Consider the following 72089-nt stretch of genomic DNA (forward strand, 5'->3'; position numbering starts at 1 on the left):
ACTAGTTTGACACAAGACAGTCAAAGAAAAATCAATTTCTCAACAAGTTCACAATACACAGGTAAAGTTTATGAAGACTAAGCCTGATAAGGAAACATTAGGTGATACTGTAACAATAGAAAGACTTCTTATGTACCTTATTCCATCCAAGACAATGGAAGCATTGCCAGCCTCCAAAACAACTATGGTATTAGCAGCTCCTGATTGATTCTGACAGAGCTGAAGAGTGGATATATGAACTATGTAAACCTCCAGAAGAATCCAAAAGCAAACACCGAGGGGCTTAAAAAACTCAGTGACTATCCCTGGAGCTGAACAGGGCTCCTTCAGACTAAATCAGCAAACAGAAGAAAAGGTGCTAAGAATGGATAACATAATTCAGAGTCAACTAACAGAATAAGATGCTTTATGTTTGGATAAAACAAAGAACAGCCAGGCTCATAGATGAGGCATTTTCATCAGCCAGCCCAGAGAAAGGAAATCATTGCCACACCAGAAAGCTAATACAAAAAGGAATTGTGAAAACTAGCAGGAGAAATAATCTTTGAGAAAGTACATGGGCCTAATATCATGAACATCTTCAATTATGGTGTTTCTTTTAAAACACCAGGTAAAGATATAATAGGTATTGATGTGGGCATATGTTATCCAGCACAAGAAACTAAATTAAAATGTTTCACTACACAAAAGCCAGAGAATATGAACCTATACTTGCATACTTCTTAAAACACAGGGATCTACATCTTATAATCAATTTTACTATAACTTTAATCTACACTAGTCAATCAATGCTTCCAGTCATCCCATACTACAGCACTAGTAAGTATGTTTTGGAGTATCCTCAGATTCAGCAGCGCTTAAAGGCATTCAACAGAAAAATCAGTTCTGTGAAATAATACTCAATTACAGTGATTCCTTTCAGTCCTTTTCAGCAAGGAATCAAGAATTAATTAAATATGGGATTTAATGCACCAAGAAGCCAAAAGCACCAATAAAAATTAACACACACACATTCTCAGTCATATCATTGAGCTATTCTGCTCTTAAAAAATTATGAAATATTTACTACATGTGCAGTCATTTTGAATGTAAAGCGTAACTTCCTAGATCTGTTGGAGGATTATGACTGAGTGCTTATAAAGGTAAAGAGACGGGTGGAAACAAGTTTTTGTGGGATTCAGTTTAGGTTTAGGCAACTTACTTTAAGCTGCCTAAATCTAAACCCAGAATAGTGTGAGCCAGCATTTGCCACAGCTGGAAGCAGTGGGGACAGTCCAAGACTTGGGGGCTGAGGGAGGGGTGTTGGTGTGATCAGGGAGCAGGGGCTGCCAGGTCCGTGGGGATAGCTGGGGGGCTAAAAATAGCCCAGTCAGGGTTGAGGGGTAAGAATATCAGCTCTGGGACACTACTGCAAATGCATGCAGGTGTTCATTAGATTAAATTAACCCACTTTAAATGGGTTAACCTAGGGTTAGCTCACTTCCTAAGATGAACTAACTTAGATCAGATGCACCATTTTTGGGGTGATTTAACCTCTGTGAATGCCTGCATGCTCAGGCATTTAGATTGAGCTAACCTTGGTTAGGTTGATTTAAATGTAATGCTTGTATGTACCCTCAACATGCTGCTTAGGTAGGGCAGCCAGGATTATCCCAATAAATGGACTTCTGAATCTCAATTATGACCTGCTATTCCCACACCTACAGAATTCTGGAGCAGCAACTGGGAGTCCTAACTGATAGGGTCCTCTTAATCTGGAGAAAAATCTTCTGAAGACGGGGGATTAATGGAAAGAATTTAAAAGCAGAACCCAATTTAAGTACTGGCAGCTCAATTTTTCATAGCAACTATTGTAAATGTCTGCTATTTCTTTTATTTCCATGCTGCAAGTTTCACAAAAAACCCTCAATATACTTTATACCTATGAGTAAATAATGTCACATGCTTCATATTTTCTATATATACATATAAATATATACACATAAAGCAATCAGACCGTGATCTATCACTGTCTATGCAGTGTACACTCTTAAAAATTAGTGATGAATTAGTGATATAATATTGATGCTTGTAATAGTGTTGGTATCTGAGATTTTTCTACTTGCCTTTGTGATTTGTTTTTTTTAAAATTAAATATACCAGGGTTCTATAATTTCAGGCATTTCATTTTATTACTCCAGTAAAACATTTTTATCCATATATATGACATACACACATTAATTAGAAATCAATATGAAACATAAGTTTTGGGGAAAAAACACTTTTCCAAACTTTGAGAAAGTTTGCATTCACTGGCTTTCATAGGTAATCTAATCTCTGGAATAGAAAATAATCTATTTTTTAAAATTAGATTTGGATAAGTAATCATCAGGAATCCAGGTTTTCCGTTTGCTATTGAAAAACGTGGATTTTCTCCTTTAAAGGAGAAAAATGTAGGGAAACCGTGGTTTTCCCCTTGCAGTTTAAAAGAGCTTCAAGGGGCTGCTTGGGATGTGGGAAGAGGGTAATCGGGGCGGGTGGCACATGCACGTGAGCATGCACACATGCATATGGCAGCCAGGCAACATGGTGGAGAGCAGCTCCCACAGCTTCCCGCAGGTAAGTTTATGGCAAGGCATACGTGAGGTGTGGAAGAGTGGGGGGGGGGAGCATGGACAATGAGGTTAGGGAGCTGGGGTACACATACCCCCCTAGATTTCTGTGCCCACATCAGACATATGGTTCAGTGGGTGGGACACAATATGGGAGGGTACAGTGGGGTGGCAAGACTCATTGCCACTGCTGCCGTCACCGGAACCCCCATACCAGGTATACTGCTGACAGCATGAGGAGTAAGGGACTGGGGTGGCCACACTGACCTCACCTCCTTCTTCTATCAGCCTGTTATGCGCTGGGCCCCACCACTATGGCCTAGCTGTAACTACCCTAGTTTTATAGTTTGTAGGGTCGGAAGGGACCTGAGCAGATCATCAAGTCCGACCCCCTGCCTTGGCAGGAAAGAGTACTGGGGTCAAACAACCCCAGCAAGGTGTTCATCTAGCCTCCTCTTAACGACCCCCAAGGGAGGAGCCAGCACCACTTCTCTTGGAAGTTGGTTCCAGATCCTAGCTGCCCTGACCGTGAAGTAGCACCCCTTGATAGCTAGCCTAAATCTACCCTCTGCCAGCTTGTGACCATTATTTCTTGTCACTTCTGAGAGTGCTCGGGGGAACAGGGACTCCCCCAATGCCTGCTGGTCCCCCCTGAATAGTTTGTAAATGGCCATTATGCTCCCCTTAGGCCATAGCTCTATCCTGGAAGGGAGGGGACATGGTGTTGGGGACAGCACAGGCAGCCTGCGGGGAGTGGCAGTGGTAGATGGACCAAGGCAGTGGGGTAAAGCTGCAGCCTGGAACACACGTAGCTGGTGGTGGGAGGAGGTGATGGCAATGTAGCTTCCCAACCCAGTCCATTACTCCTTGTGCTGCTGGTGGTTCTGCTGGTGGTGCGGCTGGCATGGGGGTCTCAATGGCAGTGGCAATGAGTCTTGCCACCCTGCTCCACCCTCCTCTTGCAGGTCCCACCTGCTAGACTGTGCAGGCCTCCAGGGGAAGAGCAGCAGGGTGGTGAGCCCCGAGTCCTGAAGCAGGCAGTCCGCAACCTCCCTCCACGCTCTCCCCCATGGGCCCCACTCAGCTCTGCTCCAACTGTGCTGCTTGCAGGAAGGGGGAGGCGGCCCAAGCTCTGCACTCTTCCATCCTCCTTCCATTCTGACCATAGCAGCTGTTGCCCCCTGTGTGCAATAGCTAGGGCTTGGGTGCTGCTGGCCAGCAGTGGCTGGTACCTGTGGGGCAGGCAGCAGGGAGTGGGCAGAATGCAGCCACCAGCAGCCTGGCAGCCTTGGCAGCTGAGAGCCCCTTCAGCAGGGCCTGGGGTGGCGGTCAGGGGGCAGTGGATTGGGAGTGAGGAGCACTGGCAGGGATGGGGGGTGTTAAAGATTAAGACTTGTATTAAACTTGTTTTGGAAATAATCAATTCCATTTTGTGTGTGTGTATACACACACACACACACACACACACACACACATATATACACATACCTACATACATACACGCACATATGTTATATATATCCACACACACACACACACACACACACACACACACACACACACACACACACACAGTTCCTTCAATTTTGGTACCTAGATTCAGATACTGAATGCAGGGAATAAGAGACTTGGTTTCAGTCAGTTTAACTGTATGCATTTTCATGTGACTGCTGCAGAGATTAAAAATAGATTTTTATCCCTGCTGTTCTCACATTCTGGTGGCAAATTTTAATTTAATTTAGTCCAAAGTGCATAACTAATTTTCATGTTTCTGGGAGGTCTAACTTTTTAAGGTGACTTTATAAAAGTGTCTTGTTTCTTTCAAGAGAATCAGATCTCTTGAATCTATATTTTCATTTTGTGAACACTTAGAAATAATAACTTACATTTAGTTTCTTTAACACTGAAGGATATGAAACTATTTTACAAAGAAAGCCAATGTCTATGCAAGATTTGTTTAATCTGTTTCTTGAAAATATCACGTCTGGGTTGGAATATGGCAGATGTTCAAAAGTACACGGTTAATATTAGTGTAGTAGAAATGTCTCTGAAGGCAAGTACTTATGCAATTAAAAATTTAGGGATATTTGAGGTAAAAACTGTAATTAGTCTAGGATACCTTGCAATGAGCAACTGGGGATTTATAATGATTCTGAGTGATCAGGACCTTAAGTTTACATCTCATTTGAAGTGTAACTTCCACAGCATATTTATATCTAATAGGACTTGAGTATTGATTCAGTATATTGACTTAGAGTTTATAAAAGGGGATCTGCTAAATCATGAATGGGAATTTCAGCAGGACCCAAGTTTTTTTTGCACAGGTAGCCAATCTAATTAATATTCAGACCCAGATCTTCTTGGCTTATGAAGTCTGAAAAGATCCCAACCTCAGATGGTGCGGTTTGCTGAGCAGATTTAAACATGCTTTCAAAGTCTTTTAGATGACTGAATATTATGTTTACTAAACTTCTAATATCTATTTGGACCCGCAACTTATGATTGAAAGGAGATCTGAATGTTGGAAACACTGAATGATATAAATAGCATCTAAAGTTAGAATCCACAGATGCTATAATTTCCTGACAGGAACTGTACCAGAACTGCTGTATATTGCTGTGTAACTGATCATTTAGTTATGGATTTCATTAAAAAAAAAAAATCACTCCCCTCTTTATTTGCACTAAATTATATTTGATTTGGGTCAACTTTTTTTTCCCCCATGAAAACAAAACAAAATAAAATATACCTAAAATAAATATATATACAATATGATATATGGTAGAGAAGATACTTTTTGTTACTTAGAATAACTAGTTTATGGCCCAGTTAATGAGATTTGATTGTTTATGCTAAAGCAAGAACAAATGATAAATATTATTTGTCATAAATTGATTTAGTTCTTTTTTAAAAAGCCAGATATACTATTCCTTAAAGACAAGGTAATGCTGCAAAGAGCTTTCTAAAACAATTTGCTCACATATATTAATTAATTTGCTTTAGCTTTGTTTCCTACCTGATACATTTGCTCACCATGGGTGATCAACATGATTTTAGGGACACTGAAGAATTTGGATTTTAGGTGCATGTTGAAGAATTTGCAGAAACTTCATGGTTTTGACATGTGACTGCTGTCAACAGGAGTGCCTAAGCACACAACCAATCTTGAAACCTGTATTTGTAATCTATTGTAAAAACAGAATTTTCAGCAAAAAATCTTATGAATCAAGGTAACTAAAATATGAAAGTCTTTCCACTGACTACATTACTGACACATTTAACATCTTTTAATGGTCATGGAAAGTTCTTGAGCAGATAAGCCTCAGGGCCCATGGCAACTATAATGAATAACTTAATGGACACTATCTGCTCAAGAACATTCCATGACCATTACATGATGTTACATTTGTCAGCCAACTTGTTTCATGTATAGAATTCATACAAGTCAAGCACATATACAACACAAAATCACAAAGTTCATTTCCCCAAGTAGAATGCAACTTTGTGCATTTTTTGTTATTTACTGTAATTCATTAAGGAAATGAAAACTTCTGTGTGTAAAGCAAAACTCAACTTTGTACTAGTTTTGAAATGGAGTAAAGGTAGAGAAAAAAATCAATCTTGAGATGTCTGCAATATATTGTTAAAATTGGGAGTATGCAACTTTGGCTAAGGAGGAGGTAACTCAGAAAATAATTTACTACTCTTACCTTGTACAAGCTACAGCTCCTCAAGTTCCATGAATCAGAAGCTGTATGGGAAATTTTGGCTTTGATAGATTAAAGAATCTTAAAAGACAATTTAAAAGGATTGTAATTTTTTTGAAAGCCATATTTATGTCTTATTAAATATGTACATTAAATTCTCCTTTAAAACATCAATAACAAACTAACATTTTGCTAGAAAATGTTATGTGGGTTAAAATATATATTTCTTTATATTAGAGAACTACATTACATTATATAATAAATATGCCGATTCATATTATTTGAAAGTTAGCTGAGTTGTTTATACACTTAAAGTTCAAGGTTTTAATAATGGTTTCTCTCATTATTCCCACATGTTCAGTTTTAAAATTCATTGTTTTGTTGCTGGGTAATAAAAATAAGAAATAAAACAAATCTTGGTTTTATTACTAACAAAAGAAATTCATAGAATATTTATATTATAGAAATATGCAGCCCTGAAACTCAAGGAGATCTTAGCTCTGGGTTATGAGGCTATTATCTCTCAAAGGTCTCCTTGTAGATTATTAGTTGTGACTCACCACACATTCTTGCAGTAGTAGTTAAATTGGAATGACTTTATAAATAGTTGAGTTATATCCCTGTGTAACAGGAAGCCAAGGACCCCCTGTAACTTTGTAGAAGGAGCTGGCATTGGAGAAGAATTCAGGTGGACTAGACTGCTTGCTGAAGAGTAGCAAGAAGGACAGATCATAGTTTCATAATTGGTAGGGTTGGAAGAGACCTGAGCAGGTCATCAAGTGACCCCCTGCCATCGGCAGGAAAGAATGCTGGGGTCAAACAACCCCAGCAAGGTGATTATCTAGCCTCCTTTTGAAGACCCCCGGGGTGGGAGCTAGCACCACTTCCCTTGGAAGTTGATTCCAGATCCTAGCTGCCCTGACTGTGAAGTAGTGCTTCCTAATGTCTAGCCTGAACCTACCCTCAGTCAACTTATGGGTGTTATTCCTATTTACTCCTGGTAGTGCTTGGGGGAACAGGATCTCTCCCATTCCCTGCTCGTCCCCCTTGGTATGTTTACAGATGGTCACCAGATCCCCTCTCAGCCTTCCCTCCTGGAGGCTGAACAGGTTCAGTCCTGTAGCCTCTCCTCGTAACGACTGTCCTGCTGCCCCCTGATCATGCAAGTGGCCCTCCTTTGGACCCTCTCCATGTTGTCCACATCGCTCCTGAAGTGCGGGGCCCAGAACTGGACGCAGTACTCCAACTGCAGCCTGACCAGTGTTGCATAGAAGGAGAGGATCACCTCCTTGGACCTGCTCGTGATGCATCTGTGGATGCATGACAAGGTGCAGGTAGCCTTACTGACTGCGTCCTTACATTGGTGGCCCATGTTCATCTTGGAATCAATAGTGACTCCAAGATCCTTTTCTACCTCTGTGCTGATGAGAAGGAAGTTTCCCCAGCCTGTAGGTATGCTGCTAGTTCTTCCTCCCTAGGTGCAGTACTTTGCAATTGTCAGTATTGAAACCCATCCTATTCTCATCTGCCCACCCCTGTAACCTATCCAGATCTAGTTGTAGCCTGTCCCTCCCTTCTAGCGTGCCCACATCCCCCCACATCTTAGTGTCATTCGCAAATTTGAACAAGGTGCTTTTCACTCCCTCGTCCAAGTTGCTGATGAAGATGTTGAACAGTGAGGGCCCGAGGACCGAGCCTGGGAGAACCCCATTGCCCACATCCCTCCAGGTCAAAAATGACCCATCCACCACCACTCTCTGGGTGTGGCCCTCCAGCCAATTTGTAACCCATCTGACTGTGTAGGCATCAACACCACAGTCACCTAATTTTTTAATGAATGGGGATAGAGACAGTGTTGAAGGTGCTCCTAAAGTCCAGAAAGACTGTGTCCACCATGACACCTGAGTCCAAGAATTTTGTGACCAGGTCGTAGAAGGCAACCAGTTTGGTCTGACAGGACCTGCCTCTAATGAACCCATGTTGGTTGCCTCTAAGCATAATCTACCCTGCTGGTCCCTCACAGATGTTCTCCTACATACTTTTCTCAAACAGCTTCTTCAGGTCACCTGGATCCTAATCTGGGGAAGTGCTTATTGCTGAGGTAGTAGCACTGCGATAATCCAATGGAGCAAAGAAGGGTGACAGCAGCAGCCTGTCTACTGCAAGGCTAGATGCAACACAGAAAGCAGGGCATTTAGCTTTTATCGCTCATAGATGGGAACATCTCTGAAAGCAAGCTAGCTAGCATAAAGAAAAACACCTGTGGTGGCAGAGAGATCTCAAGATCTGGAAGGGTGGGACCTAAACTCTATATAAGCCTAGGGCTTGAGACTCAGAGGCAGTATTTCTGCAGGCTGCTACGGAATTAGATCTGTGGCTGGGAGACTGCCTCAGGAATCCTAGCTGCTCCACTGCCAAGGAGGGAGCTTGGTGCTACATGTAGGCTGAGAAACTCCTGAAGGCATCTCAACAGGGAGAATACTAATAAGGAACTGTGAGTTGCTGCTGAGCTAAGCTTTTTTATCAAGCCATAGTGCTTGACTTTGATTATAGCTGGAAGGTTGAACTTTTCTGTTATGATTTGCAGTGGTGGAGTGGTTTGATCGGACGAAGAGGATATCCCAATAGTGCCCAGGGATGTAAGAAAGCTTGAGCCTGTCAGTATACCTACTCCAAGAGGAGGAGAGTCAGAGCCAGGTCCCCAGCATAAAAAGAGGTCAGGAAGAGCCGGAGACCAGGCCTAGCATCAGTGAACCAAACCCAGGTTCAGGAATCCATGGCTCCAAGAAGGATGGAGACTAAGGCCAGAGGCCCACAGCCTGAAAAGGGCAGAGGCAAGGATGAAGGATCCATAGCCTGGGAGGGACAGAGACCGATCAAATGCTTATCTGCCCAACAGGGTAGAGGAAGAGTCAAGGGCCAAAGAACCACTAAACTGATTGATTGTCAATGACTGCAAGGCATAGGTGTGGCTAGGGGCAGAGGTCAGAGACCAAGGATAACCAATAGGACACAATGTGAACAAGAAACATTGTGTGGATGAGTAGGCCAGACCAGCAAGACCCTGGGATGCAAGCAGCTTCCCTCAACTCCTTTTTCTCTTCAAATATCATCAAAGGTATGGCAGGAAAGTAAAAAGGAAGAGACCCCAGACCCAGAGGTGAAGATTGAAAGGTCACCAGGGGAAGATCCCACCACCTCTGCCACCAAGATCTACTACACCCTGCAAGAACCACAAAAAAAGTTTAGAAAGATTCATTTTCCTGAGCCACCTGTCACTGGGGTGGTGGTTCTTAGACTGGTAGGTCAGATGCATGGGAGGTTCCTGAGTAAGCCTGTATATGTCCCTTTCGACTCCTTCCTTCTCTAGCAGTATTAAAGGCAGACCTGTAAAACACTTTGCATCCCAAGTATTGTATCAATGGAAAATCAGTCTTTGACTACAGGAAAAACTTGCAAAACTGCTTGCTTTCAGGGAAAAGTTTCAAGTATTTGAGGGGATGGGGGGTGGGAAATCAAAAAAACTGAAAAGCAAAAGAGACTTCCTATTCCTAAATGTCACAGCAGAGGAAAACCTGCTCCTAGTCATCTTTTCCTTGTACCAGTGAACACTAGATCCTCTATCCACCCATCCTCCAGACAGAGAATGGCAACTGCAATTCTGACTTCTGCGATTATGGATATTCACTCCCATCTATAATCCGCTCCACATATGGCTTGTTTCACCATCCACCTACTTGTGACAAACCACTTGCCACAACTACAGCTGTAGGCTATCAGTCATTCCAAAAGGCTATCAGTCATTCCAGGGCAACATTCCAAAAAGCTGCTTTGAGCTATGAATTTGCTAATATTATATTATTGATAATCTCTCTGATGTTTGATTGATAAATTAAGGCCAGAAGAAACCAGTATGATGATCTAATCTAATCTCACCTCCTTCATAACAGAGACTGTAGTATTTTACAATTGTAATGAACCCAATAACTTGTACTTGAGTAACATAAAGTTCAAGAAATTAAAAGTTTACTTCATAGAATTATAGAAATGTAGGATTCAAAGGGACCTCATCTTCTCCTCCTTTTTCTATGGATGTCTCAAATATACCTATACCATCTCTGATAGATATGTTCTAAAATGCTTTTTAAAAGATCCAATGACAGTGATTCCATAACCTCTTGAGATAGCCTGCTCCCATGCTTCATTACTCTTATAGCTAGAAAGCTTTTCCTAACAGCGAACTTAAATTTCCCTTGATGCAAATTAAGCTGATTACTGCTTGTCCTTCCCTCAGTGGATATGGAGAAGAGTTAATCATCCTCCTCGTTTATAACAACCTTTCCTCTCCTCCTACTCAGCTTAGTATTCTTTTCTATAGAAATAAATAAACCCAATGACCGCATCCCCACACGTAGGTGGTACATGCTTGCAATGGCACAAAAAAATAGTAGCACAAATTTGTGTTGCTACTTTTTGCCACTGTGTACACCCCTGCATGTATGGCATGGTGCAGGGCACAATACCTTGCTTTGGGCAGACTGCCCATTCCCCTCTTCTCCTGGCTCCCAGCATGCTGGAGGAGCCTGGGCAGACCTAGAGGAGGGGAGATGCTCTGGCCAGCAGCAAAAGGGTTTCCCTGGAAGACTCAGTTCCAGTTGGTCCAGCACACACTCCTGGAGCATGTACCATACTGCCTTGCTTTGTTTTGTTTTTCTTTGTTTTGCTGTTATATGCTGGGAGTTCTTGGTATCAAATTTTGGCACTGTGCTGCAAATTTTCAGCGTGGTGCATGGTTGTATGTATGCCACATGCAGTTTGCGGTGCTGCAAATTGCTTGTGCATGCTCAACTGGACACACCCAATGTTTTCAATGTTTCCTCATGGGTCATTTTTTTCTAAGCCTCCTCTGGACTTTCTTTGATTGGTCCTCATGTAGTATGAATTTTTGCATATTAGTTATTATGCTGAAATGATAATAGTATTGAATTGATAAACCTCTATAATTGTATTAGCTTTATTTTTGTCTTTTATGAGCAACTAAAACTGCATTTTGTGCTTGTTCCCTGCTTGACATGAGTAAATGAACTTTGTATGCCCTGTGTACGTGAGTGTCTGTGTGAGACTGAATGGTGAAAAAATAATAACTATTTGCATGAAAACAGAAGAAGATTTAACTGATTGTATAAGCAACAAGGTGCCAATGCATGAGTTACCAGATAGTAAACTAATTAAACTGAAATGGATGGCTGAAAAACTTGTCCGTTATCAGGTACAAAGAAGATAGTGAGAAGAAGGAATTTTGCATATCCTGCCATTTGAACTACACAATGCATCAAGACAGAGATACCAACTCGGAGATACCAGCTTTACTGGAATGACCTAAAGTTGAGATAACCAGAAGAAACAACCTCTAATTAAGAACTGAGCATGGAAAACCCCCAATGTTGAACAAAGACTTATAATCCCTATAAAAGTGAGATGCAGACAAGCCAAGCTGGGGAATCCACTCTCTGGAACATCCTGGAGCACAGGCATGTCTGTTTATCCCCACTCCTATCACCCGCAATGAGCCTGGACGGGCATCCAGTGCTAACACTGCTGGTAACTATAACATCTTACTGGAGTGGTTTTGTCTGTATGTTTGTCTATGTCTGTTTGTATGTCTGCTTGTGTATGTCTGCTTGTATGACTGGTGTGTCCAAGCTTATGTATCTGCTTCATGTAATCAATAAATGCAGTATTTTGCCTTATCCCCCTTTATAAGGTCTCACTCTTGATTTGCACAATTGGCAATTTAAAGTAACACTCATCCTTTTTTAAGTGTTTCTTATCTTATTATCCACTATGTCCTTCCCAAATTGCCTGTTTAATCAGCATCTTTCTAGATATTGATGACTATTAAAAGCTTATATTCACTGTAACATTTTCTAACTTCAGCTTCCAGCCATTAGACTTCATCATGACTTTGCCAGATAGATTTAAAGAACCTTCTGGTGTCAGAATGATAGAAATTTCATTTCCCTATGTAGACATCTACAGGCTATGACCAAGTCACTTAGCCATGTATTCAATGGATAAATAGATTGGGCTCCCTGGTTCTCTCTCTGCAAAATGTGTGGAAGATCTCAAATTAAATGACAGTTTTTAAATTTTGAAATGTCAGCTTATAAATAAAACTCTGTACTACTTTTAGACAAAGACCCTTTTTCTATATTTTACATTAAACAGTCATTAACATAAAGTACAAAAACAGATCTGGAAGTAGTGACCAGAAGCCAGGTCCCCATCTTTCCAGGTGAGTGCCCTAATCACAAGGATCCAGGATTATGCTCCTCCTCACTCTCGCTCTTCTCAGTAATCTTTATTCTCTTTAGCAAAATGGCATAAGCTCATCGGGAGGAGTAGAAAATGCACCACTCCATTTAGCCTACAGACTTATTGTTGATGAAGTGGGGAGTGGGAAATATGGGTGTAATTCCCCATTTTTCTTGGACAAATATTCTAACCATAAGACTGTTATATAAAAGGGAGCCTTCCATCACCATTTTACTCCTTTGGCTGCATTTTTCTGTCAGTGTCAGGCATCCTCTGAGAATGCCTACTACATGGAATAAGTTGTTACTGGATGCTGTTCAGGCTGAGGTGTGAGCTAGGCAACAAGCTGCTGCCACCTGGCAAAAATGTGTAGCTTCTATGGGTGTGCAGTGCAGCAGCAGAACTTTAAAGTTTGGGCACTTCTAGGATTGGGTGGCAGAAAAGTGGGGAATCTTAGGATCGTAATTTCAGGTGCTAAAGTCTTTCTGTGTCATCTGGTCCCTAATTCTTTCACCCTTCTCTAGCCACAACCTAGAGATAACATCTCCGTTAAGTCTTCTGATGCCTAATATTTTGTGCATCATAATACAATCCTACAGAATTGGAGTGAGAAGGTAGTGGGAGGAAAGGGATGTCTCAGTTTTGGTCCCCTTTTCCAGTATTATAAGAGCATGTTGAAACAGTTCAGCTAAGCACAATTGAGTATCACAATGTGACAGCATTATGGCATTTCTTTACAATGGGTAAACAACACCATAATGCAGCTATCTTGAACCCAGCTGACACATTTTCAGTGTTGGATACTGAATGTAGTGCATTTTGTAGAAGTACCAAATCAATTCTTAATAGCTCATGAACTGTTAAACTTGTGTTTGCTCTGCAGCTACTGAAAAGAAAGAGGAAGGGGTCAACACAACTCAACCAAGAGGCCTTGAAAAGGCAGTACTATTTTGTATCAAGCCTTTATTGATGCAAAACCAACCTGAATACTGTGTTAATTAATTAGATTATACAAACACTGATCATTTTATACCATAGATTGCCTGGCACTGCTGAAAGCAACTTGTTTAGCTGCTTTATGTTTCCATTTTATTTTGGGGGATAAGAGCATTTTTGCTTAAATTATTTTATTTCATGCTTTATTACTGGCTTTGACATAACTTTCCACAAAACCCCAAGGGCTTTTCTTTTTTGCACCGTAGGATAGTCTTGTTAGCAATTCAGGTGGAATAAAACCATTCAGCTTTGCTTCATGGTCCTGTGGCCAGAATTGCTCACATAATACCCTTTCAGGCATCACGAAGAAACACCACAGAACAGCATCATTAAAATCTTATACTGTTAACATAAAACATCATTACCATATTAAGTGGGATTGTAACTACAGCCTCACATTTAAACAAGTCATATTAAAAGTGATATTTTAGTTATCATTCACTATAACAGTCTCTATTCAGTCTAAGAATCTTATATTAGAGTATTTTTAATGGAGGCTGAAATTGCTAATATATTTTGCATTTTCACCTAAAAATACATATTCAGGACATTCACTTAAAATCAGGGAGATGCATTTTTTATATCTGTGCTGTTTAATGTTACAGCATATTGTGCAACATACACAATATATCACAATGGACAGTATCCCTCAACTCCTACTACTGTCTCTCAGCACTTCAGCACCTTACACAAATGTTATACCTAGAAAAACTGAGCTGTACTTGTGGAGGGAGTGAAGTTTGAGATGACAAGTGACAGCAAGTATGTGAAAGCACATGTACAAAGGCTTCTAAAAACCACATGCCATTTTCGAATCCCACATCTCCAATTTTGAGTGCCAATGCAATTCCTCGATGGAGAGTTGCTTTTTCACAGGAATGTCCTGGCCGTGTCCCCTTTTCTCTGTTCTCAAATCCTGCACCTGCTATCTATTTTGCCAGATGCCAGAGCTGATAAAGCCTTGACTTCCACCGCCCCTTTATAGTCAGTACCTGGGATGTATGCCCCCTTCACCCACCATTCATTATGCTGCCATAGAAATCTACAGAAATCCCCAAACAGTCCCTAACACAGGGGAGAATGAAAGTCAAGATATTTATACTCAACTAACTGACCACTCTGAGGAAAAAACAGAAATGTACCTTTTCATTATACCAATTTGTTTCCATACAAAAATAGCATGTACTGTAAAGTAATCATCTACCTTTCATTCTGTACACAGCTGCCAGACACACCCTGAAGAGCAGGCAGTCTTTTGTGGATGAATTTGAGAGTTTCATTACACTGACTGGCATACTATAAGCCTACATATGAAACATCCTCCGCCAGGTGTAGATTTCTATAGCACAAAACAAACAGTGGGCAATGGGGGCACACATCCTGGGTACTGACTACATGGGGGCAATAGAAGAGGGGCAGGAGGGCTCAGGACTCAGCTATGGCCTCTGCCAGTGCAGAGCAGATGGTTCAAGGGTCTAGAGTTTGGAGGGGTGAGGGGAGAAGAGAGCTTAAAGCTGGGTGGGGAGGGGAGGGGTTAATCCTACTACTGAATTTAGCATTTTATACTATTGCTTGAAATAGCTTTCAGTGGCATCCTTGAGCCAGCCTGCCTGTACCCCCTAGGTGCTGGATTCTGGCCACTTGCTCTCTCTACATGCTAACCATCATTACTAGAACCTAGAGCCTCTTTGCCCGTTTCAGTGCCCTCCGCTCCAACCAATCTCCACTAAATGTGCCTCTGCTAGCCAGGCCACTAACAATACTGCTTAGACATCTGGATTTTTAATGGAGATATAGGTAGCACCTCATTCTCTATAATAGTTTCAGTTAGTAAGCAGGTAGCTCCAGGTGTGGATTATTTAGGTAAATTATTGCATATTGACAATAGTGTGGATATTATCCAGTCCCCTTCTTCAGAGGCTCTCACTGCCCCAGTTCCTAGGTGCACGTATACAAGATTCATAAGAATTGGTACAATCTTTCACTTCAGTTTACATGATGGGCAAAATCAGACAATCAAATTTCAGCAGAACAATCCAAAGCAAGACTTTTACCCGCCCATAGCAAAAGAAATGAAGTGTCAAAGTGTTAAGATGGAGTGTGAAAGTCTCAATTAAGAAATGTTAATCTTCACACTTCTCTACAATGGCACATCTCAATGTTGGCACAAAACCTCATTCATTTTTAAGGAATTACATATCATAATAAGGGCTGCTTTGTTTTAACATGGTCAGAAATGATCTCAGGCTAACTCATTTGCAACTAAAGTAGTGGAAAAGATTTCCTAGAGTCATCTCTACTGAAGTAAAAGGTGACCTTTTGGTGACTTCATCAACAGGTAATTCTAATAGTGTTTTCTCACCTCATGCTTTCTCTCTCTAAGAAGAAGTTCTGGAAATAGACACCTGGTGCAGTATAATCACTTACTGTCTCCTGGAGAATAGTCTGAGTTTTATATTGAGTCTCTAGAGATAAATTATTTATTGAACTTACTATATTTTTCTTTGGCACAATAAAATAAACAAACAGAATCCCATTTCTTGGCCATCAAATAGTAATGGAATCATACAATATAACTGAAGTCTGCTGAACAAAATCCATCTGAAGTTTATTAGGTGTTTACAGTGGGGGCTAATATCTGTTTTCATATCTTACTTTCATTGGTACTTCATTAGCACAGCTAAAAAACTGTATCATGATGAATGAAATCTTTCCACAACAAAATCAACAGGACTTTTGCCACTGATTTTCAGTGTGACCAGGATTTCATCCAACATATGTTCTTTTGCACTTAAACACTATACTGTATTCTAATTTCAACCTTTCAGGTATGTCTTATGCTTGTAAAATGAAATTGAAAAAAAAAGATTTGGACTAGTTTATGCTTTGATCAGAAGTTAGTGTCTGTCTTTTTAAGGGTCTAAAAAGAAGAAGGTAGCACAACACAATTAAATTGAATAATGTCACCTGGTTTGGGTAGGTCTCTCTGTTGTTTTTTCAACCTTGTTGGATCAGTGTACCCCCAGGGGCTGGACACAGAGCAGTGTAGCCCTGGCAGCTGGATGTGCAGCGGGGGTGGGTGACATATGGCTGGAAGTGGAGCATGGGGGGGGGGTGCACAGCTGAATGCAGAGCAGCAGCAGACACCATGTGTGAGCTTTCCCTGCCCGCAATGTCCAGCCAGGTGGGCAGCACCTGTGTGGCAGCGTGGGTGGTGCTTGGTGGCACTCTGTGCCTGCACGTATCCCCTCGGGCGGGGGTTTTCAACCTTTTTGGATCAGTGTATCCCTAGTAGCAGGATATGGCAGGGAGGAGGAAGGAGTGGCACGCAGCCAAACGCAGAGTGGTGGCAGCCACCGTGTGCAAGTTTCTCCCACCCCCCACATTCTGCTGGATGGGCGGCACCTGCAAGGTAGCACAGGATGGTGTGTGCTCCATCCCCACCCACCCTTGCATACCCTCTAGGGCCCTCTCAAGTACCCCCAGTTGACACCCCCTGATATAAGCATTACCTGCAGAACCATGTGTTGCGATACATCCTCCCGTTCTGTCTCCTCCCATTTCGTTTGCTATAACCCTGCCAAAACCAAGCTGCAATGTTCATGCTAAAATCACTCTAGCAGTCCTCTTGGGAAGAAGCCAGTTAAGTAAGCGTAGGTCTTACATGACCTCTTACATGACTTTACAAACTTACTTAAAAGTTGCATACAGTACTTCAACATCGCCATACCTTTAAATTAACACCACCACATCTCCTGGACACAAACAGGTATTTATTTTCTCTATTTTACCTGCCATTCACCCTGGATTTTTATACACTCTTCAATATGTTACTTCTGTGGTATGTGCCATTGACATTTCTCTACTAACTAGAGGTGCAACATTTCCAGGCTCTCCTAAACGGTGCAGCAGCCTCAAAGCCTTTATAACAGCGTTACTTCTCAGTTTTTCAACAACACATAAACCTGCTCTGAAATATTTACTCTAAATCCTTCCATTTCTTCCCCAGTGAATTCATTCCTGAGCCTATATTCTTCAATCAATGCACCTAGAATCTCCTTTTTAACTACATGAACATTTTGTGCCCTAGTGTCCGTTGAAAATGGAACAACTGCACTTGATGAATTGAGAAAAAATGAAATGAGACTGGGATATGGAATTTCTTACACAATTAATACTATACCATTACAATCAACTGTACTGCTCCAGAGATTCAACTAAAAATCAATATTACAATGTCCTGCTCAAACAGGCAAATAAACAAACTGAAAAATAAATCAAAGGAATAGTGGCTGAAAAGCTATAGCCAGAAAGTCCCCTTTGGATGACAGCTCTTGTCTTTTAGATTATCATCTTGGGAAAAGGACAGTTCCTCCCCACATCATACAAATTATTCTGTCTGCACAAAAGGCTTTTAAGCAATGCACATTTTTATCTTCTTTCTTCAAATTTGAAGAAGTTAGAGTGCATTCTTGTGCAGCATGTAGGAAATACATACTACTGTAGTGTGTGTTGCAAAAACGTTATATTTATGTACAGCAAACCCCAAACAAATTAATGAAGGATGAACTGACAACATAAATTGTAAAATGTGTAAAAATGCCCTACAGTAATGTGGCTTAATTCATGCTTCAAATATAATAGCTCTCTACTTCTTTAATATTCTGTGCCTCAGCTAGAAAATGAAAAACTAAGAAAATAGGATTATAGGACCATTTCTAAACATGAGGGTATTACTGAAGTAGGTTAAAACAGATATGCATGCCTGGAAGAAAAGCATAGGAAATAGAGTTGGATGGAATCCAGCCTCTCAGCATCTGTGAATGATCCTAGTTTAGCTAAATCAAATCAGGCCACTGTGTCCAGCACTGTATCATCTGTCAATCGAGGTAACTGAGAAGGGCATGCCAGTTCAAAATTACAGTAGGGCAAAAACCCTGGTTACCTGTTGAATAGAAGAATTGCATTAGTTATTTGAAATTTGTCAATTCAAGAAAAGTTCCTAGGGTAGCCAGGATACAGGAGTGTATGGGGAAGCTATTAGCAAATTCTGGATGCTATTGTTGTAGTAGTCTCTGTTAAAATGAATAGAGACTGATGAACCAACACAGTGGAAGGTGAGAATATTCTCTTCCACATTCATATAAGGAAGTAGACAGAAGGGTTCATTGTTTACTACTCAGTCTTGCAGCCTAGGTCACTGAAAAAAAATTCTAAGGATAACTAAGTCTTCACAGTTTGTTATTGTTCTTACATTTAGGCAAAATGCTTGTTTTCAGTTTTACAATAGAGTTTTGTTATATCATTCTGATAGACTAAAATAAAGTATGGACACAAGAATGGCCTAATTCTTTTTAATTTATTTTTAAAATTTCTTTTGAGGACTAAATAAAGAGCCCCACTGTTAACAAAACATACTGAAATAGAATTTGGCACAATAGATAATGGATTTAATTATGATAAAATAGGTGCTTTATAATGAAAGAAACATCAGTTTGAACAGAGTTAATCCAATCATGGAATAGATACAAGAAGCTAATCACATTTAGTGATAAAGTATGCAACGCAAATTAAACAGTAAATAAAAAAGACTGGCAAATGGCCTTACAAAAGGAAATTCCCATTAATATCAGTACAGGAAACTGAGTAAGGACTTCAGGTTTCACTCTCAAAAATGTGATAATGGGAGATCAGATAGTTCTGAGTCAGATACTTCTAAAGAAGTGCATGGATATTTTACAGCAAATAAATATAACATAACAGCAATAAAAAGATACATAAGCCACTATGGCGGCTGACAGAGTAGAGTGGGGTGGGAAGGGGGGAAACGGACTTTACTGGAAGAAATAGCAGTTTGACCAGTTTTTGCAGCTTCTGTTTAGATTGGGCCAATGGCAACGCAAAGGGTATGCATGGGGGTTCATGAGCAAGTGCTGGATGTAGGAGTCGACTGCGGAAGGACCCCTCCCAGTTGCTGAATGGTTGCTGGGGGGGGGCACTTGCCCCCCAACTAAGACCGCACCAGTTGCCAATGGATTGAGCTTTTCAACAGGGCTTTTTGGCGCTTTTATCTAAAGCTGATTCAATTGACTATTAGATAAAAGTGCCAAAAAGCCCTTCTAAAGTACCCAATCTATACAGATGTTGGGCAAGATGGGTCCAAGTGATGCAATGCCTCTTTTGGACATGTCCTGGGCTCACTATGGGGGTGTGCAGAATTTAAAGTACCATTTTTTTCACATCTGTAAGCAGCCAATATGAGAAAAAGGGATTTATTCATTTACTGGGACAGAACCATTAGAGCAGGAGTGGGCAAAATATGGTCCTTGGGCTTGATCTGGCCTGCCAACTGATTGGATTGGATCCAACCTGCAGCTGCCCCTGCAGCCCTCTGCATGGGGCTGAGCCCCACCCAGGGCAGCCGGCGCTGTGCTCCCATGTGCTGGTCCTGGTGAGTGTGTACAGCTTCTTAACAGGGCTGCTTCTGCTACAACTGGAGCTGCCAGAGTCTTGCTTAGATTCACCCTTCTCCAGCAGCTCCTTCTCCTCCAGCCCGTGTTGTCCTGCTCTACGTGGGGGGAAGCTACAACTGGACAGCTACTGCCCCAGTATACAGGGCTCAAGCACCATCTCACAGCAGCCTTCCACCCACTCTGTCTGCCTGCCTCCCCCACACACCCCTTCCACACTTCTCCCTACACCCTCTCCACTCTCCCCGCCCACCACATAACCCCCTCATTATACAGGAGTCTGACTTTTTATGAGCTATTATGCAATCGCCTCTATATATACTACTTTGAAAATAAACATATATCTGGACAAAAAGTTGTTACTTAAAAAAGCAAAGTGTTTCTTTAAATTGCTGTGTGAAAGACAAAACAGGGAAACTGCTGGACTGACTAAACAGGTGGAGGAAAAAGTGAATTAATTCATATATAAATTAGTGAATAAACAGGGGGAGATATATTATTTTACTCTTCTTTTTCATAGCTCTGAAAATCTCACACTTATTATCTCATCGTAACAAGTAAATTCCTTAGGTAGGTATGGTGTCTTCTTGATATTCATATACTTCTTAACACAATGGGGCCTTGCTCCTGAGGCTTATATACAATGGTATTAGTAATAAAATACCAATAAATAATAAAAGCGTAGGAGAACATTTTAGAAGGTGTCATTTTAAATTGTGTCCTGTTAAACTGGTTCTATGTGCGCTTCCCTCCACAGCCAGCCAGCTCTGTAATCGGTGCAGAGAGGCCTGGCATAGGGCCAAAGCCCCACTACCCGCTTCTCACCTCCTCTGGTGTGGGTAGGGTTAAGCTTCACAAATTCCTAGCATATACCTGGATTGGAGCAGAAGGATTGTATTGATCCTAGCAGGACCTCTCCCTCCTCCCTCCCACACCCCAAAGCTTGTTCCCCTGTTTACATTCAAGCTGCTATGTTGTACCCCTAAATGACTGTTACTGTAACAAGAAAAAGATGTTCTAGACAGCTTATGCAGTATTCAATAAATAATGACACTTTTGCTTACTAACAAGCACAACAGTGAAACATTATGCACAGGGGACAACATTTACCCATCAAAAATATTATCACAAAGTAATTCTTAAGCTAGAGTTCTTTCTCCCTGTGAATGTTGCTTGTGATGTCAGGCTTCTTCCAACTTGGTATTTCTTTGTGTTAATGCTTTCTTCACACATTTCCTGTTTGGTCTTTGGTGCGCTTCTCCTACATTTTCATTATCTAGTAGTGATAATTCAGATTCTGTGTTTACTCATTTGTACTGCCCCCGGTGTTTCCCTTCAGCACATGTACACCTCCACTGAAAACAGCAATTGTTTCTAGGATAGCCCCTTCCTGGCAAGATCTGCCAAATACCTGCCATAACACTAGTGTAGTAGTTTGTTCAACCACATACACCAGTTATTATACATGCAGTACTTCTTAATACAACAGAGAAGTAAGCTATTATATGTTCAATAGTACATTCAAAATTTCTAAGAACAGACTTCATTTCAAACTATCACTTAATCTCACAAAAATCAAGTGGCTATATTAAACTTTAAATTCAAAGACCTATTACCTAGAATACACATTAGAGTTCATTAAATGTTAAATTTCTGAATTAACCTATGAAACATTAAATTTACAGAGCCACTTACAGAGCTACTTGGATCAAATTTAATTTTCACAAATCTATTAATGATGGAGAGCCAAATAGAATAGCTTCAGAAACTTGTATAGACCACATGCAAGCAAATTAAGTCACATGCTTCTCAAAACAAACAAGACCTTTCTCCTCAATGTAACCTGCATTTTTCTCAAAGAGTTGACTGTTTAGAAATGTTCATTTTCTATATGTCCCTAGAAAGGACTAAATTAGCATTTACTGTCATAGTGGTAATATCAGGTGCTGTAGCAAATTTCTGAGTTTCAGGCCCATCTGTTGTTTACTATTCAATATAATTCCACTAAATCATCATTTATACAAGTAATTTTAAGAACACTTATGAACAAAAAGCATATAAATTCATTTGAAGCCAAAAGGTTATCAGAAAGTTACAGACACTCTATATTATCAGCTACCCTTACTGCTGACTGCGATGTGCAGCTTTTAACAAGCTCTGCTAATTATTGTTCATTTGCACAGATTCCATGTGGATATGCATAAAAGTGGTATTATGCCTGTACGGGTCTCTGGGCACTAAATAACACCAGGTAACAGACATCAGAAGACTTCTCACAAAACAGAAACACAGCTTAGAAACTGATTTTGTTTCTTCCCTAGAAGTTAAGAAATAGTGAATTGGAGTAGAAACTGAACCAATCATCCCCTACTCCACTCCCATAGCATTACACATCTCTCAAACCTCTCTACTTTTGCTAAACATATCATATTAAAATGTAAAGATAGAATTTTGTTATTTTTCCAATCTCAAAGAGCTCTTAGATGGCATGAAATATAATAAATAGCAAAGTTGAAGCTAGTTCTTGATTTTCGCTCCAGTAACACAATTTGAAGCAGTCTCAATAAAGAATGAAGATATGTTTAAACATTTTAAAAAATGTTTTACAATACCTTCAGAAGTCTGACGGACGGGAGAAAGGCAGCATGGCATAGCTTCCGAATGGTCCAGTTCAGTGGTCGGGGAGCATCAGTTTGACTCATGACCCCCCAAAAATTCCACTGGAAAATGAACTGCAAACCTTACAATGCCTATAAAACAAATGGTCCTCTGCAGTTTTGACATCCCGCATTCATCATGTCCACACCTGCAATTCCGTAGGACAGATGCTTCCTTGAACTTGGTTGGGAGGCTGGCAAAGTGGATTTGCCTCAGCCACTGATCCTCCTTAAGAAAGCAACCTCCTGTCTTGGAGCAGTAGTGCTCATGCATACCAAATGTGGCTGAATGGAAGCAATCAGCCTGCTGTTCAGGGAGGGCTGCACTGTTTTAAAGGAAAGGGACAGCCTGAATTAAAAAGCCTGCAGTACGATCTGCTTGCTCTTGCTTCCTTTCTCTCACTCTCTTCACAGTAGAGGCAGGTAAGACATTCTGAAGGAAGCTGAGCCATTGCTTTGCTCGTATTTTTGTGGGAGAGAAGGCAGGGTGGAATGAAAGAAAATAAATACAGCAAGTGATAGGGTACTCCACTTTCACACAGCAGTGAGGAGATATAAACCAGCATGAGGGGAGGGGCCAACATTCAGACAGAGAAGTGCCTGATAAGATTAAAAGAAAAATTATTCTGCATTGATTTATCTGGCATAATGAGTTGAGAAGATCTAAAATCACTTTGTTATCCTATCATATTGCAGGTACATTATCTGCATTATGAGGTGTAGTGAAAGTGTATGCTGTAAGTGTGGTTGTGTGTCCTGATTTAATTTACATTTTATATTAAGGTCTCTTTAAAAATAACTACAGTAAGGAAAATTCTATCCTAGATATTTAAAAAAAAATAAGGTTACACTGATGTCTTTTTAAAATAAGAAAGACAAACCCCCACTAGTGAGAGGGGAATCTTCCTATTTGATAGCAAAAACCAGTTATTTTTAATCAGGATATGCAGTAAGGGCAATCCGTTATTAATAGAAAAATGTCAATCTATTCGGTTTTAAGACTCACACTGGACCATATCTGCTTAATTATTAGGATACATTTAGCACATTGTTTATGCACTTTTATGTTTCTTTTTTACCTTCTTAAGGACACTGGTGCTCTCTTCATGATTCACTATCAATCCCACATTCAAGAGCTGGAGTTGAAACATTATTCAAAACAGAGAAAGCAAGAAAAGAGAACTTGAACACTGCACTGATCCCCTGAGAACCTTGTACAGTTTAGTTAATATTGCTTGTATGTGCTTCTGTCAATTGGATTATTTTACATCTCTCTGTATAAGGGTTTGAAGTGGGTTTGTAGGAATCTGAGCTTGAAATAATAAGATGAAAGTTTCGTGCCCCAAGTTATAGATTCCGATGGACAAGCACTTGGGAGAGCTGTAAAATTCAGAGCCCAAGTCACAGCTTATTGACGTCAAAGATAGTATTTCCATGGGCTTCCATAGGATTTGGATTGATCTTCCAATGAATCCCTTTTAAGCCTTCCCAAAAGCATGATGGGAGGATAAGGGGTAGCCCTATACATATGCATACCTCTGGCTTTTTGGACCTCTATCTCCAGCCCAAATGTTTAGAGATCACACTTACAGTTCCTGTGGGACTGGAGGGATGGGAAAAAGATGCTTAAACACTGATCCCTCTGTCAAAATTAGTAACAAAAGTGGCAGACAAAAGTGACAATTTTCACCTCATCTGGCCCCTGAAAGCCCTCTACAGCCATGACCGCACACAAGTGCATGGCTGCAAAGCACTTTAAAAGGACCTAATCCTGAGAAAATCTGAACCCTCATTACATAAGGATGAACCTCCCTCCCCTGACTTCTCCCTCCTCCTATCCTGAGTCAGCATGGGAACTAAGAGAGAGGGGATAGAGCTAGGGGAAGAGGCTGCAGATGCACAGCCTCTCTCCTTGGAGGGGCTCCAAATTGGAGCTTGATCTCTCCCACCCTGTCTCAGCAGCTAATGTCTGTTGGATCAGGAGGATCTGTCTAACTCATAGCACTTTCTGTTAAGCACCATGACTTAGAGCCAGGAACTGCCTAAAGTACCTGGTTTCTGCTTCTGTTATCCCAGGGGTGGCCATAATTACTTACTCTGGGAGCCACATCCAATCCTCCATGGAAGTTCAAGAGCTATAGAGAGAGAGAGAGCTAGAGTGTGTGTGTGTGTGTGTGTGTGTGTGTGTGTGCGTGTGTGTGCGCGCGCACGCATGGGGGGGGCAGGTGGTGAGCAAACCAGAGTGGAGGTGACCACCTCCCCACTCCCACCAAAGCTTTAAGCCACTCCAATTTTCCCCATGGGAAACATGCTCCAAGATAAGCTGCATGGCTGCAGCCCCCACTTCAGCAGCCCGGTGCCTGAGCTGGCAGTCCTGAGAGAAATGGCAGAGCCGCAAGTACTGTGCTGGTGAGCTGCATGTGGCTTGCAAGCTGCAGTTTGGCCATGTCTGTGTTGTCCCCTTCCTAAGGGAAACATTAAAAAAGAAATGTAGCTAAAACGTGTAAGCTTGTTTCACTCATATTCAAATGTTCCTTCTCTTCTTCTTCAGAATATTACACTATATGGAAGGTAAAAATGCACTATTCATAATGAAACAGAGTGTGACTTAGAAAAAAGATTTCCTGAAACTCAGAATTATGCTTTAATTAAAAAAAAAAAAAAAAAGGAAAACCAAGAAGATAGTATATAACTAATCTTGGCAACAGTTAGCATGGTACTAAATAGTATTCAACAAGAAAGAAGCACAGCATAATAGTTCTGTCTGTCTAAGACAGTCACAGTCGATATGCACCATCAAATAGTTAAACTGAGAGGTGAGCATGGAAAGAAAATGGAAAAAAATGTAATCTTGAATAACTTAGCATCTTCTCTCTGAAAAAACCTACAGAGAGATTCACTGGTAAGACACATGGTCCATCACTACTGTAACTCCTCCCTATCTCCCTTTCCATTTGTCATGGGCTACAAAACAAAGTGGTCAGACTGTTCTGCAGATAGAGTAATTGGAAAATCATAGGATGCTGCCTTTCTTTTCACTGTGTAAGAAAGTAGGATAACAAACCTCTAAGGAACTTAGAGAAAGACACAATAAAAACATAACTGATTGTTTTAATATATCAAAAATGGTGAGGTGAATGCATCTTAGAGCTTCACTGGAAGCTCTGTGTTTTCAGTCCTAGATGTGGAGCTCTCAAGATCTACTTTCCCACAAACCACACCTGAAATACCACACTATTTTTCTCTTACACTATTTAGTACATATCCATTTGTATTCAGGGGCTGGAAGGTCCACTGACTTGATCTTTGTCTAGCCATTTATACCATCTAACCTTCAACTAGTGTAGCAAGAATGCTCTATCTACTAGGTAGGGCTACTAGAATGAAATTGAGGACATTTTGGTTTGGTTCCTGTTTTATGATAGGCTTTAGGTACAACCTTGGCTACTTCACTTAATTTACCATGTGCCTCAGTTCCCCAACCTGTAAAACATAGATATTGTGAGTATTAAGATATGAATAACTGTACAGTATTCATATGTCTGTCACCATAAATGTATCTAAAATTAACTAATAGCTACCATTTAAAATTGGTAGCAGCCAATGCCTACAATCAAGAAGCTTCATAATCCAGTGGTAATGCAGTGAAGAATCAGACTTTGAATACTTAATTTTTGGATTTGTTGATAATAGATAATTTAGAAATGCAGACTTTTTTTAAAAAATCAAAACTGCAATGAGAAATTGTTAACATTTGAAGATTTTCATCCTGCATACTTCCCAGAACCTGTAGCTCCCATCGAATCCTACTATACTGGGGGTACTCTGCTCTTCAAAAAACACCCCTCCCCGTCATCTCTACATTATTAACGGTGCTACAGTCACAACAGTATTTTGGCATCAGTGGGTGCATCTACACATGCAATTAGTGTGCTTGAATGTTACTGTGCAGCAAATTCAGGCACATTAAGCTTTGGTTGGGAATGTGTCTACATGTGCACTCTGTCAGGTGCAGATCTGTGCCCAATGGGAGCCGTCAGGTACAGTGCTGCTCCTGCCCTGCTCTGCCCCCCTACAACAGCCAAGGGGAGCTCCAGGCTCCAGTTGCAGCTGCCTGGGTGTTAGCCCTGGACTGGCAGAGGACACAAAAGCAACCTCAGGCTGGCAGGGGCAGGGGGATGCACTGTATCATAGATAATGTGCACTGTACTGACGGGCTGTGTGCTGCCCAGCTTTAGTTTGGGGGCTGTGTGTACACAGGTGCCCAGGGACCATAGTAAGTTGGCCAGGAGGGCCCTTACACAGGTGGCTGCTGGCCAAACCCTCCCTCCCTGCTCCCACAGCAGGGGCAGGTGGGCCCCTTACCACTTGCTGCAGGCAGCCTGCTTCCCCCATCTCCAACCCAGGCTGGGCCAGGGCTGGCTCTTGCCAGAAGCTGACACAGAAGCTCCAGAACAACTCTCCGCCTTCTCCTCCCTACAAGCCAGGGAAGTTTGTTCCCATGCCACTGGACCAACAGTGCTGGGATTCTCAGAGTGAGGGACTCCCAGTTGGCTGCAATGCAGAGACGGTGATGCCCCTCCATATCCTGGCAGCCCTCTCCAGAGCAGCGCCCCAGACCAGGGCCACACATGGCCTGAGCCCTAAGCATGCCCCTGATCAGAGTCACCCAGGCATGCTGTGACAACCTGTCTGAATGCACTGAGGGATGCCCAACCCACTACACCTAGCTGATCACCATGATGCCCCAGGCAAAGCTGAGAACCTACCTTGGGACCCTAAGCTTTGATGGTGCCCCAAACAAGCCCGTGTTTCCCTGTAATATGCACCACTACCTGGAGGGGTATCTGTGGCTATGCCAAGAGTGTGTAACCCCTGCAGCTGAGATTACCACGACCATCAACAGGTTTCCCTGCATGTGACAGTCCCCTGGCTGCTAGCTGGGAGCCCACTGGCTGCTCAGAAAAGTCCTGGAATAGACTCCCAGCAGGCACCTACCCTGGAGGTCTTCAAAAGGAGACTCGAAACGCAGCCTGCTGGGGTTATTTGACCCCAGCAGTCTTTCCTGCCCAGAGCAGGGGGGCTGGACCCAATCATCTCATGAGGTCCCTTCCAGTCCTAAACTTCTGTGAATCTGTGAATCCTGAACAACCCCCTCCTCTCCCCAGCCCCTTGCACGTTACGGGGGGGGGGGTGGTGAGGGCTGGGCCAGTGATGGCAGGAGAGAAACTCCTAGCCCCCCCATGCAGGGCCCCTGGCTCCAGGCATGCAGCCCAGGGGTGAGTGGGTGAGCTGGTGTAGGCATGGGTGGCTGCGGTACCCTCTTCTCTTCTGGTCCTCTTCTTTGTGTGTGGCTTACCAAATGGGCATGGCAGGTGCTCCCAGCAATTGGACTTTGTCCCTGGATGGGGTGACATGGTCCAGCTGCCTGTGGTGCCCCAGGGCATGGAGACCTGGCACCTGGCTGCCCGGGCAATGGTGTGGCCCCTTCCCAGGAGAAGCTGGAGCTGCTCACTGTTGAGGCCATCCCCAGCCAATCCTCCTGGCTTTGTGTGTGCTGCTACAGTTGGTGGGACAGGTGGTGTCCCAAGCTGCTCGAACTGCCAAGTGAAGCAGTGGCAGGGGAGTGTAGTGGGACCTGGTGCTGGTCTGCTGAGGGGCCCTGCTGAGTCCTCCTCCTTGCTGGGCTGTTCCTCAGGCTCTAGCAGGCCACATATGCTTGAATATAGGTGGGGGGGCTTGCCAGGGTCCGTCAGGCCCAGGATCCATTTCAGTTGCTATATGAAGGGCATGGACCTGTGGGCAGCTCCAGAGTGACGATTATGGTCCATCACTTGGACCCACTGGGCCTTGACCTTCACATGGCACTAGTGGCTGAAGTGCTGGTGGTCATGCTCCCAGTTGAGCTCTGACATAGCCACATACATGTGTGCATTTGCCCTGGTGGCAAGGCCAAACTGCCACTGGACCTCTGCATCACTCCAGATTGCAATGAGGTCCATAGTTTCCTGTTCTATCCAGTTGGGGCCCTGAGATGCTGTGTCCAGTGTCAGGGAGGCCACCATGGCAGCTGCTATCAGGGGTTTTGCGGGGTCAGGCCAGGGCTGCAGGTGCCAAGAGTTGTCTCTGTCCATGTGGAGTCCTGGGGAGCAGAGCTGGGGTCTGTGGGGCTGCAGGGCTCAGCATGCACCCACACTGGTGGGGTATGGAGCCCACAGAGCAAGCAGTTGCTATTATGGGCCCCAGGAGACAGAGCCAGGGTCCGCAGAGCTGCTGCATCTGGCATGTGCTCACACTGGTGAGGCTTGGTGCACGGTGCCAGGGGCATTCAGCAGCTGGCATGGCCCCAGAGGTCAGGCCAGGGCTCTGGAGGCCAACCTGGGACAGCCAACGAGCTGCCCCTGACACATAGCTGGAGAAACTGTCAGCCACATGGCTCTGCCCCAAGCAGGAGGGCTGATCAGGCACAGTTTGCACTGAACATCAGTGTCTACACATGGGCTACTTTGCTTTAGTTAATGTGCCATTGATCTAGTACCTGTATGTGTTGGTACTAGCAAACACTGCATTAGACAAATTTAATGTGCAGTAAATGTTGTGCACATGTAGGTGTTGATGCTTTACTGCACATTAGATTAGCCTAAAGCACATTAAAGGGTTCCTGTAGATGCACCATATTTCACTGTGACACAGTTTAGCAGTAGTAAAGGTTGGACTTGCCATTTCTGGATTAAGTAATTCCCTCTTCTAACTACATTCACTGTACTCTCAGTGTCTAATCTAGTCCTTTGTGAATTGTCCTGGTGCAGTGCCAGTATGAAAGGCAAATTAAACCAATTTAAGATGAGTTCCATTGCTGCCAGCTAACAAAAAGATTTCTAAGATTCTTCCTTAAATGTATTACCCACAAAAGATATTTGGAAAAGCTCTCCTATGTGAATTTTCATCATCCCACATAATAATAATCCCTGCATCCATAAACATGTGATATAGCACGCTCCTAGGTATAATAAGTGAAAATAGCACATGTAGAAATACTAGAAAGTGGTTGGAAGTCCATAAAATCCAAATCAGATCCACCACATCAGTGGTGCCTATTCTGTTCAGCCAGAGGACAAACGCATCCAAAAGGTTAGGGTGTTGCTACAAACAGTAATTTAGGTGCAGACTCTCTACCTTGCTTCTTACTCCCTTTGTATTGTTCACTCATCACAGAACGAGTGAAAGCCAGCTTTAGGTCCCCTGCTGGGTATCCCCCTATTATTAATACTTGTATTGTGCTGAAGCCATGCTGCGTATTGGACAGAAGCATAATAAAGAGACTGTTCCTGCCCTGAAGAGTTTCCAGTTCAGGTAAAACATGAAATACAATAGGTGGATGCAACAGGCAGACCGGGAAGCACAAGAAAACAATAAAACCTATATAGGTCAGCATGATAGACAGTAGTCTCTGCACAGCAGCTGCCTAACTGTTGCCAAGTTTTGTGCAAACATAGGAGAATTCCCAACAGGCATAAACTCAGTGTGGCTGAGGCTCTAAGTCCCTGCACTAGGAGCTGTGTAGAAGAAAGCACATGTCAGAGTCGAGGAGGGAATATGTACTGTTGTGGCTGTCCCCAGCTGATATAAGGTCCTAGGGGATTGTTGCCAGCTGGCCAAACTGTAACAACCCACTGTCCCCCAGGTGAATCAGGGAGCTGTGAGTGATTGCTGTTTTTTGCTTCACCTGGGTTCTCTTCTTCTGCATATTCCTGTTGCACAGGAAAGGAGCTTTCCTTTTCTAGGCAGACCTTTAAGCTTAGGCAGAGCTATTCAAAGCTCCATCATATTCTCCCTTCTTCAGCTCAATGCGAACAGGTGATGCAGCAATCAGAGGTACTCTCCTTTCCTTCCCTTGCAATGCTACAGCTGGTTAACAGAGGAGCTGCCAAGGAGCAAAAGGCAATGAATAGGGCAAAGATAGTAGCTTTCTGACACCTAACAGCGGCTTTGGGGGTTTTGCCACTGGGAATCTGGGCTCCCTGCCTCTTCCTGATTTAGAAGCTCTAATTTAAAAATCACAAGTTGTGGCATTTTAAATTCAAAATCAGATGCATATTTCTTGTAACCAATTACTCCCACGTTGACAAGCAGGACAATACTGCAGTACAGGTTTCCCTCGCTTTATGCTGTACCTATGTTCCTGGAAAGTGGCGCATAACTCAAATTTGCATAAAGGGAACCCACTTTACAATGTAATAAATAGGTATACATTCCATGACCTCGACCCCCAGACCCATTTCTACCACTTTGACAAGAAAATTTTGGTACTCTCCAACAGCAGACAGTACACACAAACACAGGGTGGTGGTGAACGTTACCATAATGGGGATGGCAACTACAGAAACGTGTTGTGGACGAGTGAGGAACACAGATTCACACGGGAGACTATATTTTGGTGCACATCAGTCCCACAATGCACCACACAAAGCAGCTGATTGTGGGCTTCCACCACACTGATAGCATAAGAGTGAATTTATTTTGCATATAACCATGTTTTGGTATAAAAAGGGTCATTGCATAAGAGCAAATTCGCACATATAAAACCCACATAAAGCAAGGGAAACCTGTATACAAATAGCAACTATTATCCAGGAATGCCACAGAAAAATCCCTTTGTTCAGCACCTATGAATTTCAGTTGACAGGCAAGAATTTTCCACTATGATTTACATGTCCATGTGCCACCAAAATGTTTTTGAAAAAAGAAAATGAGAACGTATCAGAAAGTTCTACTGAACTCTCCAAAGGTAATTATGTTCATTGGCACAGATTTATTTGAAGCTTGACACAGTTTAACTTAGTTTGTGCTAATTAACTGATTGAAGTGCTGCACAGGTGGCACTTCCAGTTGTTTCTGGAAGTTCCAATATCCTCTTTTACTATTGCTTTTGCTGAGACATTGAACAAGCATATACAGCAAAACCTGTATTAGCATTTTACATCTAAACAGCTATAAAAACTGCTAAAAATAATCAATAGAAGTTATAGACATACTGTAGATGAGTATTATGTGTTCAGACTAGTACAAACACAAAAGTAGAAGGTGCTATATAGATAGTTGTAAACCAGTGTTTCAGACAACCTATGGATCAACTGGAAGCATAACAACTGCTTATCAATTAACAGCCTTTTATTAAAAATATATTGATTTTTATTAACTATTTTATTCCATGTACCTTTAATACAGTGTTACCAAAAAGAATTACAGAAACTTTTTATAGGCTGCTTCCTTGTTTTTAACTGTCTGTTACTGAATTTTGGTGCTTATTCCCATAATACTGCTTACCTGTTTTTTCAGTGTATTAAAAAGCTTAATCACATGTTCTTGTACTGCTCAGTTCCAGAAAATGATGTTATGTTTCTGTTTTCATTGAAAGGATAGCTTTCCTGAAATTCTAGGATTCTTCTTGACCTGAATTCTTCATTTTTCACTTGTACTTCTCTTCCACAGCTAAGTGATGATACATTAGCCATAAGTCTAGTATCTTACTCTAATAATATTTTTATTTTCTTTATCTTGTCTTTTTTTTTATGTTACATTTCATGCTTTAGGAGACTTACATCATCATACTCAGCCCGTATCATTCTAAATCTGAACTGAGAAAAAAATGGCAGTTGCCTTGCAGAGGGAAGGGGTCTCCTCTGCATTTAAAGTACAGTAGGCAGAAACAGACTGGCATCTCCTTTCAGCTACCTATACAAACTCCTCACTCAAATTTATACAAATACACTCACTTCTAGGTCTACAGGGGCAAAAATTCTAATGCTTTCTTTAAGCAATGAAAGGAATTTTAGCAGAATAAAGAAAGAGTATTATCCTTCCCTAAGTTGCTCAGTCTTGCTTTGCTTCCCAGGTTGGAATGTTTCCCAGCTTCCCCATACATGACTTTTTGCTGTAGATTTAAAGAAATAGCCCACATACCATCACAGTCTCCCTTTATACTGAATGCAAAGGTGTCTGTCAGAACAATCATAGATTCATAGATGCTAGGGTCAGAGGAGACCTCAACAGATTATCGAGTTTGACCCCCTGCCTAGGGAGAAAAGAGTGCTGGGGTCAGATGACTCCAGCCAGATGCCTGTCCAGCCTTCTATAATTACAGACCAATATTGCTACCTACACTTCCAACTACTGTTTGCGTCTTGATGAGGTATATAGTAAGTAACAGCTACACAAATCATTTAGCTTTGTAAAGGTACTTGGGGAGGTTAAATTGGGTTCAAAATGGCCATCTGACTTAAACTTAGCTCATCCTAGTGCTGATCTTACACTTACAGACCCGGTCTTAGTGACTGGTGATCAGTTTAAACCTGTAACTGTCCAGAAGTAGTGTAAAACAAACCAGTGTAAAAATTGCAGAACTTGTTTTAAGATAAACCTGGATCTACGTAGTATCAGACTTACTCGATTTAGGTCAAACTGGTGTATGGAACTGCTGTCCACTTGTCCTGCACAGTCCCAGGGGTTGGGGAAACCCAGCCACTGGCCCCAGTCCCAGGGTTGCTCTTTTCAATCCCTACTCCCCTTGCACTGGTGTATTTTTTGCCCCCTCCCAACCCCTTGTTGCTCCTGCTCTGAGCCAGCCCTCTCAACCTCCATCCTACAAGCAGCATTTTTTGTGCAGCCGCTTTTATCAGCATTTGCTGCTGCTGGAGCTGAACAATTAATTCCTGGTGCAGGAAGGGGTGGGAGGGATAGGGGTGTAGGTTCGTTGTGAGGGAACCCCAGCAAATCTCACCATCTCACCCGTGGGTTGCATCTTCCCTTTCACCCCACCCATGGCTTGTGCCTGCCCCCTCTACCCCGCATGGGTCACGGCTGCCCTCCTTACCCCATCCATGGGTTGCGCCTCCCCCCAATCCCCTGAAGACCCCCAACCCCCTGGCTAGCTCCCCCCATCCTGACTTTCCTGATACTGGGCAACCATTTTGAATTGATTTAACCTCTCCCTAACACCTCCGAGTACTTGGCCTTAATAGCCCATCTTCTATGTACCAAAGGCCACCTTATTCAAGAAAGCCATCTTATTCAAGAAAGTCTACCTCAGACAACTTTTCTCTCTGCTTATACCCCTTTAGTAATTAAAGTAAGTAAATTTATTTATTTATTTAGTAAATAGTATGCCCATGCTCATACTATTAGGTATGTATCCTATTTCATTTCTGGCCTATTACAATGTCTTCCTTCCTGAAGATTCCCCTTTATTAATTTCTTTCTTTTTCTAACACTCTTCAGTCCAGCCAGCTAACCCCAGGAGTGCCTCTAGTTTGTTCTCCCATTGTTCAGTTAGCTGTACAATAGAAATCATGTCTGTTCTATAAATTAATACCACTACAAAGTACATGTAGCTAACAGTCTGTATCAACAATACAAAGAGAAGAAAAATAAAGAAACAGTTTGAGCAACCTTACATTTTAGAGGAAATGCCTGCAGTGATAGAGTGCATATAATGAGAAAGCGTAAGAAAGAGAGCCTAGGGAGTTACAGAAGAAATTTTGTCAATATCAATCTGATAACACCTACTGCAGAATTTTGAGAAAAAACTAAAATTACAAAGATGCTATGAAATACCTAATAGGGCTGTGTGAAGCTTCAGTCCCTGATTCAGTTCGGCACAGATTCAGCCTGATTTGGTGGCCAAATCTCCAAATCCAAATTGAATCAGAAAACCCTTTAATCTCTCTGAGTTGAATTGGAACCCTTTTGAATCAATTCAGAGAGATTCAGAAAGATTCAGACTTAGAGACATCTTTAAATGTTTTTGTTTTTTTTAACATACCTCTAGATAGCAGGGTCTCGTGAATGCTGAGATGCTGGGGGCACATGGAGCATCCCACAGGAGTGTAGGGGGCTTCCCAGTGTACTCAGCAGCAGACCCAGAAGTGGACCAGATACACTTCCAGTCCACTTCTGGGTCTGCCAGGGAGCATGAGGCCCCCCCTCCGCATCCGTCTGGCTCGGTGACTGGTGCTTCCTGGGTCTGAGGTGGGGAGCATCCAGGGTCACTCGGTGGCTGATCACCGAGCTGGGGAGGCACAGGGGGCCCCAGAGTGCTCCCTGGCAGACCCAGATGTGGACTGGAACTTCTTCCAGTCCACTTCTGGGTTTGCTGCTGAGCATGTGGAGCCTCCCCCCACTCCGTCCCCGCTCTCCTGTGGGATGCTCCATGTGCCCCAGAGTTCACAAGCCACGCCTGCTACCTCAAGGTTTGTAGAAAAAACTTTTACATACCTCAAGGTATGTAGAAAAAACTGGGGTCAGCAGCATCAGCTGGAAGAAACCACCCCTGTCCCGCTGCATCACCAGGAGTGGCAGGACATACCACAGCTGGGTGGTGAGAAGCGAGCACAGGGTGTGCTGGGGCTGTGGCTGCTGGTGCTGGCAGGGAGGTGCCACAGAGCATGTGGACTCTGGGTTGCTGCAGGGTGGGGGCTGACGAGCTCAGGGGGGCGCACACAGGGAGGCTCCCATACACACCCCACATACCCTCAAACCCTCCCCCACAAACACACCTTCTCCCACACACACTCACACACCTCACAAATACTGTACCTACACACATACCCGCACACCTCCAGGGAGAGCCCTGCTTATTGCTGCACACACATACCCCACCACACACACATCCAGCCACTCTCCCCCTCCACACACCCCACATCTGCCCACAAACCCCATGTCCACCCACCTATACCTGCCATCCCCCTCCATACCCCACACAATAGACACGAGTAAGACTTCATTTTGAGCTATTATGAAATTACTTCTATATGTCCAGCACAAACACACAAATCAGGACAAAAAATTTTTTTAAATTAAATTTAAATATATTATTATGGATGTTTGATTTTTAGCATATAATTTTTTTTCTGGTTCTAAGATGGCAACCCCTCTTCCCAAAAAAGAGTACTTCCAGGGGCAAGGAGAGGGACTTCTGATGGCAAAGGTCATAGGTTAAGAGTGGGACTTCCACTCCCAAGATGACGACTAAGGCGTAGGATGCTTGTCAAAGAGCAGGGCTACCCTTGTGGCCCTTGACAGCTCACCAAAACCTGTTAAGCAGTCCTCCAGCCAAAATAATTGCCCTCCCTGATCTAGTTTAATGCCAATCAAAACAAATGGATTGGCACAGAAATACAGAGAAGTTGCAGGCACCTCATCACTAAAAATTCTACTCAAGATGGTGGTTAATTATGAGAATCAAACATTGAGCACACATGGCATCAGAAAACATGAACATCTACCACTCTGTTTTATCTCATAAGTAAACAGGATCTTTCAAAGTTTTTATCCAGGGTTTTATCCATGTGATTCCAAATGGCATTCTAACACTCCATGTAACTAATAGAAAATGGATCCTTCTTGTACATAATTTGTTCAGTAATAACCATTATACTAGGAAAAACACGAGGCTCCATTAATGACAACAAGAAATTTGCCTTTTAAGGATCTGAACAATGTTTCTTCTAAAATGGAAGATACATTTTAGTTGCTTGAATGAAGCGAGGCATGGGAATCAAGAGATAAGCAATTAGATTAATATTTTTTCCTCCTTACACTGCACCATGTAAATTTCATGTTTTTAAACTTTAATTAGATTGGACCATTTAAAGAACTATCATTCATATTCCCAAAGCGTTCTACTGTTATTACTTACGGGGCTCCTTAGTAAAACATTTCTGAGCGATCCTCTACAGTGTGTGGGTAGCAGTAATAATCCCCTGTTAATATGCTTTAACAACTTAAACCAGCAACCAAATGGTAGTGTCATACTACACTGCAAAAGAAACTCTCAGTGTATGTTTTTATTTAGTTTTTGGAAAAGCAATGGTGTTGCCCTTTTTTGGCAACACTTGTTTCCATTTGAATTAATTTGGCTTGATTGGCAGAATTGGAGTCTCAGACCACCAAAGACTCCCTATGCCTGAAGAAGGGTGACTGTGCCCAAAAGCCTGCCAAGAACTTTTTTCCAACTACTCAACTGGTCTAATAAAAGATATCACATCTACTCAAAGAACCTTGCCTGTCCTTAGACCAACATGGCTACAACCAAAAATGCAATCAGAATTGTTGGTACTCTTCTAGGCAAGGTCACACCAACGTTAATACTTTTTCTAGCTCCACTGGAAGTACATTGGCCAATACATCCTAGGATTGTTTACCTATTTTATGCCTGCATTCCATTGGTGGTTCCTAGTCATCCCATGCTGTATGAAGATTATCTACCCATTATTTAAAATCATTACAGGTAAAGGAAAAAAATGGCATCTGTGTTAAGTTTCTTAAAGGACCATATGGACATGTAGTAGTAGTAGGTATCTGTCTGTTTCATAAGGTGGGGTTTTCAAACTTTTTGGGTCAGTGTACCCCCAGTAGCTGGATGGGGAGCAGTGTACCCATATGACCTTCCCCCACCCTGTGTGTCCAGCCAGGCAGGCAGAGTCTGTGTGGGATGGTGCATGGTGGCACTCTGTCCCCACCTGCACATCCCCCCTAGGGCGTTCTCAATTATCCCTGGGGGTACGTGTGCCCCCGGCTGACAACCCCTGTCATAAGGCATTAGAATTGTGCCAAGTGAGGCATCAGCTCACTGAACATCTGCAAGTGTGGATGTAGAGCCCAATTCCTGAATGACAGTCCTTTCTACTCTCATCACATTTGAAGTTAGTAACAAACAATCTTGAATGTGGTGTGGGATCCTTACTGAGGTTTCTTCTTTCCTCTGCATGTTGGCTCTTCTTTCCCTAAAAGTCTAAGCTCTTTGATCCTCGGCAATTTTATCTCAGTCATTTGACTCAATGTTCGCTGGCTTTGTATTTCTGTTCCAAGCATCCTTGAACTGGAAACAAGGAAGCCCACGTGGTCTTTTTCCTGTAAGGAGTTCTCCAGGTAAAAGATTCTTAGATATACAGTAGGGCTGTGTGAAGCTTCACGTGCTGATTCAATTCAGAGGAGATTCGGCCCAATTCAGCAGCCAACTCTCTGAATCCGAATTGAATCGGGAAACCGATAGAAAGGTCTGAATCAATTCAAAGCTCTCCAAATTGATTTGGAAAAGATTCAGAGCTTTGGAGATTCAGGCAGTGCCCACTTGCCAGCACAGGGAGCTGGACCTTGGCTGCATGCTGGTAAGTAGAGGCAGGGCTGGACAGAGTGGGGGGGACTATGGGGAGACCCCCCACCAGGCTGCATCCCCTGCCTGCTCTCTCATCCCCTAACCCTGCCTGCTCTCCTAGCCCTGTTAATGGCTGCCTCACCTGGTCCCAGCATCCCAGTGCTTTTTATATATATATATTTTATATATATAAAAAATAAAGCCTTGCACTCACCAGCTCCAGCCAGGTGGGGGGGGCAATCCATGCTCCTCCCACTGTCCCGTGCTGTATGGGGGGCTGTGCCATATACCTCGATCCCCTGCCTGCTCTCCCAGCCCCATCAATGGCTGCCCCACCTGGCTCTTTTAAAAAAACCCAAAAATAAGCCCCACACTCACTGGCTGCTGCAGTGGCCATCAGGGCTTCTGGGGACTCATGGCAGAGTCACCCCATGCGTGGGGGGCAGTGGGGATCATAGTTTCATAGTTTTATAGTATTTTGGGGTCAGAAGGGACCTGAACAGATCATCTAGTCTAACCCCCCACCACTGGCCAGAGCACACGCTGGGATCACACAACCCCAGACAGGTGTTTGTCCAACCTCTTTTTGAATTTACACAAGGTAGGAGTGAGGACCACTTCCCTAGGAAGTTGGTTCCAGATCCTAGCCACCCTAACAGTGAAATAATGCCTCCTAATCTCTAACCTGAACCTATTCTCTAGCAGCTTCTGGCCATTGTTCTTCATCACCCCAGGTGCTGCTTGGGGGAATAGGGCCCTTCCTGTTTGCTGCTGATCTCCCCTAATGAGTTTGTAGGCAACCACCAAATCCCCCCTCAGCCTCCGCTTGATGAGGCTGAACAGGTTCAGATCGCCCCCCACCTGGCAGGAGCTAGTGAGTGTGGGACTGTTTTTTTTCTTTTCAGAGCTGGGATGCTGGGGCCAAGCAGGGTAGCCATTGACAGGGCTGGGAGAGCAGGCAGAGTTTGGGGCCTGTTTGATTTGGAGATTCGTCCAATTCGGCAGTGGCTGAATCTTCGAATCAGATTCAGCTGAATCGATTTAGGACAGTGATTCAAATAATTGAATTGAATCACTGTCCCTCAAATTGGCCAAATCCAAATCCAAAGCAAATACTAGCCACTTCACACAGACCTAATATACGGCCATCATCCATTCTTTGCATATGATCAAGCCGTCAAAGTTGATACTAAGAGGAGAATGGATGCTTGGAGTCTTGGTGCATCTCCACAAGTATGCACATGTGGTTTTCAGTACCTCAAAGCCATTTCAGGCAGTGCAAATCACACGTGACTCACATGCACCTGTGTGCCACAATGCTAATTTGTAAAACAGTGAGGTTTTTTTACACTAGGATATCCTTGTATAAAAAAAAAATCTGCTACAAAGTGCTGCAGCACATGTGTTAGTATCATGCACCACCAGAAACCAGAACCTGGCCAGCCAGAGCCACACTCTAACTACCAGCCTAGTTTTGGGCATCGGGCTTGATGTTGCTGCTGCTGCAGGAGGCCCCCAGGACCCTTGGTAAGGCTGCTGGGGGCCACAAGGCCCTACCATATCCAGGTCCCTTTGCTGCACACTGAAGCATGCATACAGGGTTGTGCCTCAGGGACAAAAAGCAGTGGCACAATATGTGCCACTACTATTTGTCCCACAGAACAGGCATGTGCATTCATGGCGTGGCCACAGCATGGCCAAATCTGTCCTGCCAGGAAATTCCTAGGATGCAGCAAAGGCAGCAACATAAGTGGAAGCGGTTGAGGTGCTTTTCCTGAGTACAGTATGTGGTCCAGAATTCACTGACATGCAAAAAGGTGTTGATACCACAAGCATGATATGCTTTGACCCCTGTCTTCATAGTCAGCTTGTTGTTCTACATGCATTTGCTCAGCATGCTCAAGACACCCGATATTCTACCAATATGGGTATTCAGTTCAGCCTCAAATGACAGGTTGTTGGTAACAATAGAGCCAAGGTACTTTAATTTACTTAAAACATCCAATATGTTTTAATTTCTTGTGATCACAGGTAGTGATCACATGTTCTGGCCCATAGCATAGTTTATCTTAATGCTGATCATTACACCAGCATTTGGCAAGCATGAGCAAAGTGACTGATGAGGCTTTGAAGATTGCTCTCTGTGGACTATGACTGCAGCCTCATCAGCAGCAAACAGCAGCTCATAAATCACAACTTTGCACACTTTTATTTTCACTTTAAAGCATGTGAGGTTGAATAATTTTCCATTTGAATGTGTATGTAGATAAATTCCTCTGATGGAAGTCCCAAAATGTGTATGTTAGGAGAAAAGAAAATCCTGAACAGCATCAAGGCAAGGACACAGCCTTGCTTGACTCTGCTTCAAATCTCAAAATGACAATTTAAATACTAATTTAATTCATGGGTTTGCTTGTAAATTTTCAAAAAATCCACCTTATACTTAGAGTGTTGTTGTTTTACAAAATATGTTATATTTGTTATACATAAGAAATTTTATCCCTGACTTAAATGCAAAACTAATTTCAACCTGGATTACAGAGATACATCTAATGCTTTCCTTTGTAATATTAATGATAACCACTAATGTGACTGCTTTCCATCCTAAGGAAAAAATAATAAAAACATTTATTGCAGCTTTTAATGATGCCATGGCAATCCTGTCCAAGGATTTCTTCCTAAAATTAGTTTCAAATGAAAATAAATAGGAGAAAAGTGGGAATATTTTTGGAAAAAAATCAAAGCAGTTTGTTTCGATATTTTTCAAAGGACATGTTTTGAAAATGTGTTATTTTGATTTCTACCTGTTTTTGGAAAAGGTAAATAAAGTGAAAACTAAAAAAATATAAAGGACAGGAAATCCTTGCCTCTCAGTGGAAACTAAACTCATTTTTTGCATCAATGAACAAAAAATATATATTATTTACACAGCTGTATCTGGAACATCTACTTACTCTTGAAAGTAGAGTGAAATATATTTCTATCCCTAATTTCATTATGATTTTACATTTTTAGATGCAAATTAACTCTTTTGAATCCCTATTAACTCTTTTGAATTCTATTTTCTAAATGGTAGTCATACAGTAAACAGTATTTGTGGTATCTCTAATCTAATGGTAGATTCATTCCATCAGCATGTAATTTAGTACTTTACATGTGTTTCACACTATCTAGTAGTAATCTATACCACATTTCTCACTTCTTCAATTTTTGTCCCACTCCTAGAAGTCTAATGAACTGATCCCAGTGGTGTTGTTGACACCATATGTAATGCCTCTATCTTTCTATGCATAAAATTACTGTTATTAATTATTCCTCTTTTAGAATTAGAAAAAAAAAATAGCTCTACTGATCTTTAATGGAACAGAAGGGCATTCTTCTATCAGTATTAAAATTATCTAACCTTTTGCCATGGCAAAAAAGTATATAACCTACATATTTGTATTAAAAAAAATAATACTGTTGCAAGCAAACAGAATTATGATCTGGAAAACCCAAGGAGAGAAAAATAAGCAGAATGGCAGCCCAGATTAAATATGTTTACCTGAAAACATTAGATGTGTACATTTAAAATTACTTTCATATTTTAAACGCTACTAAACTAATAATTCCACTTTGGGATGTGTATCTCCCTTTCCACTGATCAATGATTTTTCAAATAATGGTGCTTTTTCAGAAAGATAAGCCAACCCTACAATCAATCTGCTGTTCCCACTTAGTCCTGTAGCCTCTTTCTACATAATATTTTATTGCTTAAAACACAGGTACTCAGCTGGGTCAGATCCAGCCCACAGAGGCATGTCATCCAGGCTGTGAGGGTCTGGAAATCTGCTTGCAATGAAGGGTGGCAGCCTTAACTGCCACTCCCTTGTGGCCAAATTTCCAGACCTGTGGGGAAGTTGCAGGCTCAATAACATGGCCCTATCTGTCAGATCATGCTGGTGTATGGTTTGATACAGGAATGCAGGATCAGGCTGATTCATGGCCAGATCAGGCTGATTTAGGACCAGACTGGACATGTGCACAACTGAGTCAGCGCATGGCCAAGCCACAGGCTGACCCCACATGGGATCTTGTGCACAGACCTCCCCTACACTACTCGTCCAGCTAATGGGGCCAAATGATTGGGTGTTACTGGCTTAAAACAAGGACTGGGGTAGTGTTGGGAGAGGTTAGTTTTCTAATTATATCTTGACTTAAACCAGACATTAAGAAAACAAAGTGGAAACCATCATGTTTTTCTCTCCATGCTAAGAAAAAGTTTGCTTTTTATTCTTTTAATAAAAGTTTGTTTGTTTTCTAGACATGATAGATTTCCACAAAAAATGCCAGTGACAAAAGAAAACCTACAGCCTTGTGGTGTTAAAAAACCTGAGGTGTAAATTTCAAGAATCATTTATTCATTTGCTTAAATTACTTTTCTTTTTATTATTGAAAATGATCTGCTTTTAATTCCTCCTTTGATTCTCCATTCTCTCTCTCTGATACGGCAATCACTTATGAAGATTCCTGTTATTAATCAATTATTTTTTTCAAAAGAAAATACTGTACAAATACTGTTGTAGTGTATTATGTATGTACAGTAGAACCTAGAACAGAGGACACCACATGATACTGAAAGATAGGTATTGACTTGAAAGTGCTAGACATTATTTAGTTCATAAAGCTTTATGTTAAAATTACCTCATCTAACTTAATGACTAGAGCCGTAAACGCCAGCTGAAACCATTTCAAATCCAAAATCATGCCTTTTCCTGCAGGGTTTTTTTTTTTTTTATGAATACTACTATTTAAATGTGCTTGCAGGCAATATATAAATTATACTTTAAGCATATGTAGCACATGGCAGAGGCAGTCAAGTCGGTGAAAGAAAACCTAGAGCCGGGATCAGCCATTTTGACATCAAACTGTATAGCTTTAAAATATCTCTGGACTGTGAGCAGAAAAAAGGACAACATATCTAACAGCAACAAACTAATCATAATGAGCATGGTTATGTCATGTGCCTTTTTTTGGAATATCTACTGTTATGTACTAAAAATAAATTGTCAGACTCATAATAAATTTATAAAGAAAGCCTCCTCATGTGTGTATCCATGACAACCCAGATTTATATTTTGAGCTCCATATAGATGTTTCACTACAGCTTACATAAATTACTTTAAAGAATGCAACAAGAGGAGATGGTTTTCTACCCTAGATACTTTACTTGGCCTAATATGTCATATTTCTACAACATTCAAGCACACCATAAAACACAACTGTGCTGTGGTTTGAAACTAATGCTGCCAGAAAAAAATTCTGGTCTTCATAATAGAAAGAGAATACACATGCTCTTTAATACTAATATTAAAGTACACTGGAGACTGAAATCCCCAGTGACTCAGTCACTCAGTAGCAGCAAGTCACAGTCACAAAAGCAAAATAATAGAAATTAGAAGCATACATTGCTTAAAACAAATAAGGCTCTTTTCATTTATGCCACTGTGTTGCCTACTGGGATTCCATCTGGACTGCTTTGTGCACAGGCAACTTATTTTTATCTCCCACAGGGAATAGGGGCCTGATTTTACCAAGGTAAGTCTTGCTAAAATTGCACACTGTTTTATGCATAATTCTTCTGTACAGACAAATTGAAAAGGTATAATGTGTTATTTATAATATACTGATTAGGAAATTACCTACTAGGTAATTTTCAACCATAAAACTAGAAGAGAATGAAGATACCTATTTTTCAAAGCTGAAATGTCAAAGTCTTCCCTTGATCTTTCTAATGAAATAAGTGGGTCACGTTTCTTAGAAAGAAAGTTGGACAAGGAAGAAAAAAGATAAGAGGGAAGTAACAATTATTCTACTTTTTGAGGAACAATGTATCTTGGATTTGTTACCAGTATTTTATCTTGGTGAAGTTGTTTTGGTTTTGTTTTATATCATCAAACTTCAATACACAAGCAACTAATCTCAGTTCTGGGGTCCCATAAACACTCCTGAATTGAAGTTACTGGCCTCAAACCAAACAAGTATAATCAGAAATCACTAGCAAAATATCCGATAAAAGACACTGGCACCTACAAGTTAGGCACTACAACATCTAACACGGGCTGGATTTGCCCTATGGTGGACTCCATTTCCCAGCAGCCCTTGCCCATGCCACTCTGGCTGGTTTCCATGGACACCCTGGGAGTGCAGGGCCGTGATGGCCCCATGCTGTTTTGGCCCCACTGCTCTTGAGGTCTCCATGAAGACTGGCTGGAGCAATGCAGGCAGAGACCGCTGGGAAATGGAGTCCAGCTGCTGGTCAGATCTACCATTTTGCCGACTCCTGATCTAACTCTTAGGGAGGAAACAGACATTACCTGACATCTCATTTATGCAACCAAAAAATGTTATGGTGGTACAAATTATGAGAAAATAGATGTTACAACCCTTTGTTATACCACATCAGAGGAAAATCAGTGGCATGACAAAAGGTAGTAATAGATTCTGTCACTTCATTGCAGCAGACATCTATTAGACCTCTGTGTTGGAGACTACTCCAACAGGGAAGTTGGGGTTCCCAATCAGCCAGAAGCATCTCCCTCCCCACCGATCACAGGACCAGATCTGGCTGAGTCAGGAAAAGCCCTGACAACTTCACTTAGCCAGAATCATCTCCCACATTTGTGGAGGATGGATCTGGCTCAGGGAAAGCAGGTAGATCACATTGTCCCTTGTCAAAGACGTGACAAGGGATAATGTGCATTTCCCCAAATGAGGTAAATCAGCTTCTCTGCAACACACCACAGCACAACTTATCTGCTGCATTCAGCAACATCTGTTCTAGCCTTAGATGACTGCCAAATGAAGTGGAATCCTAAACCCAGGTTTATGTACTGGAGTTTCTTATATAATGCATGGGGACAAAAGGGTGTCTCAAGGGCAATCAAAAAACAGATAGCCCTGAACACTGAACTGCCTAGAATTAGTCAAGTGCCTAGAATTAGTCAAGAGGAAATACTGAACACCCACCCTTTTCTGGAGCCTAGGTGCCTGATGGCTCTCTACTGAAAGTAGGCTCTTATAGCCATTTTTCAAAGAATGGAGCAAGACTCACTGGTTTTGGTTTTACAAGGTGACTGGAGTAGAAGGCGATATGGTGATGGTCCCCAGTGGTGGTATTGTTGACGAGGATGGTGGATAAAAAAGCTGACCCAATATTTAAAAAAATCTGTATTGCCTGGTAACTCCACTTCATGATCATTCACCATTTTTTATTTGGTCTAACCACTGGGGTTTGTGAGAAATATTGGAAATAGGACAGTATGTGGTTGCTTACCCTTGTTTGTAGGACATATAATCTGCCACCAAGTTTGGCACACTAGCCTCCCAGCTCAGGTCTGACCAAAGTTCTGCCAACTCCATGGTCATCTGTTTGTGAGTGGGATTAGGAGCTCTGGAAAGCAGCCTCTTGTTTCATGCCTTGAGTGGTGATATGGGCATTCTATATATGGGGATAAGAGGTGGCTCTACATTCCCTAAACCTGATGGTTTAGCTCTGTTAGGTACCACTACCATTTGGTCCCTTTTCCATGCAACTAGAATGTCAATTTAATGGTTAAATGCAAACATTTTTGTTCATCAAACTATTCAGTACATAGCACATAATGATAGCAGTTCTGCATAGCTGGAAGGATTTTAGTTTTATAGGCAAACATCATTAGGAACATGTGAAGAAATATTAAAATGTGGCTTTCTCCTTACACAATGCACTACATTTAGTTTCCACAGCCTAAGGAACTGTTTTACTTAATGCACTGTCATTTATTTGCACTGCAGCATACTTTGCCACTTCTAGGCATCCAGCAGACCCTTTATTAATAAATAGTATCCCGAGTCTGTATTTGACTTGTCTTCAGGGAAATGAAGCAAAGGAACAGGAGCAGTGGAAGCCAATCGATGACCATCAAACATTAATAAACTTTCCTAATTTTTTTATAAGTCTGACTTCGTGAGATGGCTTGCACAAAATATAACTGTCACTAAGTGTAGGGCTGCCTAGATGAAGTTCTCACGAGAAGGTACAGTTTAACTCTAATTTAAAAACAACTGATTCTAAATATTACTATTTAATATTTGTACTGCAATAGTACTTTGAGGCTCCCATGTCTCCCAGACACCACTGCACTTGTCACTATAGAATAAGAAAAAGAAAGAAGGAAAAACCTCATCCTCTCTCCAAAGTGTTTTTAGCTAAAATGTATGACTTTGTATCAGTAAGGCAATTAGCAAATGTAAACAGCATCAGTCACAGTAACAATAGCTGTCTACTCATTATTAAGTGGTTTACAGACATCACAGTTGAGTCAAATTTTAAAATACATATTTATGGGAATACACAATATTTTTCACTGTGTATGCTATAAAAAGTTGGTTTCTTCTAGCTATTTGAACACAAATTATTTCACTGATGTGCTAATCTGGGTATTTGTCAGCAGACATTGATGCATTGCCTGCTTATATAATTCCTGATACAATTAACCATTACCTAACCATAAAATGCCAGCATCCTTTTGATAAATTTTAAGTACAGATAACCACTGTATGAAATTCAACATGACTTAAAATGAACTAATTTCAACCAGATACCATACCCTGGCAGTGTGATGCTGAATAACATTCTGTACAATATGCAAATTTAATTTTTTAAACATTTAAAGCTAGCTAGCTTGTTTGATTAATGTTCCTGTAGCATAGATGAAATAAAAAAGTGAAAGGGGAAACAGCAGTAGTAAATGAATCAGAGAAAAATCAATGTTTTATATCAACATTAAGATACTGATGAAGTTATTTTTATATATAATCATCATGAGGGGGTTGCCAAGAACAGAGCAGATGAAAAAGTGAGCTTCTGTCTGCTATGATTTTCTCAACAGAGAAAAAGAAGAGGTTATTTATTTTTAAAATTATAGTTTCCCCAGATACACCATAAATGTTTATTAATCCCCATTAATCTTTGTCCAGCAGAGGCAGATAACTTCACATGATAAACTGCTATAGATGAGGAAACTTATAATTTCTCTCACCCTTGGCACATGGTCATTTAATGGTATGTTGGATCTGATCTCCAACCCCAACAATTGCACCTCGCTGCCTGCCATGCCATACATGCATGGCAAAAGGTATAATTTTGGAATCAGGGATCAGATCCCAATTAAGCCATTGCTTCTTGCAGCTGAAAGTGAGTGAGGTAGCCCTGCACATGGGGGACATTCAACTGATTGTGGGCCCTGGCCCAGATAGCCCTGAGTTGGGTTCAGACTCATTTAAATCAGTTGATTATCAAAATCCTGTGTCCAGAAGCTCTGGCATGGCTGTTAGGCCTGTAGAGGCTGTAGAGGCTCCTGGTTGCGGGAGGCAAAAGATTAAAAGTATTTATCAAGGGAATCCCTGTCTCCAGACCCTAGTGCAATTTCAGCCTTGGGATAGATAATAAAGTGATTTTTGGCCCCAGTCACACATTGAAGTGTAATACAAATCAGCCACAAAAATGTTCTACATCATATGCAAAACATTTTTATGGCTTGTTTGTCATGTTATGGCACCTTAAATCATCCCTCTCCAAACCATCCTACACAATCCATAATCTAAAATCTATATAAATTAGTCAACCCTGACACAACACAGACATAACACCATAACCTGCCACAGGTAAAGCAGGAGAACCATACCAACTAATGGTTCATATAAAAGGCTGTCAATATATAGCGACTTACTTAAATCTCAGTTTCAAAATTTTCCTGGAAACCACAAAAAATGGCAACCTCTGTGATCACCATAAAAATAGCATTTCCCATGATTCTGCATGGAGTTTTGTGGAAAAAAATAAAAGCATACCAGAATACAAAGAAACCGGAGCAACTCCTGCAGCCATAGAGGATGTGGTTTGAGAGCTGCTAAGAGGCTGAGCTAGTGACACAGACTCAGTGAAGGTACCAGTCAGAAAAGCAAAAAGGTTTTGGCACCATGTTTTAAGAAGTCAGATGCAATGCTACAGCAATGCCATCATTTGAAAATGTGTGACTGGCCTCTTGGCCAGTCAGCAGCAAGGGGGGCTCACCATGAAAAGACCTCAAGATCAAGTCCATGCGCTGTGAGTGGCCCTTCATCTCATTGCGATTTAGGTAGGTCCCTCTCAATATCTGCTTAAGAAATTCCACATAGAAGGCCATGCCTCACCTCACTCTATAAAAGAGGACAAAAACCTCTATAATCCATACCAATCTGGTTATGAAGCAAAATTCCTTCCTGACCCCAAAATAGTCTCACCCTGAGCAAAAGCAAGACCCTTTACCCAGGAACCACTGGTTTTGGTCCCAGACTGGTATATTCCAGTCAAAGTCCTCTACCTTGGCTATAGCAATCACACAATGCCTCAGAGGGAGGCTTAAAAGCACCTTGACACAAGTAGCAGAATGTGGGGGGCATGGGTACCTAGGAAAGCCTAGAAGCTTGGGAAATAGCCATAGTAGAACATAGGCATAGTCTACATTATCCCCAAGATGTGGCTGTCTAAACTCTGCTTGAACACCAGTGATGGAAAGTCCACAACATCCCTAGGAAGTCTATTCCACTGACTCACCATTCTAACAGTAGATGTTTTTCTGGATATCCAATCCAAACCTCCTCTGCTAAAACTTTAAGCCATTGGTCCATGCCCTTCTTTCTGCAGTTACATCCCAACAGCAGCATCACACAGAAATTGTTAACGTCATATACTTGGAATTTACAAAGAATCAATAGGGTTTTTTGTAATTGTATGACTGGATGTAGGTGCTTGGCAGGGGGAGGGCAGTTTGCCTCTAAATCAATGCGTTACAGAAGCTGAAGTAGCATACCATCTGAAAAAAAATACTGTAATCAGACACCATTCCAATACACTGACCTTTTCAAATATATTTCTGAAATATGTCCGCCGTGTGTATAAGCAGTAAGATAAATTACTGTACAATTCCATACTTGGACAATTAAAAAGAATGCATTAATTAGTGTCCAATTGTTGATGAAGCCAGGCTCAAAATGCAATGTAACGTTAATGTACTTCTCAATTCTAAACCAGATAAAATGTGCCAAATTTTTGTGTCTGGATTTCTCTAGCTATAACCCATTATAGTTTAATGAGCATTCAATATCTGGATGTATAGCCCTGTTTATGCCTTCTCAGGTGTCTGCAGTCTCTACTTTAGTTAATGGGGGAATGTCTGAATTTACCTCCTAGCTGGAAAGAATAAGCTTTCCAGCAAGTGTTTCAGAGTACCTACACTTAACTGCAACATGAATTTGGCCTCTAAAAGCTTTGGAAATTTCTGATCATGATAATGATCACAGAAAATACAAAATACCATTCTTAAAAAGAAATAAACAAAAAAAGACAGCTCAAAGAATAGTGCCTATGGTGGGACTTAAACTTAACATTTCTAAATGCACTTTTACTTAGGTGGGTTTTGAACCTTGAGACCATATACATTTGTATACTGAAAATAATACTATTATTAATATACACCACAAGAAAACCTCTCGGACCTTCATTTGTAGTTCAAACAGCTGCTTTCACAGTGCTAAGGGATAGGGACTCCAGCAACAGATGCTTGAATGGATCAGTTCTTGAACTGGTCCTGAAATGTCCTCTGTGGTTAGCAGAGTTCATTAAACTTGTGAACTAACTAATAACCAACTTTGAAAATTTAAACAATTAGCATGGATGACTAGTAAGTGGCACAATGCCACAAAGAGACTACCAAGAGAAGATGAGAAGTATTTAATAATTGAATTTTTTCTTCATTTGATTATAAAAAACCTTGGTTAATAATTTGTCCTCCTTTAAATATCTGGCTTGTGTTCAGCTCCTTTTTTATGAAGAAGAAAAAAATTACTTCCAGCTAAAAAGGGATTTCATTTGAATGCACAGTGGCAGGGACCCTGGAGGAGCTTTTCTCCTGGACACTAAGGGTTTTGGCACTAAGGGTTTTATGGTATAATGCCATAAATCAGTGGAATGTTGCCATAAACATGACAGTGTCATAAAATTACAGCACTTCATGGTGTTTTATGATGTCATAAAATTATGGCATTTTTAGAGCCGTCTCAGGTGAAGGCTTCATATCATTTTGGATCTATGTGACTGTGATTTGCCACTAGAGGGCTGGTGAGCAAGGGTATGGACAGCAGGGCTATGTGAAACTTTGGTTGCCGATTTAATTCGGTGGAGATTCGGCCTGATTCAGCAGCCAAATCTCCAACTCTGAATCAAATCAGGAGACACTTCAATCTCTCTGAATTTAATCAGATCCCTCTGAATTTATTTGGAAAGATTCAACGATTTAGACATAGACACAGCTTTAAAGGTTTTTTCCACATATAAGTGGCTCGTGAACACTGAGATGGTGGGGCGGATAGAGCATCCCACAGGAATGCAGGGGGGTCCCCAGTGTGCTCGGTGGTGGACCTGGAAGTGGACCAGAAGCATTCCTGGTCCAATTCTGGGTCCACCACAGAGTATACAGGGGGCTTTCTCCCTGCCCCCTGGCTCGGCAACTAGTGCCTCCTGGGTTGAAGGGGCACCCGGGGTCCCCCTACAGCCGATCACTGAGCAGGAGGGGAGTGGGGACAGGGTTCCTGTGCTCCTGTGGGACACTCCATCCACTCCACCATCTCAGTGTTCACAAGCTGTGCCTGGTACCTCGAGGTAAGTAGAAAAAACATTTAGAGTTGTATCTATAGCCGAATCACTGATTCTCTGAATCAGCATTGACTCTTCAGATTCAGCCCAATTGAATCAGGACAGTGATCCAAATCAACAAATCAAATCCCTGTCCCCCGAATCGGGCTGAATATGAATTGAATACAGCCCACTTTGTGCACCCCTAATAGATAGGATTCAGAACTCCATTCCTCCCCTGGGGTGGGAGAGGAGTGGGGAGGGTGGCATTTAGCTCAGAGATGGAGAAAACAGCATGGGGTCTTTGGCTTCCCTCTCTCCACAGCCAGCAAGAGCCCAGCTGAAGCAGAGGCTGGGAGGGGAGAAATCTTGAAAAGCTATTTGAAGTGAGGTGAGGGGGAGTAAAGAGAAAGGAGTGGAAAAAAGTTAAAAAAAAAATAAAGGACTAAAATCCTGCATGTGTCAGTGAACTGGGATTGGGTTGGGGGAGGGGGGAGGTGTGTTAGGGGCAGCAGGGCTTGTGCTGGCTGAGGTGGGGGCGCTATTCTAGCCTCGGGTGGGGGGCTAGGGGAAGGGAGGAATAGCCAGGGTGCAAGGCTGAGAAATAAACATGCTCACTGCATGGCACAGAACACACATTGGGGCAGAGCTGAGAAACAGAGGGTTTGCAGGGCCAGGGAAACTGAGGCACAATGAAGTTCCTCTGCTGAGTGGCCTCCAATTAATTTTGCTCACGGTGGCCTCATAAGGAGCCTTGGCAGGAAGACCATGCCACAGGGACAAGCAAGCCCTCCCTCCCCCAGAATATAGCCCCAGTGGCTCCATGCTGAGCACAGTCCCCAGGCAGTGAGACTATATAACAGGGCTACATGGTCTCTCTGTAACTAAACACTAAGGGCTGATCTTGGCATGGGGAGGAGGGGGCAGGGTGGAGACCACTAGAGATTTGGTGGGTGGAAAGGGGTACAGTGGGTGGGACCTGGGATGCTGAAGAAATGAAGAAATGAAGACATTTTATTTCCCCAGTCCATACATCCTGTGCAAAATGAATAAAAGATTAAAACTCAGCTGCAAGGGCATATTTTAGAAATATGTAGAGGGTACTTAATGGTGATTTAATACCCCTTAACTAATGACTGCTCTCATTTTAAATGCCTTTCTGACATTTTTAAGGTAACCTGTGCCAAAGCCCTGACACCTTAAATATTTTAATAAGTACCTGTTCTAATATTTCATGAGTCTGAAGAGGGGCAAATATTGATCAATCCTCTCAAAGGGCAGCTAGGATTTCAAATTTGGCTGTTGAACAAGAAAATGTGGTTGGACTCTTTAGGGACTGACATCTTTCTTCTCTCAAGTACAATATTCTGTAGGATTTTCTCAATCTGCTGCCTCTTTTCCAATTGCTATCAGACTTCGCACTCTTATTATCTTATTTTCACTTTGTGTGTCAATTTCTTGATTGGTCTCACCTGTTTTAATAAAAAATTAAAATGCCACAGAACCTCGAGTTTCATAGTGAGGATCACAACTGAGGCCAAGTAATAATTTCAAAACTGACAAGTACATTTCAAATTGTTAAATATTATGGATAACTGTAATCTATTTCTCAAACATACAACTAGTCATATAAGAAAGATGAAACAAGATTCAAATCAGTGAGACTTCCAACCGGTAGATAGGTAGATGTTGATGTCACCTGATCTAAGAGCAATGTTTCTAAAACTATCACATCAGTTCTATTCATATAGTATCCTCATGTGGCAGCCTGGATGATTAGCTTGAGCCTAAAGAACTCAGCTTCCCGTTGGTGGAGGCAGTTTCTCTTTTCCACCAATCAGGTAATGGCAGGAAGAAGGCAGGCCTGCCCTGACCCAAGGGTGAGGTGAAAAAGAGGACCTCAAAGAGAACTAACCCCTCGAGCTCCTTGATTGGTCTATTCTCAATCTGGGGGTGGAGCCTCCAAAAGGAATAAAAAGCCAGCATGCCCAGCACATGGGAGGCTTCAATGAGGGCTGATAAAGGGCTAGTGTAGCTGGTGCAATACACAGAAGATGTCTTCATTGGATGGGAGCAGCAAGCAACTGCATCCTAGCCTCACCGGAGAGAGAGCTGTGACGACAGTGCACAGAGTGTCTGGGAGTGGACAGGACCTCAGCAGCTGCATGAGGCTGCATGGGTTCCCAATCCTGCATGGGGCAGGGGCAAAAGCCCTCAGTACATGGACCGGTGCATGGCGGATTCAGGAGCTGATGAAACCGTGGCAGCTGCACAAGGCAGCATGGGTCTCCAACCCTGCACGAGGCAGGACACAGGGCCATTGGTGCAAAGGGCAGTGCACGGGCTGGAGAGTGGGTTGATAGGCTGTGAGAGCTGCATGAGGCAGCTGGGACCCCCTTTCAGAGGGAGGAGATGCCTCACCCCCTTGGAGAGGAGTCAAACCCTGTCAGACCACAAGGAGCTGTGAGTCCTCCCGGACAAGGGATCCTCAACAGGGGAGGAAGGCCCACCACGCTCCAAGCAATGGAGGGGAAACTCCTGACGGGAGGGGGATAATTCACCCTAGGGCAAAGGTAGGAGTCCAGGACTCTGGCTTGCCAGGGGGAAATCCCCGGGTTAGGGCCCAGTCAGCTGAGTAGCCTGAGTGGAGTGGAGGGTGCTCAATGGGGTGATGGGGTTCCCTGCTGGGTTGTCATTTCTTCGTTGAGCACAGCTGTATGCCACAGTTGCATTCTGTTCTTTCCCTCCTCTAAGTTGTTGGGATCCCTGGGATAAGCCTGGAGTGTGTTATAAGATGCCTGGTATTGGTATAATATTAAGTGTTTTATGCAAATGTATTGCATGTGATGTGTAACCCCTTATTGACCCAAATGCTGCCAGTCATTTTGTTACTGGTCTGTCAACTAACTGCTGGTCTATCTTTGAGTGCCCTCTCCCCCTCGGGCCTGTAGGCACTGAAAGAGGGGCAGGGCTGCAGTCTAACCTGAAGGCCACAGGGAACCAGGCCTATGCATGGGTTTAGGGTTAATTAGAGTGTATATATTTGTATGTATATGTACATATAAGTTGATGAGTGCAGGCTATAAATACTTTATTAATATTAAACCTATACATAGTTAAGATTCACTGAGCGTCGTGGCTCTGATCTGTAGGAAGAGGAGGGGAGCTGCATACAACTAGGCTGCCATGCCTCCCACAGCATACCTGCACCCATTAACCATCCCTTCATTTGAAGAGGGGCACCTTTATGTGTATGACCCCGTTACACTCAAAAGTTATTGAAAGCCATGCACATGCACCTGAGGTGTAATGAGACTTGGTTGAAAATAAGCTAATTGATCGTATATAGCAATATAAGCCCAAAGTGACAGACAGAAACAAAACAAAGAAATCACAAGAAACAGCTGTGGAAAAAAGGTAGGCAAAATCTAATTACCAAATCAATAATGTGTACAGACACCATGGCTAACACCTCCAGCTTTTTTGGAAAACTCCACAGGATTTGCAATTAAAAAAACCCATTTACTCTGGCTTTATTACAACACCACTCAACCTTTCTATATGATCCAGGGTTCTAGACTTCAAAAGTCCCCTCAAATCTTGACATACTGACAGGGACTTCTATTTCTACATACATACATGTTATTACTCTTACTCTTTATGTAATAAATAGTTCTACTTTATCTGACAAAGGTAAAGGCTAAATACAGAGAGTCAAAAAGCCCGAGGCAGAACTCCTATTAGACAGGCTCCTAAGCTATACAGGTTGGACTGTTGTAAATGCAACTCATGTTTGCTCTTTGGTTGGGGAAGGCAGGCAGATGCCTGCACTGGCTGAGGGCAGAAGGAAGGGGGTGCTCTCATGTACCACTCAGAGTGCCAGATATTGCTGAGGGCAGTGGCTGGATGGGCAGGGAGAGCCCCTGCAGCTGGGATGCTCCAGCTTGGGGGAGCTTACGGCCAGAGCAGGGGAAAGCTTCCACAGACCCCAATTCAGGGAGGCAGGACTGGAGTAGGGGACTCTGTTCCACCCCTGTGGGTCGGAGGCACTGACCTGTGGGGGTAGAGCTGTCCAGCCTGGCCTGGCTGGGTGGAGGGAAAGTCCCTGTGGCAGGGTTTCCCCTCAGCTGCCCAGCTTGGGGGCCCAGGGCCAGGGCAGATGGCTCTGTTCCCCTGCCTTCCACCCTGCCGCCCCCCTGCCTCACAGATGCAGGCAGGACACAGGCCACGGACCAGAGGCTTTACTGCCTCCGTTCTCTGACAGCCTGGGGGTGGGTCTGGCTTGGCTCAGTCAAGCAGAGGAACATTGATGGAGGCTATCCTACCCACCCTGCAAGAGGAGCCACAAAGCATCCTTCCTGGGATGCCAGGGATCTGCAACCTAACTTGACTCAGGAATTTCAATAGACCAGTTTAACCTACATGGATTAAATCTGATACTACATTCATCAAGATCCATCTTATTCTCGGTTCTGCCATTTTGAAACTGGTCTGTGGGCACTAAACTTCTGTACAAGGTTTAGATTAGTTTCTGATCACTTATAGCTGTTTATATCTAATTTCTATACCTAGCCAAAGAGTCCAGGTAGTTAAGATTACATAGTTATTGTTGTCAGAGGCCAACAAAGGTTACATACTCAAAATACTGTGAAAGAACAATACATACATTTGCTTCCTATTCCATATTTTCAACATATATCTGTGAACTAGAGCAATATAAATGTACAATCCACACATTGCAAAATATTTTTGAAATCCCTGTGACACAGAGTAAACCAAATTTAAAGCAATTGCTTTCCAAGTAAACAGGAAGAAGAAAAGTATAGAATATTGAAGGACAGAATTATTAAGTATGGCTTATCAAGCCACAGAGATGGTACTTGATGCTAAATACTTCAGCAGCTCTCCAATTATTTGGTAATAATATGGGGTCATTTGTTTTTGAGGATAGATAAGCACATCTGTTAAGCATTTTAGTGATTTCTGAATGAATAGCACACAAAACCTTGCTACAAAATAAAGTTTATCTCAGAAAAAAATTGAAAGAATATTGCGTGTGAACAAATAAGCATGAGCAGATTTAAGAGACAGATAACACTTCATGATAAATACTACACAAGTCTTGAATTTCAATTTTCAGCACAGCCCCAAGGTTACTAATGAATAACGTCAACCTATAAAGATACTTAAAAAGACATTAAAGGGCAAAAGTAAGAGAAGATCTAATGAACTGCAAGGTCCATGATAATGCCTGACTTTTTCCTTAAGAAATGCAATATAGGGGGAGATTTACTGCAGCTTGCCCTACAACCCACAATTGATCATCTTTTTTTGTTTGTTTTTCAGACCATATAATCACTAAATGCCAAATCCAAATCTCATTGCAGTCAAGTGGGAGTTTTCTTTTTGATTTCAACAGAAATTAGATCAGACTGAAGGAACTGCATAATACAGGAAGTACATGGTAAAATTTACACATCAATTTACATTGAGCAAAGACAGCACATTTTCATTTTATCACATTGCACCTGAGCCCCTTGTCTTTTTACATTTATTTTGTTTAATATATCTGTGTTTTTAATGCCGCGACCCTTATCATAGTAGTTTTGAACTGTCTAGTATTTCAGTGGTTAATATTTTAATCTATTTGGGAATAAAAGTCCACAAACAGTACACCGCAAAAGCAAAGTATAGTTATATTTTTTCAGATTCCATAATCTCAAATCCTCTCTCGAATCCTGTCAGATTTCTGGACAATATTCAAGGTGCTGTATTATTACAAACAATATGATCACCTTTAAAAAATATATTGTTTATTCATGTCATGCAGCAGTGTCCAGGAAAGCTTTTTTAATATCTGTTCCTGGCCAGAATATTGCCATTTGTAACTTTCAGATGCTGACCTTATCACCATCATCCAACACTTTGTAAGGCTTTGCAGTCTCAAGATTGCAAAGAACTCTTCATGAGGTAGTAGCTGAAATCTACCAAGAAATTTAAACTGATGCAGACAATACCCTCCCTATTGCTAAGCAAGGCTTCCTAGTGATGGCACGTTAAGTGTACTCCTTGATTTCTGGTGGCTGCCTACCTGGATGGTCTTTAATATTCTGATGTATAAAATCTTCAATATCTTGAGAACTCTGGAAGCTACGGCCCTTTTCAATGCCACATTGCTATTATGATGCATGTGTTTGATCCCACCTTCTTATGGAAATTGTTGCTGGCAGTGTTTGGAGTTAAGGGGTCCATGCCTTTGGAACAGGAACCCAGAGCTAAAAGAGTTATCTTGAGTGACTGGAAACTTGCTTGAAACTATTCCTCAACATGTTCTGTGCAACACATCTGAATTCCTTCCAGAGGAAAAAAGATGGATTGACTTTGTGATGAAAAATTATTCTGCCAATCATGTTTCAGCAGAAAAATAACTTCTCTAGTGTATGTTAATTAATGTTCTGGCAAGGCTAGGTACTGTTAAGCAGCTGTATCTGCTTTCAACATTCAACAACTAATGAATAGCACTTCCAGTGTTGACAGTTCTGTATACTTACAGGAAACTGAGATAGCAATGTAATTATAATACTACCTGAATATTCTGAATAGGTTCCGGCTTCCTGTCTGACAAGTGTTACAAGGATGTATGATGCAAGTTTAATGGAAAATGGTAAAGAATACATTGGTGTTCCTTCAAAAGTGAACTGGGTTTTAAAAAAGACTCAGGCACGCAAATCTCAAAAAAAATCTATGGGTTCTGGATAAGTGCTTAACACTGGGAAGTTTCTTTTGAGGAGGGGCACTCAACCTCCATCCTGTGGGCCAAATACTGCCCAGAGAGCCTTGAAGTCTGACCTGCAGTGCTCCCCATGTGCTGGGAAATTTGGAAGAGGGAAGCAGTGGCAGTACTGCTTCCCAACTGCCAAAATCCAATCCCCATGGGGCAGGTCATAGCCAGGCCATGCCCCCTTCCCTCTGCACAGCGAGGCTGGAACCCCTTCGGCCCACAAGGCTGGGCCACACTCACTTCTCCCTCCCTGCGGGGCTCGACCATGCCCCCTTCCCTTCACCTGGGCAGGTTGAGGTTGGGCCATTTCACCTGCTCCCCTGAGGCTAGATCAGGGCCAGACCATGCCCCCTCCATCCCACAGGTCCACGTTTGGATCAGCTCAGCCCCCCTTCCACCATGTGGCTGGATTGGGGCTGGGCTGCTCCCCATTCCCCATGACAGCATGGAGCCTTGCTCTACCTGGCCTGTAGAGGTATTAGGTACTGCCCATCCAGCCTGCCAGCCAAAAAGGATGAGCACCACTGTTTTATAGATTCTAGGTGCAAGTTTAATGTGTGAACTCTGATCCTAATTTAACTATTCTTCCTGTGCTGTAGCGTTGATGGACACTAACCATTCAATGATGGTATTTCATAGTAGTAATGAGCTACTGCACAGTAGCATCTGAGAAAAAAGTGTGGTGATGGTAATGCACAAGGAACACCAGTTATGGCGCAGTCATTTAGTATGCATAAGCAAGTACTTAATGGCTGTGCAGTAACCGGCATTACTAAGCAGTACTGTTGCTGCACAGTTTTCTTCAGAAGCTACTGCACAGTAGGGCTGTGCGAGGCTTCAGTCAGCTGATTTGATTCGGCGGCTGAATCTCTGAATCTAAATCAAATCAGGAGACCCTTTAATCTCTCCAAATCAAATTGGAACCCTCCAAATCTAGTCGGAAAGATTCGGAAAGATTCAATGATTCAGCCATAGACACAGCTTTAAATGTTTTTTCTACATACCTCAAGCAGTTCATGAACACTGAGATGGTAGGGAGGATGGAGCATCCCACGGGAGCATGGGAGGTCCCCAGACTACTCAGTGGCAGACCCAGCATTGGTCCACTGCCGGGTCTCACACGGGGGAACCCCACCCACCCCCCAGCTCAGTGACTAGTGCCTCCTGGATCTGGGGGGAGCACCTGGGGTCCCTCCATGGCCAATCATTGAGCCAGGAGGATGCGCGGGGGGGGGCCCTGCAGACCCAGAAGTGGATCAGAAGTACTTCCAGTCCATTTCCACGTCTGCCGCTGAGCATACAGGTGAGCCCCCCATGCTCCTGTGGGACGCTCCATCCACCCCACTATCTCAGCTTTCACAAGCCACACTCAGTACCTCGAGGTACGTAGAAAAAACATTTAAAGTTGTGTCTATGGCTGAATTGCTGATTCTCTGAATCAGCATTGAATCTTCAGATTCAGCCAAATTGATTCAGGACAGTGATCTGAATCAACAAGCTGAATCACTGTTCCCTGATTTGGGCAGAATCTGAATCCGAATCAAATACAGCCCATTTCATACGTCCTTCCACACAGCAGCTTGTTACTACTGTGAAGTCCCACTGGTGCAAAGTTAGTGCCTGCCAATGCTACTGCATGGTAGCAACAAGCTCCTGCATAGTAGTTTATTGCTACTACGCAGCAGCATCTCATGTAGACACACCAGTGGGGACATCAACATGTACTATTAGTGTGCATGAATAAACTCCAGAGCATAAGCAAATACTAAATGACTGCACAGTAACTATCATTACTGTGAAGTACTGTTGCTGCACAGTTTTCTTCAGATGCTACCATGGAGTAGCAACGAGCTAAGTAGGCTATGGAACAATAAGCTAAGTAGGCATAAGCAAGTATTAAATAACTGCATAGTAATAACTTATGTAGATGCTGCTACTGATATCTAGATATTATACTATATGGAAAAAGCTATGCTGTTTCTGATTCAAGAGGCAACCCATATGCTGTGTGAGATAGTGATGGTCTCAGGTGTGGTAAAATTTGCATTCTAGACCTGGCTTCAGATGAATCGCAGATGAAATTTTTCATAGTTCCATTCATTCAGTGAAGGGTATCTACAGAAAAACTACATTGGTCTTAAACACTTACAATTAAACCAGCATAAAAACATGTGGACACTATAATAGTAATACAACATGGCCACTTCAGTTTAGTGAAATCTATTTTAAATAATTGAATCCATTCCTAAATAAGAGTTTTTGGTTACTCAAACCAAAGAATGACCCTGCAGTCATTTGCATGTATTTAGCTCTTTTTGTCTTTACATTCTAACCATACATTTCACGGGTCTGACTCATTCATATGTAAAGCCTCAAAAACTACCCACTAACCGGGATAAAATAAAATAAAAAACAAACAAAAACCTCACCAGCAGTGGCCTACCTAAGAAGATTGAGATGTTAAAAAGAAAAAGAAAGATGAAAAGGCTGTGTAGAATTAAAACTAAACTCCAAGAGTACAGTGATACATACATGGGAAAGAAGGGACCATATAAATGTAGGTGACAGAGCTGTAGCATATTCAGACATTTAAGGGTAAGTAGCATGGCATTGTTTTTTGTAATCAGGCTTTCTACCTACCCTGAAAGTTCCAGCAGACAATAATGAATCAGACCATGGAAGCAAGTGTTACTCTGTGTCACTCCTTAGTTATAAAAACCAATGAGGTTTTCAATTCTGCATGTGTATGATATATTTTTTAAACTTCATGACTATTGCTTTCTGCCCACAGCATATAGAATCATAAAACTTGGAAGCTCATCTAATCTTGCGAAACTGTGTCAGATATGTAACCTGCTCATGAGATGCACAGCAACAGTTAGTATTGTGGGGAAGAAAATCTAGAATGAATGCTGCATTTTTAACACACTATTCATGTTGAGTTACTCTGCTAGTTCCACACCCATTGCCTACAATGGCAAAGACAGGTGACAGGTGTGGATGTATCTTTTGCTAAGGTACTATTTTTCCCATTACTTTAAAAATAAGCTTAAGCTTATTTTACATTACAATCTATATTGTATTGCTTGCAAAAGGAAAAATGAAGGTATCTGGGAAATGTTACAAAATATAATAATATACAAAACTACTTATTTGTTTCACAAATTGCTTCACACTTTGCAATATTTTCCTTTGGAGAGTGTCAGTTCAATTTCCTTGATTTCCAAGACAGTTGAAACTAGATTCAGAAAATTTCACTGTATAGGTGGCCATCTCTTTCTAGACACAGTTCATGTAAAATTATTTTTAGTTCTTCAAATTGAAGAAATAAATTCTAATTAAACAGCTGTAAAGAGAAATTCATGCTTGTATTGCTCTCCAGTAAATCATAGAATAGACACTGACAGCTTTTTGACACCTGCTTTGCTAACAGAATGACTTAGGATACCAAAGTTAGCAAATGAGCAAAAAAGGAGGCGGGGGTGTTTGAAAAAAGACTTGTAGGGCAAGAAAATACAACACAAGCACTACTTTTAGCTAGTGTTTGTTTAAGTGGTGGTCACTGTAAGTTCAAAGCCATCCATCTGAAAGAAATCAGATAGTTTTCAAGTTTCATTCTGGATATATGTTTGAAATAATTTCATCTCTGAGCAGATGATCTTTGCAATCTGAGACTGGCAGTTAGAATAACAGTTCTTTCTCTAAATAAAATAATGGAGAAGTACATTTACTTCTAATTTCAGCAGAAGCAATTTCTGCAGACAGGTTGGCCTTTTAGTTTGTGAAATGATGCTGCTCTCCTTGACACACTACATTTATTAAGATTTAAAATTACTTTTGATTAGTTTTTCCTTCTGACCAGAAAAACCTACTTCCTATTAGGTTTCATCTTTTAAAAACAAATATATCAGTCTATTTATAATGCTACATTCATAGATCTGCCAGAGCTGCTCTTTTCAAACATATTTAGCTACATAAACCTACTTGACTACTGAAAGTTGTCTGCAATGTTTCAACCTGGGCATGTGATTGGTTTCTTACTCCTATTTGAAATTAAGTTAAAGCAAAAAATAACACTGACTAAATTTCTCTCTGTTCTGATCTCTTTTGTTTAAGGAAAAAAGATACTGGATTTAAACATCATCTTTTATCCTTATTTGGTGATTATACCATAGTTTCATAATGCCAAATACATATCAAGTATATTCTTTTGTGATTAGATGCATTCTGTTTTTCTCCAGAGTTGCTAACAAGTCTAAAAAACTTGCTTTTTCTGCCAAGTGCAGAAATTAAGGAGGATTAGAGTCGATGCAATAAATGCATTATCCAGTTTGCTACTGAATTCCCATGACTAATACTACATCATATGAGCTGACTGCACAACTATAAAATGGCTACTGAGAAGTGAAAGCAAATATTCACCTCAGACACTCTATTGTTCATTAGGTGACAAAAGGAAAACAATCCCAGCCAAGCTCATAAACAGTTCTTTAAATTATTATTACTTGAAAAATGATGACAATTAGAACAAACGTATGGTTTTCCCCAAGACTACTGTTAACACACAATGTGGGTGGCAGTTAGTTTCTTCTTTTCTTCCTTCTATATTTGGCATTGAACAATAATGAATAAAGCATATAAACTTTCTTTCTCCATCCTCCAAATGCCTGTCTGTCTGCCCCCTCTACCCCTCTCCTGCCCCGATCCTCCCCCCTCCCACTGTCTTCATCTTTTCACAGTCTTCTTTTGCCTGAGGATGGAATCAAGAAAACTAAGAACAAATGCAGCTCAGCTGACACACATACATGGCAGGAGGCATACCTGTGGGATCTAGCATCAGATCCAATCATGCCTTGTTGTTGGTGCAAGGGGAGCCCAGGATTGCCATTCTGGGTTCCCCCTGTACCAATAAGTAGCAAGCTTCCTCAGCTGTGAGTCCTGCAGCTGATAGGACCTGCAGCCCCATCAGCACCCCACAGCTGCCAAGGCTGAGAGCCCTATCAGCTGTGGGACTCTTTGCTGACAGAGCTCCCAGCCACACGAGCATACCTTGCTATATGTGCAAATTAAAGTTGGATAGAAACCAGCTCTAGAGTTATTACACATTTTCCAGCTCTAAAGTTAGACTCTAAATGGACTTTTTATGGCAGGATAGTTCATTGGCATATGCAGCAAGTCTAAATTAATTGTGCAATTACCAGTTAATTGCATAATACAAGTAATGTGTATAGGGGTCTAAGGCTGAGTTTGTCCCACTGTGCATCGCAAGGGCAGTCCCTGCTATTCTGGAGTACCCACAAACTCCATGTTGGTGTCTTGAAAAATAAAACAAACTTCTGTCCCTGCCATCTCTGGTCAGCAGAGCACAGCTTGCTTATCAGCAATGAATTTTTGACATTGTTAGTAATATTTTTTTCACGCTGGCTTGATTATTCAAGAACTGCTACAACAAATATATAAAAAGGGAATACTACATTGGAAGAGGAAAGTCCTTTAAAGACTTTGTATCTGTATAAGAGTAAATATATATATATTTTAGAGGCTCTCTCTAGAAAAGACTATAAAAGGAAAAAGGCAACCAGAACTTGACAGCACATACTTATTAAAATATTCATTAGAATATCCTTCGATATTTTATTTTTGGAATATTCCTTTGTTCTCTCCAATTTAACAACCTCTATCCCCCTTTTCTCCCATTTGGCAACATGTGATTTTATTTTGTCTGAATACACCTTGAAGTATTGAGCCAACTTAACTAAGTACCAAAATAAACTCTGAAAATAGATTATTTTTCCCCTTCAAAACACTTCAGTGACCTGAAAGGAATCCTTCAGTTGACATCCAGTCAATAGCATGCAAATCTTCAGAGGAATTCCTCATACTTCACTTTTCCTAAGAGAGCTTTTCTCCTAGTGCCCTTTTAAAATGCTAACTAGAATTTGAAAACAGACATCATCTTTAGTTTCTGCAATTTCTTTAGTTTTTTAAAGCATTTTTCTCTCATCAGCCAAGTCCTCCATTTTCAAAGCTCCTCGAAAACTTTAGGTATCTGCATTCTCTGAACCCAACAGCTGAGTCATGAATGCTGGCTAAATGAACGCTACCCCTTGGGAAATCGAGGTTTGCTGCAAACAGACCCAAGTGGTAAAACCAGACAGCAAAAAGCACTTGGAAGTGTAACAATAATCAAATGCCCTCTTGAAGCTCAAGTTTAAGCTGTCTCTTTTGGATAGTTAGAGGTTTATTTTCCTCTTATGCCCTACTACTATTGCCAATATTCATCCAAATCCACACGACTTTTCTGTGTCCTACCTTTCCCCTTTTCTTTACCCCTTTCATGGCTCCAGTTGCTCAGACACTCTCTCTCCAAGTTTCTCAAGACTAAACTCCTCCAACTGTAGTTGGAAAATCTGCTGTTTCTGGTTCTTCCATGCAGGCAGGTGATTATTAGGGCTGTGCAAAGCTTCAGTAGCTGATCCAATTTATAGGAATTTTGGCCCGATTTGGCAGCCACATCTCAGAATCCATATTGAATTGGAATACCAATTAAAAGGTCCAAATTGAATCAGAAGCCTTGGAACTGATTGGGAAAAGATTTGGTGCCGATTTGGAGATTCGGTCATAGACTAAACAGGCAGCAGTCCTCACCATGCTGGACACGGCTGCCTCCCGCTGGCAAGCCTGCGGTGGTGGGTGGAGTGTTGGATGCGTATCTTGCTGGGATCCTATGACCCCTCCTGACTTCCTTCCCTTTGGGCAGGGGGCTGGACTGGATGATCTCCCAAGGTCCCTTCCAGCCCCAATGTCTATGAAATCTATGAAACTAGTTACCCAAGATTTTTATGTTACCTACCTACCAGAAAAGGCAGCTTTCCCCAAAGAAGGTGGAGATTTCTCTTTAGGGTTCAGTTTAACCATCAATACAAAGTAAAGCATGCTGCAAGACTTAACTGAGTTTAATGATTTTTTTCAGGAATGAAGTGTGTGGAGATTTTTAATACTTAAAATAAGACATAGGAACCAGACAGTAAGGTATGAATGTGAAGATCACACCAGAGCAACACTGGTTTAATCAAAAGAGGGGAAGAATGGCTGCAGGGTGCAAGGTAGTGGAGGGAAAACCTGAGACAAGCTGGAGGAATTCTATCATGAATCTCAGGACATTTTGGGGTGTTTTCCTAAAGCCCAATTCTTGAAGTCTCATAGTTACTGGTGTAAATAAAACTGAAAATGCTTGGAAAAGCAATAAACAATAAACAAAAGGTAGAATGAAAGCCATTTTTTATTTTCTAAGCTCCAATTATTTTAAAGCCAAATACATGATTATTGTGAAGCCTTTTTCAATAACTGGGGTTGGTAGCAGTTGTGTTTTACCCAGTCAAGAAGTAGAATAGCAACAACAAGCAGCAGAAGAACGCACATTGGGAGTTCAGGTGGTTAATACAGTCAAGCTTTGTAATATTTAGAGATTTAATTATTTTTTAAGGAATCTGATCTTGAAGTGCAATCAAGGGGTGCTTTGGCATGAAAGGGTTAATCAATCAGTGCTCATGAAGTCTTTTGGCAAAAGGATGTCAAAATAAGTGGAATAAGTGCCAGTTTTGGTTACTCCAGTCATTGTGAAAAATCATACAAATGTGGTGCTACTAATGAAGCAATGTCAAACAATCATGGTTATATTATCATCACTCCACTCTACCAGTGAAGTTAGCCTTGCAAAAATTAGCCATAAATAAACCACAAAGCCAGTGCCATGCTAAGAGTGGAAAACAGTATGCTAATAGAATATTAAAACATGTCCCATTTTAAGGTTTAAATTTTTAAGGACACAGTGGATGCAGCTACACAAGATGTTTAATGGGCAGTAGACTAATTCTACTGCATGTTAGCATGCCAGAGCAAAAGCCATGTTAATGTGCAGTAAAATTAGTCTACTGTACATTCAGTGTCACAAAAAGATTGTGCGCTGGTGCTACTGTGCAGTAAAGCCGGTTACTGCACATTTAGGTAGTACAGAAAAAGCTGTGTTATCTGGCACTTTATCAACCGGAAAGCTCCATTAACCGGCATCCAAAGAATGCAGCAAAAGCGAAACTGCAAGTCCCATTTTCAGTTTCACCACTGCAAGCCGAGTTCTTTTTCTTCACTTTTTTGGCCCATGGCCTGGGGTAAAGCAGCCTGCATGGGGCCCCCCCTCCCTGTCGCACGGCACACTGACTCTGGGGAGTGCACTGGACAGTGCACATTTGATTAACTGAGATATTTGATTAACCAGCATTCCCCGTTCCTGGGGGATGCTGGATAACAGAGCTTTTGCTGTATGTCATATTAGATGTACAAAACTTAATGTGCAGTAACAATGGTGCATTAAAGCACATATAGCTGTGACCAGTGATATGGTGAAGAATAACTTCCACAGGTTTGATCTACTGCTTCTGTGCAGAAACAAATTCTTCTGGCACCCTGCATTCATCTCTTGAATGTATGACATGGAGGGAGGAAAGCAAACTCCTTACATAACCTCTAAAACCTGTCCTGCCACATTTGAATGACATAATTAGAACTGCTCAGAGCATTCTCACTGAAACAGTTTTCCATTGCAAATTGAAAATTTGAATAAACTAACTTTTAAAAAAATAAAATCATGGAATTTACCTTAAGTTTCCTGAAAAAAAAAGACATGTTTTTGCTTTCAAAAACATCATTTTAGGTTTCAAACCAAATTCTGCTTTTCTAATTTTATTTTCTGCTATTATTCCCTTTTACATTGTATAATTTAATATTATTTTATAATGTCAGTAGCATTCGTGTATATAATGTGATATCATATCATGTCAAACCATTATGCACTAGTACTAATGACTTGTTATGAAATAGTGAGACCCATAACATACATTTTAAAAGAAGAACCATAAAATAAATTTCAGAAGAAAATTTTGTTTTGAAACCCCATTTGTTTTCATCCCCATTCTGGAAAAAAAAGAAGCAAATTTCAATATGCCAATTTCCCCAATGAAATAGAATAGTTTATATTCAAAATATATAACTAAAACACCCACATGAACATGTAGAATATTCCTAATGACTTAACCTGTAGTTAAAAATTGTTGGTCCTTCCCTGTGACATTTTAGAGGCCATCTGGGTCTTCAGAAGAACTCTCACTACAAAGACCAGGTAAGTAATGTATTTTATTTCCCCAGTAAGTTTCCTAAAGCCATCATGTCTAGTTAATATAAATGAGTTTTGATCCTCATTTTTCCCTTAACCATTCCAAGGGAAGTATAAGCCTTCATTACACTGACATTACAGTGTTTTGAATGACTGCTTTTGTCATGGGGTAACCGTAGGCCTTTATTTGGCAAATGCTTATGTCTGTAGATAGATTTCAGTAAGAAGTGTCTTAAATTCAGCAGAATTATTGCATATGTAAAGTTATTCAAGTAAGTTTACTTGAGTGGAGTTATAAAAAACATAATCCCAGAGTATTCTAAAGTCAGAGGATCCTAGAATAAGTTTTACTTTCACCCCAAGATCCTACACAGCTTCACTAAAACGTGAAGTTACATACAATCTAACTTTTCATTTTAAGGCACTTACACTTAACTTGGGTTTTTTTTAATACTTTAGGTACGTGTATCTCCTTTTTAAAGACAAAAATGCACTGCTTCTCTAAACTTTTCATTAAAATAAAAATAGCTGAAATTACTATATTAAAATATTTGAATTAATTAATTTCTAAGATGCCACTCTGCCCTGCCTTCTGCCTTAGTTCAACTAGTATTAGATATTAATTCAGAAATGAGGGTTAATAAAACTTCATAAATATTTCAAACTGTTTACTGTTTTATCCTATCTAATATTATGATATGCAAGCACAATTTATCAACGTTCCTGAAATCTAAGACAGATGGTAGTATTACTACACATGGTTATAGGAATTATTTTGAAAGAAATGAGAAGATAACTGAGGTGTCCAAAGTATAGTATTCTCTCAGAATTGTGTAAGGAAGCAATGTAATGAAAAACCTGACACTTTTTAATTACAGTTGTTCTATGGCCATGTACAGACATTGTGTTTCTACCAAAAAAATCTCTGATCTCCCAGCAGAAACTGCAAGCATTTAAATACCCATGCTATTTCTTCTGGATCAAAAGTGGTGGTTCTGGAAGAAAAATAAACCAACTCCAACCAGTTAGAAATCACTCCCCAGTTGCAAAGTTTCTCCCAGCAAAATGACCATTTATGTAACTTTTCTCTGGCTTATGTCCTCCCAGGGACCAATGAGGAGTGGAAGAGTGGTGCAAGGCTCCTGTACTTTTCCAGGACCGGGGTTACTCTTGTCTGGAGGAGGCATAAGTAAAAGATGCTCCTATCCCTGCCATAGATCAGGAATAGAGGAGAGAAGCAGCCATCAGCTGCTCCCTCCTTGATTTTCACTTCAGAGTCCCCAGTTTAAGAAGCAGGCAGGAGGATTTGCCCAGCTCCTTCAGTCCCCCCAGGAATAGGAAAACTACAGCAGCGCACACTTTTCCCTGAACAGGATCACCTCAGTCTTGGGAGGTGCAAGAAGCAGGGGAGAGGGGCTAGTCAGAGACTGAATGCCTGTACTGCTCCTTGTCCTGGAATAACTTCTAGAGGTGAAAAATTTCCACTGTTCAAACTGGTCATTTGTACATGGCCTATATCTGAATGTGTCACACACTATGCAGACACATCACACACAAACACACACACACACACACACACACACACACACACACACACACACACACACACACGTATGGGGTTTTTTTATAAGAAGAATTAATGATAGTCTGTATTTTGGTTGCCTAACAGTTTCCACTATAAAATTCTTGTGACCTTTTCTTAAAAAGGTCAGACCTTTTCAATTGTTTGTAGCAAGTCTTTAATATTCACCAGGGACCAACCCTAATCCTATAGCAGTGTCTTTTCTTTATTTCATGAAATTCTTGCTTGAGCTCCTCTGGAAAGTTTTGCATCCTACTAAAATAATAATTGTGCATGAAAATTCTGAGCGGTAGCCAAAGTAGCTGCAGTAATATACTGTATTGGGATTTGGGAGCTGCCTGATGTGCAATAGCAGGTTTGAAAGTAGGGGAAGCCCATGCATCCTTAATTACATGTAGCAGGTTTTTCCACAGGACGGCTGCTTCAATTCAATACTCAGAATACATACTGAGGAAGAGAGAACTAATGCAGTGTATGTGCACAGAAGATGCCATCAAAATTGCATTAAATTTGTAAATCTGGCATTTCCTAATTTTTAATTGACTTTGCAATCTATTTAACATTTTAAATATTCTTGCATATGATTTGAAATAAAATGTGCATGTTAATATTAAAATTAATCACTGTGAAAGTTAGGTTTCTACACATACATTTTATACAAAACCACAGAAGTGAGGAAGATGAAGAGTTAGGCCACTAGCAGTATATATACTTCTTACTTCACTAACACACAGATCATTATTGGTTCAGGTGACGTGAACAACAAAATATTCCTCAGAATATTAACTATTTAATAACTACTTAACTATTTGTTTTGTGTATGGGGTGAGAGTTGGTTTAGTATCAATGTTGTACACAGGAGTCCCACTTAAATGAAAACAAAGTGTTGGAATGCCAGTTTTCTAGGCCCAGTAAGGCTTAAAGCAGTGATTCTCAACCAGGGTGCCATGGCACCTTGTGGTGTCACAAGATCCTTGGAAGGGTGACACAAGTTGTGAAGAGACAAGTGAAGTGTGAGGAAATAAGTAGATAAGCACTGGCTTAGGCTTGTTCCTGCCTAGCCAGTCCCCCGGCCTCACTGCCCACCTTCTTTGCAAGAAGGTAAACACTGTTTTTGAAATTGGTTGCTACTTAATTCACAGAAGTCATGGAGGGTTGCCTTGAGTCTAATTCAGGTGCCTCAAGTCCAACAAGGTTGAGAACCACTGATTTAAGCAGTAGGGCTGTCTATACATGTGCACAAGGGTGGAAGGATGGCATTTTAGGCATTATTATACAACTTGCGTGTATAAGTAGCAAAATGTGCATCAGCGCTGAGAAACTGGCAGCGGCTAACACACATAGAAGGTGTTTTAGTTCAAAAGTGCATCACTGCCATTTTCTGCATACTGACACACATTTTACCACTTATATAACTGCACACAGCGCAGCACAGTTTGCATCAGCTCGGGTGTGGAGCAGGCTTAAGAGAGCTGGTCTAATTACAACACCTCACCATAGAATCCTAGAAAATGAGGGTTGGCAGGGACCTCAGGAGGTCATCTAGTCCAACCCCTGCTCAAAGCAGGACCAGCCCCAACTAGCTCATCCCAGCCAAGGCTTTGTCTAGCCAGGTCTTAAAAATCTCCAAGGATAAAGATTCCACCACCATTCTGGGTGACCTGTTTCAGTGTTTTACTACCCTCCTAGTGAGAAAATTCTTCCTAATATCTAACCAAAACTTCCCTTTCTGCAACCTGAGACCATTGATTATCATCACATATATTAAGCTACCATCATATGTATTCCCCTGCCTATTTAAAATGGTCATGGGATGCTTTATCTAAACCTAATTTGACGGTTTAGATAAAGTGTTCCCACAGCCATTTTAAAATACCTGGGGGCTTATACACATGACAGTGAGGCCACACTGGGGCTTTCTAATTAGAACACAGAGCAGACTGGATTAATCTGCTCCAATGCATTCTAATTAGAGTGAGCACATGTATATGCAACCTAGGAGTATGGAGAGGGAAGTATGTGAGGGATGATCTGTTAGTAATAGAAATGCTGCTGCTGCTGCTGGAGGAAAATTTAACTGTAAGCTGTTTTGCATGAATCCTTCTGAGCAAAATAACATTTCAAGTAAAAAAAAAAAGCATAGCTCTTGATGGGAAAAGTATTTCTAATGAAGAATATGCTGTAGGTGCTTAGTTCTACCCATCCATCAATTTTTTGCACATAACAAATGTTGGTATAAAGAATAACAATGATTTTGACTGTAAATCAAAACTTTACAATTCCAAAGTTCCAATTCTACTGTGTTGCACCAGCATCAGTCAGGATGCATCATTCTAAGCTGCTCATCAAAGTAAACAATAAATAAATAAAATGAGATATAAAATGTAAGGTTAGGGGTGGGGGAGAAATCTGTCAACAAAGAAAGATGGAACTGATGAATAAGTCACCCAGAAGCCAAACTTAATTACAAATATATGAAGAGAAATGTGAAAATACGTAAAAAGAAATGAGAAGTAAACCAAATTTATGGAGAAAATACATGGGGCATAAAAACCTCTGAGTGGAATTTTACTCTGATTAGCAATATAGCCTTGGAGAAAATTCAGAATTTTTATGCAAGTCCATTTCAAAATACAATTGCTTTTATAGTGTCTTCCTTATATGAAACATATTCATTATATTGAACATTCATTGTATTAAATATGCATATAAAACATTCATTATATTGAATGACTCCATTATACCAAACCATGTTTTCAAGAAAAATATACACCTATGCTTTACCATGGCTAAAGCAGTAGTAAAGGTTACCACTTGCGGGGTTGGGGGGATGTTTTTAGAGGGCACTAAAAGCCTTCTCTATCAGAATACTAGCAGGTGTGACAATATACACACATACACACACAAATGAAAGAACAAGTGCTCATCTTTCTTACATTGGTTTGTAAAAGCATATTATTAGATTTAGACCATTTGAATAATTTACAAAGTATGTCCTAAAAAGATGGCAAACACAAGTTTATTTTATGTTATTTATTGATATAAAAATTCCCAGTGTTAGTGTTTTTTATTTTCTCATTGCAGTGCAAGAAATGCATAAAGCCCTATTTTCAAAATCCCTTGGAAATCAATTTCTTATGATAAAAGCAAAAGATAGTTGAATATGAAGATGCTGGAACATCTCCTTTCATCATGATAATTTGAATCAAATATAGCAAAGAGATCTAATATATACATTTTTATACCCTTCAGAAATTTGACTCTCTTCTACTCAAAACTCAGTAAATGTACTTTAATACAGCAGCTGTCAACAGCAAATGCAAGGAACGTAGAGAAGTTTGAATTATACATATTCCTCCATATTTTATGAGAAACTTTATACATTTTTAAGTCATCCCCAGCTTTCTCTCTCAACATTACATATGCAAACAGCTAAAACTCATCTCCTTTCACCACCTCCTTTTAAAATACTACTGCTAGTACTACTACTACTACTACTATTGTGTCTATGACATCTCATACAAAATGCCTAAAATTTTGTAGAGCAAGAAAAACCAACAGCTGAACACAGAATTTTTCAGATTATGCTGTACATATGTGTGTGTGTGTGTGTGTGTGTGTGTATATATATATATATATATATGGTAGACTATACTTTTCTATAAACAGGAGTGAAACAAAGAGGTATAAGCCAAAAAGTAGGAAAAGTATTTTTCTCCCATCATATTGAATCTCTTCCTCAGACAAATTTCAACGTCAACCTTGTTAATGGTATTGTTAATGATATTTACTATAAAGCATCAGACTATGAGGATTAGCAACTATTAACATACCTTTCCCTCATCATGTAAAAGCATGGGAGGCGCACCCAGGCCAAGGGTCAGTGAGGATCTAGTCAGGGAACTTCTGGAGGGACTGGATGTATTTAAATCAGCTGGTCCGGACAATCTCCATCCCAGAGTGCTGAGGGAAT

General features: G+C 41.4%; 2 long non-coding RNA genes across 2 annotated transcripts; one reads left to right on the plus strand and one right to left on the minus strand.

Annotated features, from left to right (window-relative positions):
- Positions 1–21608: 21608 nt before the first annotated feature.
- Positions 21609–33120, minus strand: LOC109323566. The gene is made up of 3 exons (XR_002104696.1): positions 32978–33120; positions 26061–26063; positions 21609–21620 (listed from the first exon to the last, which is right to left on the minus strand). It is a non-coding gene; the product is annotated as an uncharacterized LOC109323566 (long non-coding RNA).
- LOC109323567 lies at positions 24792–36765 on the plus strand. Its single transcript, XR_002104697.1, has 3 exons — positions 24792–24802; positions 31210–31215; positions 36665–36765. It is a non-coding gene; the product is annotated as an uncharacterized LOC109323567 (long non-coding RNA).
- The last annotated feature ends 35324 nt before the right edge of the window (positions 36766–72089 follow it).

The sequence above is a fragment of the Crocodylus porosus genome, unplaced genomic scaffold (genome assembly GCF_001723895.1).
Source record: "Crocodylus porosus isolate Cpor-Errol unplaced genomic scaffold, CroPor_comp1, whole genome shotgun sequence".
NCBI lineage: Eukaryota > Metazoa > Chordata > Crocodylia > Crocodylidae > Crocodylus > Crocodylus porosus.